We start from the raw sequence: 72,089 nt of genomic DNA, 5'->3' as shown, positions 1-72,089 counted from the left end.
GTTGGCTTGCCACCGGAGCACGCCACTTTCCCGTTGGCTTGCCACCGGAGCACGCCACTTTTCCGTTGGCTTGCCACCGGAGCACGCCACTTTCCCGTTGGCTTGCCACCGGAGTATGCCACTTTTCCGTTGGCTTGCCACCGGAGCACGCCACTTTCCCGTTGGCTTGCCACCGGAGCACGCCTTTACCATTAGCATGTGACCGCAGCACACCTTTACCGTTAGAATGCCACTGGAGCACACCTTTACCATTAGCATGCCACCGGAGCACACCTTTTCCCGTTGGCTTGCCACCGGAGCACGCCACTTTCCCGCTGGCTTGCCACCGAAGCACGCCACGGTCCCGTTGGCTTGCCACCGGAGCACGCCACAGTCCCGTTGGCTTGCCACCGGAGCACGCCACTTTCCCGTTGGCTTGCCACCGGAGCACGCCACTTTCCCGATGGCTTCCCACCGGAGCACGCCACTTTCCCGTTGGCTTGCCACCGGAGCACGCCACTTTCCCGTTGGCTTGCCACCGGAGCACGCCACTTTCCCGTTGGCTTGCCACCGGAGCACGCCACTTTCCCGTTGGCTTGCCACCGGAGCACGCCACTTTCCCGTTGGCTTGCCACCGGAGCACGCCACTTTTCCGTTGGCTTGCCACCGGAGCACGCCACTTTCCCGTTGGCTTGCCACCGGAGCACGCCACTTTTCCGTTGGCTTGCCACCGGAGCACGCCACTTTCCCGTTGGCTTGCCACCGGAGCACGCCACTTTCCCGTTGGCTTGCCACCGGAGCACACCACTTTCCCGTTGGCTTGCCACCGGAGCACGCCACTTTCCCGTTGGCTTGCCACCGGAGCACGCCACTTTCCCGTTGGCTTGCCACCGGAGCACGCCACTTTCCCGTTGGCTTGCCACCGGAGCACGCCACTTTCCCGTTGGCTTGCCACCGGAGCACGCCACTGTCCCGTTGGCTTGCCACCGGAGCACGCCACTGTCCCGTTGGCTTGCCACCGGAGCACGCCACAGTCCCGTTGGCTTGCCACCGGAGCACGCCACAGTCCCGTTGGCTTGCCACCGGAGCACGCCACAGTCCCGTTGGCTTGCCACCGGAGCACGCCACAGTCCCGTTGGCTTGCCACCGGAGCACGCCACTTTCCCGTTGGCTTGCCACCGGAGCACGCCACTTTCCCGTTGGCTTGCCACCGGAGCACGCCACTTTCCCGTTGGCTTGCCACCGGAGCACGCCACTTTCCCGTTGGCTTGCCACCGGAGCACGCCACAGTCCCGTTGGCTTGCCACCGGAGCACGCCACAGTCCCGTTGGCTTGCCACCGGAGCACGCCACTTTCCCGTTGGCTTTCCACCGGAGCACGCCACTTTCCCGTTGGCTTGCCACCGGAGCACGCCACTTTCCCGTTGGCTTGCCACCGGAGCACGCCACTTTCCTGTTGGCTTGCCACCGGAGCACGCCACTGTCCCGTTGGCTTGCCACCGGAGCACGCCACTGTCCCGTTGGCTTGCCACCGGAGCACGCCACTGTCCCGTTGGCTTGCCACCGGAGCACGCCACTGTCCCGTTGGCTTGCCACCGGAGCACGCCACTGTCCCGTTGGCTTGCCACCGGAGCACGCCACTTTCCCGTTGGCTTGCCACCGGAGCACGCCACTTTCCCGTTGGCTTGCCACCGGAGCACGCCACTTTCCCGTTGGCTTGCCACCGGAGCACGCCACTTTCCCGTTGGCTTGCCACCGGAGCACGACACAGTCCCGTTGGCTTGCCACCGGAGCACGCCACTTTCCCGTTGGCTTGCCACCGGAGCACGCCACTTTCCCGTTGGCTTGCCACCGGAGCACGCCACTTTCCCGTTGGCTTGCCACCGGAGCACGCCACTTTCCCGTTGGCTTGCCACCGGAGCACGCCACTTTCCCGTTGGCTTGCCACCGGAGCACGCCACTTTCCCGTTGGCTTGCCACCGGAGCACGCCACAGTCCCGTTGGCTTGCCACCGGAGCACGCCACTTTCCCGTTGGCTTGCCACCGGAGCACGCCACTTTCCCGTTGGCTTGCCACCGGAGCACGCCACTTTCCCGTTGGCTTGCCACCGGAGCACGCCACTTTCCCGTTGGCTTGCCACCGGAGCACGCCACTTTCCCGTTGGCTTGCCACCGGAGCACGCCACTTTCCCGTTGGCTTGCCACCGGAGCACGCCACTTTTCCGTTGGCTTGCCACCGGAGCACGCCACTTTCCCGTTGGCTTGCCACCGGAGCACGCTACTTTCCCGTTGGCTTGCCACCGGAGCACGCCACTTTCCCGTTGGCTTGCCACCGGAGCACGCCACTTTCCCGTTGGCTTGCCACCGGAGCACGCCACTTTCCCGTTGGCTTGCCACCGGAGCACGCCACTTTCCCGTTGGCTTGCCACCGGAGCACGCCACTTTCCCGTTGGCTTGCCACCGGAGCACGCCACTTTCCCGTTGGCTTGCCACCGGAGCACGCCACTTTCCTGTTGGCTTGCCACCGGAGCACGCCACTATCCCGTTGGTTTGCCACCGGAGCACGCCACAGTCCCGTTGGTTTGCCACCGGAGCACGCCACAGTCCCGTTGGTTTGCCACCGGAGCACGCCACAGTCCCGTTGGCTTGCCACCGGAGCACGCCACTTTCCCGTTGGCTTGCCACCGGAGCACGCCACTTTCCCGTTGGCTTGCCACCGGAGCACGCCACTGTCCCGTTGGCTTGCCACCGGAGCACGCCACTGTCCCGTTGGCTTGCCACCGGAGCACGCCACTGTCCCGTTGGCTTGCCACCGGAGCACGCCACTGTCCCGTTGGCTTGCCACCGGAGCACGCCACTGTCCCGTTGGCTTGCCACCGGAGCAAGCCACTGTCCCGTTGGCTTGCCACCGGAGCACACCACTGTCCCGCTGATTTGCCACCGGAGCACGCCACTTTCCCGTTGGCTTGCCACCGGAGCACGCCACTTTCCCGTTGGCTTGCCACCGGAGCACGCCACTTTCCCGTTGGCTTGCCACCGGAGCACGCCACAGTCCCGTTGGCTTGCCACCGGAGCACGCCACTTTCCCGTTGGCTTGCCACCGGAGCACGCCACTTTCCCGATGGCTTGCCACCGGAGCACGCCACTTTCCCATTGGCTTGCCACCGGAGCACGCCACTTTCCCGTTGGCTTGCCACCGGAGCACGCCACAGTCCCGTTGGCTTGCCACCGGAGCACGCCACTTTCCCGTTGGCTTGCCACCGGAGCACGCCACTTTCCCGTTGGCTTGCCACCGGAGCACGCCACTTTTCCGTTGGCTTGCCACCGGAGCACGCCACTTTCCCGTTGGCTTGCCACCGGAGCACGCCACTTTCCCGTTGGCTTGCCACCGGAGCACGCCACTTTCCCGTTGGCTTGCCACCGGAGCACGCCACTTTCCCGTTGGCTTGCCACCGGAGCACGCCACTTTCCCGTTGGCTTGCCACCGGAGCACGCCACTTTCCCGTTGGCTTGCCACTGGAGCACGCCACTTTCCCGTTGGCTTGCCACCGGAGCACGCCACTTTCCCGTTGGCTTGCCACCGGAGCACGCCACTTTCCCGTTAGCTTGCCACCGGAGCACGCCACTTTCCCGTTGGCTTGCCACCGGAGCACGCCACAGTCCCGTTGGTTTGCCACCGGAGCACGCCACAGTCCCGTTGGCTTGCCACCGGAGCACGCCACAGTCCCGTTGGCTTGCCACCGGAGCACGCCACTTTCCCGTTGGCTTGCCACCGGAGCACGCCACTTTCCCGTTGGCTTGCCACCGGAGCACGCCACTGTCCCGTTGGCTTGCCACCGGAGCACGCCACTGTCCCGTTGGCTTGCCACCGGAGCACGCCACTGTCCCGTTGGCTTGCCACCGGAGCACGCCACTGTCCCGTTGGCTTGCCACCGGAGCACGCCACTGTCCCGTTGGCTTGCCACCGGAGCACGCCACTGTCCCGTTGGCTTGCCACCGGAGCACGCCACTGTCCCGCTGGCTTGCCACCGGAGCACGCCACTTTCCCGTTGGCTTGCCACCGGAGCACGCCACTTTCCCGTTGGCTTGCCACCGGAGCACGCCACTTTCCCGTTGGCTTGCCACCGGAGCACGCCACAGTCCCGTTGGCTTGCCACCGGAGCACGCCACTTTCCCGTTGGCTTGCCACCGGAGCACGCCACTTTCCCGTTGGCTTGCCACCGGAGCACGCCTCTTTCCCGTTGGCTTGCCACCGGAGCACGCCACTTTCCCGTTGGCTTGCCACCGGAGCACGCCACAGTCCCGTTGGCTTGCCACCGGAGCACGCCACTTTCCCGTTGGCTTGCCACCGGAGCACGCCACTTTCCCGTTGGCTTGCCACCGGAGCACGCCACTTTCCCGTTGGCTTGCCACCGGAGCACTCCACTTTCCCGTTGGCTTGCCACCGGAGCACGCCACTTTCCCGTTGGCTTGCCACCGGAGCACGCCACTTTCCCGTTGGCTTGCCACCGGAGCACGCCACTTTCCCGTTGGCTTGCCACCGGAGCACGCCACTTTCCCGCTGGCTTGCCACCGGAGCACGCCACTTTCCCGTTGGCTTGCCACCGGAGCACGCCACTTTCCCGTTGGCTTGCCACCGGAGCACGCCACTTTCCCGTTGGCTTGCCACCGGAGCACGCCACTTTACCGTTGGCTTGCCACCGGAGCACGCCACTTTCCCGTTGGCTTGCCTCCGGAGCACGCCACTTTCCCGTTGGCTTGCCACCGGAGCACGCCACAGTCCCGTTGGCTTGCCACCGGAGCACGCCACTTTCCCGTTGGCTTGCCACCGGAGCACGCCACTTTCCCGTTGGCTTGCCACCGGAGCACGCCACTTTCCCGTTGGTTTGCCACCGGAGCACGCCACTTTCCCGTTGGCTTGCCACCGGAGCACGCCACTTTCCCTTTGGCTTGCCACCGAAGCACGCCACAGTCCCGTTGGCTTGCCACCGGAGCACGCCACTTTCCCGTTGGCTTGCCACCGGAGCACGCCACTGTCCCGTTGGCTTGCCACCGGAGCACGCCACTGTCCCGTTGGCTTGCCACCGGAGCACGCCACTGTCCCGTTGGCTTGCCACCGGAGCACGCCACTGTCCCGTTGGCTTGCCACCGGAGCACGCCACTGTCCCGTTGGCTTGCCACCGGAGCACGCCACTGTCCCGTTGGCTTGCCACCGGAGCACGCCACTTTCCCGTTGGCTTGCCACCGGAGCACGCCACTTTCCCGTTGGCTTGCCACCGGAGCACGCCACAGTCCCGTTGGTTTGCCACCGGAGCACGCCACAGTCCCGTTGGCTTGCCACCGGAGCACGCCACAGTCCCGTTGGCTTGCCACCGGAGCACGCCACTTTCCCGTTGGCTTGCCACCGGAGCACGCCACTTTCCCGTTGGCTTGCCACCGGAGCACGCCACTGTCCCGTTGGCTTGCCACCGGAGCACGCCACTGTCCCGTTGGCTTGCCACCGGAGCACGCCACTGTCCCGTTGGCTTGCCACCGGAGCACGCCACTGTCCCGTTGGCTTGCCACCGGAGCACGCCACTGTCCCGTTGGCTTGCCACCGGAGCACGCCACTGTCCCGCTGGCTTGCCACCGGAGCACGCCACTTTCCCGTTGGCTTGCCACCGGAGCACGCCACTTTCCCGTTGGCTTGCCACCGGAGCACGCCACTTTCCCGTTGGCTTGCCACCGGAGCACGCCACAGTCCCGTTGGCTTGCCAGCGGAGCACGCCACTTTCCCGTTGGCTTGCCACCGGAGCACGCCACTTTCCCGTTGGCTTGCCACCGGAGCACGCCACTTTCCCGTTGGCTTGCCACCGGAGCACGCCACTTTCCCGTTGGCTTGCCACCGGAGCACGCCACTGTCCCGTTGGCTTGCCACCGGAGCACGCCACTGTCCCGTTGGCTTGCCACCGGAGCACGCCACTGTCCCGTTGGCTTGCCACCGGAGCACGCCACTGTCCCGTTGGCTTGCCACCGGAGCACGCCACTGTCCCGCTGGCTTGCCACCGGAGCACGCCACTTTCCCGTTGGCTTGCCACCGGAGCACGCCACTTTCCCGTTGGCTTGCCACCGGAGCACGCCACTTTCCCGTTGGCTTGCCACCGGAGCACGCCACAGTCCCGTTGGCTTGCCAGCGGAGCACGCCACTTTCCCGTTGGCTTGCCACCGGAGCACGCCACTTTCCCGTTGGCTTGCCACCGGAGCACGCCACTTTCCCGTTGGCTTGCCACCGGAGCACGCCACTTTCCCATTGGCTTGCCACCGGAGCACGCCACAGTCCCGTTGGCTTGCCACCGGAGCACGCCACTTTCCCGTTGGCTTGCCACCGGAGCACGCCACTTTCCCGTTGGCTTGCCACCGGAGCACGCCACTTTCCCGTTGGCTTGCCACCGGAGCACGCCACTTTCCCGTTGGCTTGCCACCGGAGCACGCCACTTTCCCGTTGGCTTGCCACCGGAGCACGCCACTTTCCCGTTGGCTTGCCACCGGAGCACGCCACTTTCCCGTTGGCTTGCCACCGGAGCACGCCACTTTCCCGTTGGCTTGCCACCGGAGCACGCCACTTTCCCGTTGGCTTGCCACCGGAGCACGCCACAGTCCCGTTGGTTTGCCACCGGAGCACGCCACAGTCCCGTTGGCTTGCCACCGGAGCACGCCACAGTCCCGTTGGCTTGCCACCGGAGCACGCCACTTTCCCGTTGGCTTGCCACCGGAGCACGCCACTTTCCCGTTGGCTTGCCACCGGAGCACGCCACTGTCCCGTTGGCTTGCCACCGGAGCACGCCACTGTCCCGTTGGCTTGCTACCGGAGCACGCCACTGTCCCGTTGGCTTGCCACCGGAGCACGCCACTGTCCCGTTGGCTTGCCACCGGGGCACGCCACTGTCCCGTTGGCTTGCCACCGGAGCACGCCACTGTCCCGTTGGCTTGCCACCGGAGCACGCCACTGTCCCGTTGGCTTGCCACCGGAGCACGCCACTGTCCCGCTGGCTTGCCACCGGAGCACGCCACTTTCCCGTTGGCTTGCCACCGGAGCACGCCACTTTCCCGTTGGCTTGCCACCGGAGCACGCCACTTTCCCGTTGGCTTGCCACCGGAGCACGCCACAGTCCCGTTGGCTTGCCACCGGAGCACGCCACTTTCCCGTTGGCTTGCCACCGGAGCACGCCACTTTCCCGTTGGCTTGCCACCGGAGCACGCCACTTTCCCGTTGGCTTGCCACCGGAGCACGCCACTTTCCCGTTGGCTTGCCACCGGAGCACGCCACTTTCCCGTTGGCTTGCCACCGGAGCACGCCACAGTCCAGTTGGCTTGCCACCGGAGCACGCCACTTTCCCATTGGCTTGCCACCGGAGCACGCCACTTTCCCGTTGGCTTGCCACCGGAGCACGCCACTTTCCCGTTGGCTTGCCACCGGAGCACGCCACTTTCCCGTTGGCTTGCCACCGGAGCACGCCACTTTCCCGTTGGCTTGCCACCGTAGCACGCCACTTTCCCATTGGCTTGCCACCGGAGCACGCCACTTTCCCGTTGGCTTGCCACCGGAGCACGCCACTTTCCCGTTGGCTTGCCACCGGAGCACGCCACTTTCCCGTTGGCTTGCCACCGGAGCACGCCACTTTCCCGTTGGCTTGCCACCGAAGCACGCCACTTTCCCGTTGGCTTGCCACCGGAGCACGCCACTTTCCCGTTGGCTTGCCACCGGAGCACGCCACTTTCCCGCTGGCTTGCCACCGGAGCACGCCACTTTCCCGTTGGCTTGCCACCGGAGCACGCCACTTTCCCGTTGGCTTGCCACCGGAGCACGCCACTTTCCCGTTGGCTTGCCACCGGAGCACGCCACTTTACCGTTGGCTTGCCACCGGAGCACGCCACTTTCCCGTTGGCTTGCCACCGGAGCACGCCACTTTCCCGTTGGCTTGCCACCGGAGCACGCCACAGTCCCGTTGGCTTGCCACCGGAGCACGCCACTTTCCCGTTGGCTTGCCACCGGAGCACGCCACTTTCCCGTTGGCTTGCCACCGGAGCACGCCACTTTCCCGTTGGCTTGCCACCGGAGCACGCCACTTTCCCGTTGGCTTGCCACCGGAGCACGCCACTTTCCCTTTGGCTTGCCACCGGAGCACGCCACAGTCCCGTTGGCTTGCCACCGGAGCACGCCACTTTCCCATTGGCTTGCCACTGGAGCACGCCACTTTCCCGTTGGCTTGCCACCGGAGCACGCCACTTTCCCGTTGGCTTGCCACCGGAGCACGCCACTTTCCCGTTGGCTTGCCACCGGAGCACGCCACTTTCCCGCTGGCTTGCCACCGGAGCACGCCAATTTCCCGTTGGCTTGCCACCGGAGCACGCCACTTTCCCGCTGGCTTGCCACCGGAGCACGCCACTTTCCCGCTGGCTTGCCACCGGAGCACGCCACTTTCCCGTTGGCTTGCCACCGGAGCTCGGCACTTTCCCGTTGGCTTGCCACCGGAGCACGCCACTTTCCCGCTGGCTTGCCACCGGAGCACGCCACTTTCCCGTTGGCTTGCCACCGGAGCTCGGCACTGTCCCGTTGGCTTGCCACCGGAGCACGCCACTGTCCCGTTGGCTTGCCACCGGAGCACGCCACTGTCCCGTTGGCTTGCCACCGGAGCACGCCACTGTCCCGTTGGCTTGCCACCGGAGCACGCCACTGTCCCGTTGGCTTGCCACCGGAGCACGCCACTGTCCCGTTGGCTTGCCACCGGAGCACGCCACTGTCCCGTTGGCTTGCCACCGGAGCACGCCACTGTCCCGCTGACTTGCCACCGGAGCACGCCACTTTCCCGTTGGCTTGCCACCGGAGCACGCCACTTTCCCGTTGGCTTGCCACCGGAGCACGCCACTTTCCCGTTGGCTTGCCACCGGAGCACGCCACAGTCCCGTTGGCTTGCCACCGGAGCACGCCACTTTCCCGTTGGCTTGCCACCGGAGCACGCCACTTTCCCGTTGGCTTGCCACCGGAGCACGCCACTTTCCCGTTGGCTTGCCACCGGAGCACGCCACTTTCCCGTTGGCTTGCCACCGGAGCACGCCACTTTCCCGTTGGCTTGCCACCGGAGCACGCCACAGTCCAGTTGGCTTGCCACCGGAGCACGCCACTTTCCCATTGGCTTGCCACCGGAGCACGCCACTTTCCCGTTGGCTTGCCACCGGAGCACGCCACTTTCCCGTTGGCTTGCCACCGGAGCACGCCACTTTCCCGTTGGCTTGCCACCGGAGCACGCCACTTTCCCGTTGGCTTGCCACCGGAGCACGCCACTTTCCCATTGGCTTGCCACCGGAGCACGCCACTTTCCCGTTGGCTTGCCACCGGAGCACGCCACTTTCCCGTTGGCTTGCCACCGGAGCACGCCACTTTCCCGTTGGCTTGCCACCGGAGCACGCCACTTTCCCGTTGGCTTGCCACCGAAGCACGCCACTTTCCCGTTGGCTTGCCACCGGAGCACGCCACTTTCCCGTTGGCTTGCCACCGGAGCACGCCACTTTCCCGCTGGCTTGCCACCGGAGCACGCCACTTTCCCGTTGGCTTGCCACCGGAGCACGCCACTTTCCCGTTGGCTTGCCACCGGAGCACGCCACTTTCCCGTTGGCTTGCCACCGGAGCACGCCACTTTACCGTTGGCTTGCCACCGGAGCACGCCACTTTCCCGTTGGCTTGCCACCGGAGCACGCCACTTTCCCGTTGGCTTGCCACCGGAGCACGCCACAGTCCCGTTGGCTTGCCACCGGAGCACGCCACTTTCCCGTTGGCTTGCCACCGGAGCACGCCACTTTCCCGTTGGCTTGCCACCGGAGCACGCCACTTTCCCGTTGGCTTGCCACCGGAGCACGCCACTTTCCCGTTGGCTTGCCACCGGAGCACGCCACTTTCCCTTTGGCTTGCCACCGGAGCACGCCACAGTCCCGTTGGCTTGCCACCGGAGCACGCCACTTTCCCATTGGCTTGCCACTGGAGCACGCCACTTTCCCGTTGGCTTGCCACCGGAGCACGCCACTTTCCCGTTGGCTTGCCACCGGAGCACGCCACTTTCCCGTTGGCTTGCCACCGGAGCACGCCACTTTCCCGCTGGCTTGCCACCGGAGCACGCCAATTTCCCGTTGGCTTGCCACCGGAGCACGCCACTTTCCCGCTGGCTTGCCACCGGAGCACGCCACTTTCCCGCTGGCTTGCCACCGGAGCACGCCACTTTCCCGTTGGCTTGCCACCGGAGCTCGGCACTTTCCCGTTGGCTTGCCACCGGAGCACGCCACTTTCCCGTTGGCTTGCCACCGGAGCATGCCACTTTCCCGTTGGCTTGCCACCGGAGCACGCCACTTTCCCGTTGGCTTGCCACCGGAGCACGCCACTTTCCCGCTGGCTTGCCACCGGAGCACGCCACTGTCCCGCTGGCTTGCCACCGGAGCACGCCACTTTCCCGCTGGCTTGCCACCGGAGCACGCCACTTTCCCGCTGGCTTGCCACCGGAGCACGCCACTTTCCCGCTGGCTTGCCACCGGAGCACGCCACTGTCCCGCTGGCTTGCCACTGGAAGCACGCCACTTTCCCGCTGGCTTGCCAAGGGAGCACACCATCATCCATTTAATAAAATGGGCCACACTTAGCTTTTTCTTTTATATAATGGGTCCATATAGTTTTTCATTGAATATATTGGGCCCTACATAACCTTACATTTAATATATATAATCGTCTTATCATGTCTGTCTGTCCTTCTGTCCAGGAAGTCCTGCGTCGCTGATTGGTCCGACCGTGGTCAATCAGCGACGTGGGATTTCAGAAAAAAATGGCGGCCATTAGCAGCTCATCTGCCGCACGGAGGTCAGCGGCGATGTAGCCGGGAGATGACCGGCGCTAGCAGCAGAAGTACCCCGACCAGCGGCGCCGCTGACCTCCATGCGGCTACCATCGGGAGATCAGCGGTTAGGGCCGCTGATCTTCCGACGGAAAGTGTGAAGGGAGGACCGGGGAGCGGCGCCACCGGTCGGGATACTTCTGCTGCGAGCAGCCGGTCATTTCCCGGCTGCTCGCAGTGGAAGTACCCGCACAGGCAGCGCCGCTCCCCTGTCCTCACTAATACGATTCGGCGGCCACGACCAATCAGCGATATTGGCTCCAAATTTAAACACCGCTCTGCACAGAGGTCAGTGGCGATGCAGCCGGTCATCTCCCCGCTGCTCGCAGCAGAAGTACCCCGACCTGCGGCGCCGCTGACCTTCATGCGGCTACCTTCGCTAGATCAGCGGCTAGGGCCGCTGATCTCCCGACGGCAAGTGTGAAGGGAGGACCGGGGAGCGGCGCCGCCGGTTGGGATACTTCTGCTGCGAGCAGCCGGTCATCTCCCGGCTGCTCACAGTGGAAGTACCCGCTCCCCGGTTCTCACTAATACGATTCGCTGATTGGTCGCGGCCGCCAGCCGTGACCAATCACCGGTTTTGGCGCCAAATTTAAACATGCTCTCCGGTCCTCACTAACACGGTTCGCTGATTGGTCGCGGCCGGCCGCATACATATTCTAGAATATCCGATGAGTTAGAATCGGGCCACCATCTAGTTTAATATAATGGGCCACAAATTGCCTTCTAGTTATTACAAGAGGTCCTGCATAGTCTTCCATTTATTTTAATAGGCCCCATATAACCTTTCAGCATCTGAAACAACGGATACTGAAAGCCTGTGCTAGCATTTCTTCTGCGGTGTTGCTATCAGTGTGTCAAGAGTGGGAGAAGAGGGTTGCATTGACAATCCAACACAATGGGCAGCACTTTAAACACATTTTATAAGTGGTCATAAACTTGTAAAAAATTCATGAAAGAATAAAGTTATGTTAAAACCAAGCACACCATTGTATTTTCTTATGAAATTCTCAATGAGTTTGATGTGTCACATCACCCTCTTCCCATTGAAAAAAATAAAGTTAGATCCAAAATGGCCGACTTCAAAATGGCCGCCATAGTCACCGCCCATCTGGAAAAGTTTCCCCCTCCCATATACTAATGTGCCATAAACAGGAAGTTGACATCACCAACCATTCCATTTAATTTAGGTGTATCCATATAAATAGCCCACCCTGTATTATTACCATTTTTATTATTGCTGTACATACTGTAGCTTTTCATTTAATTTATTGGGCCCCATATAGGCTTCCATTTAATATAATGGGCCCCACATAGCCTTCCATTTAATTTAATGGGGTCCACATAGCCTTCCATTTAATTTAATGGGGTCCACATAGCCTTCCATTTTATTTAATGGGGCCCACATATGTTTTTATTTAATATAAAGAGCCCCACATAAGCCCCTAATTAATATAATGGGCCCCACCTTGCTTTCCATATAAAATAATGGGTCCCACATAGCCCTCCCTTTTGTTATGATGAGCCTTACATATCACACCATTTCCCGATGGTCTGCCACCGAAGTACACCATTGGCTGCTGGGGTGCCACTGGAACACACTCTTTACAGTTGGGGTGCCAAAAGAGCACACCTTTCACCATTAGCATGCCACCAGAGTACACTTTTTGCCACTGGCATGCCACTGAAGCACACCCTTTACCATTGGAGTACCATCGGGCACACCCTTTACCGTTGGTGTGCCATCGGAGAACTCTATTTCCCGTAGGCCTACCAGAGGGGCCCAATATGTGACCTTTTTTGCTTACCACCGGGGCACCCATCTTGGGCTTTTTAGCTTCCACCGGGGTGCACTCTTTGGCCTTTTAGCTTACCACCGGGGCACCCAACTTGGGCTTTTTAACTGCGACCGGGGTACACTCTGACCATTTTGCTTACCACCGGGGCACTCATTTTAGGCTTTTTTAGCCTGCCACCGGGGTGCACTTTTTGGCCTTATTGCTTACCACTGGGGCGCACTCTAGGGCTTTTTAGCCTACCACCAGGGTACATTCTTTGGCCTTATTGCTTATCACTGGGGCGCACTCTAGGGCTGCTCAGTCTGCCACCAGAGTCTACTCTTTGGCCTTTTTGACATTGGTGTGCCACCAGAGCACACCCTATGACGTTGGAGTGCCACCGGAGCACACCCTTTACCTTTGGAGTGCCACCGGAACACACAATTTGCCATTGGCAAAAGTATAATGGACCCCCACATAGAATTCTATAAAGTATAATGGCCCCCACATAGCCCTCTATATAGTATAATGAGCCGCACATTGCCTTCCATGTACTATAATTTAATTTATTGGGCTCCACATAGCTTTTCATTTAATTTATTGAACCCCACATAACCGTCAATTTAATATAATAGGCCGCACTGGACTCCATTTAATATATTGGACCTGACATAGCCTTCCATTTAATAAAATGGGGCCAAAATATCCCTCTATTTAATATAATGGGCACCAAAAAGCCTTCCATGTTTTATATTGGGCACCACATAGCCCTCTATTTAATACAATTGGCCCCACTTAACCTTCCATTTAAAATATTGGGCCCCACATAGCTTTACATTTAATTTACTGGGCTCCATATAGGCTTCCATTTAATATAATGGGCCCCACATAACCCTCCATTTAATATAATGGTCCCCACATTGCCTTCCATTTATTATAATGGAGCCAAGATACATCTCTATTTAATACAATGGACAAAACACAGGCTTCCATTTAATATAATTGGCGCTACATAGCCCTTTATTTGATAAATGCGCCTCACATAGCCCTCCATATAATATTATGGGCCCCGCAACGCTTTCCATTTAATTTAATAGGCCTCACATAGCCCTCAATTTAATACAGAGGGCCCCACAAAACCTTCCAGATAACATAGTGGGCCCCAATATAGCTTTCTTTTTAATGTATTGGTCCCCACATAGTCCTCTATTTAATATAATGGGCCTCACATAGCCTTCCATTAAATATCATGGGCCCCATATAGAATTTATCATATACGTAGATGTCCCTTTAAGATAACGGGCCCCACATAGCTTTCCCTTTAATATAATGGGCCCCACATAGATTTTATTATTATATAATGGGCCCCACATAGCTTTCCCTTTAATATAATGGGCCCCACATAGCTTTCTCTTTAATATAATGGGCCCCACATAGCTTTCCCTTTAATATAATGGGCCCCACATAGCTTTCTCTTTAATATAATGGGCCCCACATAGCTTTCTCTTTAATATAATGGGCCCCACATAGCTCTCTCTTTAATATAATGGGCCCCACATAGACATCCATTTAATATAATGGGCCCTACGTAGATGTCCCTTTAAGATAACGGGCCCCACATAGCTTTCCCTTTAATATAATGGGCCCCACATAGCTTTCCCTTTAATATAATGGGCCCCACATAGCTTTCTCTTTAATATAATGGGCCCCACATAGCTTTCCCTTTAATATAATGGGCACCACATAGATTTTATTATTATATAATGGGCCCCACATAGCTTTCCCTTTAATATAATGGGCCCCACATAGCTTTCTCTTTAATATAATGGGCCCCACATAGCTTTCTCTTTAATATAATGGGCCCCACATAGCTTTCTCTTTAATAAAATGGGCCCCACATAGCTTTCTCTTTAATATAATGGGCCGCACATAGCTTTCCCTTTAATATAATGGGCCCCACATAGCTTTCCCTTTAATATAATGGGCCCCACATAGCTTTCCCTTTAATATAATGGGTCCCACATAACTTTTTCTTTAATATAATGGGCCCCACATAGCTTTTTCTTTAATATAATGGGCCCCACATAGCTTTCTCTTTAATATAATGGGCCCCACATAGCTTTCTCTTTAATATAATGGGCCGCACATAGCTTTCTCTTTAATATAATGGGCCCCACATAGCTTTCTCTTTAATATAATGGGCCCCACATAGCTTTCTCTTTAATATAATGGGCCCCATATAGCTTTCTCTTTAATATAATGGGCCCCATATAGCTTTCTCTTTAATATAATGGGCCCCACACAGCTTTCTCTTTAATATAATGGGACCCACATAGCTTTCTCTTTAATATAATGGGCCCCACATAGCTTTCTCTTTAACATAATGGGCCCCACATAGCTTTCCCTTTAATATAATGGGCCCCACATAGCTTTCTCTTTAACATAATGGGCCCCACATAGCTTTCTCTTTAATATAATGGGCCCCATATAGCTTTCTCTTTAATATAATGGGCCCCACACAGCTTTCTCTTTAATATAATGGGACCCACATAGCTTTCTCTTTAATATAATGGGCCCCACATAGCTTTCTCTTTAACATAATGGGCCCCACATAGCTTTCTCTTTAATATAATGGGCCCCACATAGCTTTCTCTTTAATATAATGGGCCCCACATAGCTTTCTCTTTAATATAATGGGCCCCACATAGCTTTCTCTTTAATATAATGGGCCCCACATAGCTTTCTCTTTAATATAATGGGCCCCACATAGCTTTCCCTTTAATATAACGGGCCCCACATAGCTTTCCCCTTAATATAATTGGCCCCACATAGCTTTCCCTTTAATATAATTGGCCCCACATAGCTTTCCCTTTAATATAATGGGCCCCACATAGATTTATTATAATATAATGGGCCCCACATATCCGTCCCTTTAATATTATGGACCCCACATAGATTTATTATAATATTATGGACCCCACATAGATTTATTATAATATAATGGGCCCCACATAGATTTATTATAATATAATGGGCCCCACATAGATTTATTATAATATAATGGGCCCCACATAGATTTATTATAATATAATGGGCCCCACCTAACCCTCCAGTTTATACACTGCAGTCGCTCTCTTTCTTCTCTTCATTACCTAGTCCAGTCTTTCGTGACGACTTCCCGCCATGATTCGTCTTTGCAGTTTGCTGTCCAGGTTTCGGCTGCTCCGCACTTTTCAGCAGATCACCGCACTCCTGAAAAACAAAAATGTTACAAATATAAGCGACTTAAATAAATAATGCCGCCCACTGTGCCACCAAATGCAAATATGTGCCACACTGTGCCCATGAGTATATCATTCACCACAATGAATCCTGCTCCACTGAGAATATAAATCAGTCACTAGCTTGTGCCCCCGTTATAAATAGTGTTGAGCGAGCACTAAAATGCTCGGGTGCTCGAAGCTCGGGCCGAGCTCGCCGTGATACTCGAGTGCTCGACCCGAGCAACGAGCCCATGTTAGTCTATGGGAGACCCGAGCATTTTTGCGGAGGCACCCCCGGCAGTCTGTAGAAAGCCTAAAAAGTTCCCAAAATGATAGTGACAGTGCTCAGATGACATGGGGACAGCATGGGGATCGCCCCAGGAAGCATTTCTGACCCCCAGGTCACTGTTGTCAACAACGTGGTCAGAGGTATTAAGCCACTTTTACAGGCTCATAAGAAAATGTTCAAAAACGAAAGTGAAACTTTTTTCCTGTGAAATATGTTAAGGAATTTCTTTTCCAGGGTAAAGACTTGTGTATAAGGTAAAATAAATAACCAAAAACAAAAATACTCCTCCACACCTTGGGCTATGTTCACAAGTAGCATTTTTTATGCGTTTTTGCACTTTTGTATTGCTTTCAACTGTGACAAATGCATTCACCGGGAAATGTCATTTTAACATTTTACAACCTTATCTGGCCATGTGCTGTGTGACACATGCATATAGTGCTGAAAAGACATGGGAACAGCATGGGGAAGACCCCTGGAAGGATCTCTGACTCCCAGGTCACTGACTAAAAGTGTGCCCATCAGAAGTGATCCTTGCCGCATCAGAAGATGCAGACTTGCAACTATCCCCGTGCAAGTCCTTGTCCCAGGGCAGTGTTCAATTATACCTCCCCCATTCCTTGCAATGCAAGCGCAAATATGCAGCCAACCACCCACCCACCCCCAGGCTGCAATACCATACTGCTAGCTTGCACTTGAAATTGGGCCTTTTAGTTTTGAGGAGGCCGAAGCTGGCCACTACCTCATGGCTGCTTCGGCAGCGAGGTATCCATACTCAGTCCCCAGCCGCCCGGCGGCCGGGTGTCCACACCTGGTCCCCAGCCGCCTGGGGGCGGCGGGGTGTCCATAGACGGTCCCCAGCCACCCCGATTTCTCCGCGGAACATCCCCACACACTTTTCTTAGACTGGCCTGCTTTAGGGCAGCATTGGACAAGCCCACTAGAGAAACCGACTCCATCAGGGGAGGTGAGAATGCCAAGGTGAGGAGCATGATGATGATAGAAGTTAGCATCTGCTTTGTTTTGTTGGAATGCAAGCATAAGTGTGCAACCTGCCACCAACCCACCCCAAGGCTGCAATACCATACTGCTAGCATGCGTGCACTTGAAATTGGGCCTTTTAGGCATGTGGAGGCCAGAGCTGGCCACTACCTCATGGGTGCTTCGGCAGCGAGGTATCGATACTCAGTCCCCAGCCGCCCGGCGGCCGGGTGTCCATGCTCGGTCCCCAGCCGCCAGGGGGCGGCCGGGTGTCCACACTCGGTCCCCAGCCGCCCCGCGGCCAGGTGTCCATAAACGGTTCCAAGCCGCCCCGATTTCTCCGCGGAACATCCCCACACACTTTTCTTAGACTGGCCTGCTTTAGGGCAGCATTGGACGAGCCCACCAAAGAACCCGACTTCTCCGGTGGGCCCTGGCTTCTTTATCAGGGGAGTTGAGAGTGCCAAGGTGAGGAGCATGATGAGGATGATAGAAGTTAGCATCTGCTTTGTTTTCAAGGAATGCAAGCGCATTTATGTAGTAGCGGCTAGGCCTGAGGTGGTCAGCGTTTTGGCGCATATCCTACCTCCTCCGAGGATTGCTGGATGTTTTCCTGCTGCTATCCAAGTTCTATTACTCTCGTTAAAACAAAGCTTCAAGTGATAAATGATGGATGAGGTAGTGGCAAAGGAGAAAGAGCAGGAGGAACAGGGACCATTCACATCAATATCAGGCCAGTCAACCACATATGTCTTGTAGGATATGTTTCTGTAACAAAAGGAGCGGTTTGGCTACACAGTTATAGGGCATACAGTGAGTGCAATGCCTACCAAAACTTTTGAGGCACTCCAATGCCCCTTGGAAATGACATGGAGGTCAGAGGGCCTTAACTAAACCTTTTTTTCCATTTATGGCAACTGGGTCTCCTGTGCACTGTTGGCCTAAGCAGTGAATGGAAGGCTTTCCAAAAATTATAAGGAACTGCAATGCCCCTGGAAACAGATGTGGATTACAGCGTACTAAAAACCTTCTACCCATTATTGGGGAGTGTGTCTCCCTTAGTTTTCACCTTTGCATTGAAAAGCAAAAGCTGACTAAAATTAGGAGGAAATGCAATGCCCGTTGGAAGAGTCATGGAGATTAGAGGTAAGGTAATTAAAAACAACATTTCAATGCCCCTTGGAAGAGCTGTGGAGTTCAGAGTGGCTTAAGAAGACGCTTTTAATGCCCCTTTGAAGAGACGTGGAGGTCACAGTAGCTTAACAAGACGGTTTTAATGCCCCTTACAAGAGCCATACAGTACAGCATCTTAAAAACATTATTCCCATTATTGGGGAGTGGGTCTCCCATAGTATTTGCTTATGCCTTCCAAGCAAAAGCTTCCAAAAATTATGAGGAAATGCAATGCCCGTTCAAAGAGTTGTGGAGGTCCCAGTAGCTTAACAAGACGCTTTTAATGCCCCTCAGAAGAGACGTGGAGGTCAGAGTGGCATAACAAGACGGTTTTAATGCCCCTTACAAGACACGTGGAGGTCAGAGTGGTATAACAAGACGCTTTTAATGCCCCTCAGAAGAGACGTGGAGGTCAGAGTGGTATAACAAGACGGTTTTAATGCCCCTTACAAGAGACGTGGAGGTCAGAGTGGTATAACAAGATGGTTTTAATGCCCCTCAGAAGAGACGTGGAGGTCAGAGTGGTATAACAAGACGGTTTTAATGCCCCTCTGAAGAGACGTGGGGGTCAGAGTGGTATAACAAGACGGTTTTAATGCCCCTTACAAGACACGTGGAGGTCAGAGTGGTATAACAAGACGCTTTTAATGCCCCTCAGAAGAGACGTGGAGGTCAGAGTGGTATAACAAGACGGTTTTAATGCCCCTTACAAGAGACGTGGAGGTCAGAGTGGTATAACAAGATGGTTTTAATGCCCCTCTGAAGAGACGTGGGGGTCAGAGTGGTATAACAAGACAGTTTTAATGCCCCTTACAAGACACGTGGAGGTCAGAGTGGTATAACAAGACGGTTTTAATGCCCCTTACAAGACACGTGGAGGTCAGAGTGGTATAACAAGACTCTTTTAATGCCCCTTACAAGAGACGCTCATTATTCTGGCATTTGGCAAATATTAAAAATGATGGTAATCCTAATTGACCTAAAATGGGAAAGGTTTATTCTGATTTCATGTCAGATATTGAGAAAAACCTGCAGATGTGTCTATTTATACAGTGTATGGAAACTTCTGATTTCAACTCTGTATATATATATATATATATATATATATATATATATATATATATATATATATGTGTATAATATATACACGGCGAAGCTCACACAACACAACACCCACAGCAGAGGAACTGGCTGCACACACACCTGCTCCTGTCAGTGCTGTGAGCGCTCCTCATATCGCTGCTGGCTCCGCCCCTCATATCGCTGCTGGCTCCGCCCCTCTTGTCGCTGCTGGCTCCGCATCTCATATCACTGCTGGCTCCGCCCCTCATGTCGCTGCTGGCTCCGCCCCTCATATCGCTGCTGGCTCTGCCCCTCACATCGCTGCTGGCTCCGCCCATCAGCCGCTCACAGTCCTCAGCAATATGGAGACATCCGCACTGATCAGAATCCTCGGGGGCGTGGCCTGTCACTGTAGTCACACAAGGGTTGTCATGGAGATCTCAAGGGAAGGCAGGTGGGCGGGGCTTAGAGCAGGAAGTAGAAGCCGTGCAGTGTGATTGGCTCCTTACCTTCTGCCAGTAATGGAGCAGATATATGGCTCCTATATAATGGAGGGGGCTCAGGAGGGGTTCCCCACCCTAAAGGTCAGGGGATAAATAATAGTGGACATGAACGAGGGCAGGAGGACATTATTCTATATTGTAAGAAATCTGATTTCTTCTTTCCTCACAGTTTTTCCTGTGCAAGGCCACATGTATTGTGCGATAATCTGTGAATATGGGGGGATCTGCTCCTCACATCCACATCAATCCCCCCACGTCTGAGCTCTCCCTTACAGGGGTCTTCTGCTCTGCACATTGATGCCGTATCCATGGAGATGACATCATGGCCGGTACATGCGGATCTCCCCGATGGGACCCTCATGTATCTGGAGGACGAGGCACTGCTGCTCCTCGGGGAGAGGGGGCACAATTCCTGTACACATGATACAGGGGCTTCTGCCATCTCTGGCTGAGAATAATGCTGGCAGCGCGCAGTCTACATGATGTGAGGATTACAAGTCTGCAGTCACAGAGAGTCACACAGATGACTGCAGGCCTTCAGCTTCACACCGGACAATCCCTTTAAATACATGTATATTGGTCTAAAAAGACTTTTTACTATTTTGCTTCTTGTAACATTTGCTCTGTTCGGCCTTTACCAGCTTTTTGTTTCCCAGCAGCACATTGATGGCTGCAGAATGAGTTAACTTGAGATTCAGTCAGTGAGCTCCTTATGATGTGGAGTTTCCAGCGCTTTTATTTCTGCGATGATTTATGACTGCATCAGAGATCAGCCCAACTTTCATGCTGGTCTGTGAACATAATCAGCACAGAGAAGGTCAGAATGAGCTCACTGATAAATTCTCAGTGAGCTCATTCTGCAACTAGCAATGCAAAGGAAATAAAAAAGCCAAATTGTTTATGAAACGTTATTGAAAAAATATTTGTATGTATATATTTAGCCCAAAATGTCTGAGTGTCCATATCCTTAGTACCAGCACAGCTGAGGATTTGGTATAATCAGGGGCGTACATAGGACGCAGAAATTCTAATTGGGCCCCCCCCCAGCAATAAAAATGTAAATAATTGTCGGGGTCGCAGAAGATCAGATCTCACAACCTTCCAGCCTTTACATAGTAATTTTCCTCCTGCTGAAGTCCTAGATCCCTTTTTCATTGCCCATAAAGTGTGGTGCCAACAAAAGTGCCCCCCAAACACGGTATGATACCCCCATGGTGAATTCCTCCATATGTGCAGTACAATGACCCTACTGTACCCGACCTCAACTCCCAGGGTAAAGTATGATCCCCCAACTGCCCCACACCTCTCCACACTCCATAGAGTATAATGCACTCAGTATAAGACTCTCGCCATGGTTCTCCACACAGTATAAGGCACTCGCCATGGTCCTCCACGCAGTATAATGCACTCCCTCGTGGTCCTCCACGCAGTATAATGCACTCCCACGTGGTCCTCCACACAGTACAATGCACTCCCCGTGGTCCTCCACACAGTATAATGCACTCCCCCATGGTCCTCCACACAGTACAATGCACTCCCCCATGGTCCTCCACACAGTACAATGCACTCCCCCATGGTCCTCCACACTGTACAATGTACTCCCCCATGGTCCTCCACACAGTATAAAGCCCCCGTCTCACATAGCGATATCGCTAGCGAGATCGCTGCTGTGTCACGGTTTTGGTGACTCACCAGCGACCTCACCAGCGATGTCGCTATGTGTGACACTTTGCAACGATCAGGCCCCTGCTGTGAGGTTGCTGATCGCTGCAAAGTGTCCTGGACCATTTTTTGGTCGTTTGCCTCCCGCTGGCCAGCACACATCGCTGTGTGTGACCAGCGGGACCAACGATCTGGCTGGTAACCATGGTAAACATCGGGTTACTAGGGGCACGCGCGCACTTAGTAACCCGCTGTTTACCATGGATACCACTCTGCTACGGTGCGCGGAGGCTACCGTTCACCTTAGCAGAGTGGTATCCATGATAAACAGCGGGTTACTAGGGGCACACGCGCACTTAGTAACCCGATGTTTACCATAGTTACCAGTCTGCTCCTGCTTAAGCAGTAGGCTGGTAACAGGAGCAGGACATCGTGGAACGATTCTTTCCACGATATCGCTGCTCCCCTGATCGCTGGTGAGCCTGCCTGTTTGACAGCTCACCAGCGATGCATTAGCGATGCAGCAACGATCCCTGACAGGTCGTATCGTTGTCGGGATCGCTGCTGCATCGCTTAGTGTGACGGGGCCTTAAGACACTCGCCATGGTCCTCCACTCAGTATAATGCATTCCCCCATGGTCCTGTACGCAGTATAATGCAGCCCCCCATAGGGTAAAATGCAGCCCCCCCCACCCGTAGGGTAAAATGCAGCCCCAGTCCTCCAGTATTATCAGTACACACTGATTTATAAATAAATACATACTTACCGCTCCTCGTTCCCCGCTGCTTCAGTCTCTGCAGCTGATCACCTCAGCAGCTGCCAGCTCCACTGTCTGACACAGCGTGGCGCGTCATCATGCTGCTGCGTCAGACGCAGAGGAGGAATGATGGGAGAGGGAGTGTCACATGATGCTCCCTCCTCCAGGTTTTCGTGGGCCCCGGGCGAAAGAGTCTCAGTGGCCCCTTTAACACATTCAACCATTCATGATACACAGATACAGCAGAGAAATTATAGATATAGATATAGTACAATGCCAAACATTTCACTGACTTCTTACATTTCATGAGTGATATCTTTTGTAAATTCTACAATAGCTCAGAAACCGGTGAATCCTCACAGCGCACAGTGCAGACCGGACAGTATAGTCCTCCATACAGTGTTATGGCACCACATAGTCCTCCATACAGTATTATGAGCCCTATATAATGCTCCATACAAAATACTGGATCCCATATAATTCACCATAGAGAATACTGCCTGGTCCCTATGTAATGCCATATGCAGGCTGGACCCCATACAGAGGCCCCACAAGCCCGCTGCATCCTCCCCGGGGCCCCCACAAGCCGGCTGCATCCCCCCAGGGCCCCCCTCAAGCCTGCATCACTCCCCCCAGAGCCCCCACATGCCTGCAGCATCCCCCCCATAGACCCCACAAGCCTGCAGCATCCCCCCCAGAGCACCCACAAGCCCACAGCATCCCCTCCAGGGCCCCACAAGCCCGCAGAATCCCCCCCAGGGCCCCACAAGCCCGCAGCATCCCCTTAGGGCCCCCACAAGCCCGCAGCATCCCCCCGGGGCCCCCACAAGCCCTGGACCGTACCTGCATCACCACCAGTAAAGGTATTGAAGTTTACCCTTGTCTGTGCCTGTACTTCCTCTGGGACCGTCCTGCCGTCTCCCTCCTGCTTCCACCATCTTTCTACACCTCTACACTGCCCTGAGGCCTGCTCTACCTGTGGGGAGCCGTCCCATCATAGCTGCCCCTAACATCAGCCTCAGTGGACTGTCGCAGCGCTGGTAACCTCTTACCAGAATCCACAGGTGGCGTCACGACAATTTCCCCTATAAGCATCCCCCCCCCCTTTGAGTGACCGCCCTGGGCCACGGACTGGGCCAGCCACCGTGATATCCCCCGGCAACCAGAGGCCCGGCTGCCGAGTGCCCCACGGCCCTGGGGGCGAGTCACTATGCACAGTGGTTCATGAATTAATATTCACAGTGACCCTCCATCCTGTGATTAAAAGGGTCCGTACATTTGACACCTCCGTCTGACTCCCACAGTCTCCTCCGCACAGATCGATATTAAGATGGCCACCGCAATGGCATGGGGAGTGCAGCGGTGAGTCCAGAGCGCAGCTCCTCGCTCTAAAATGCCCATCAGAAAGAAGAGGTCAGACATTTATTTTCTATGAGCGCTCTATTATCCTATTTATCAAACATCAGCACTACAACAATCCGTCCTGAGCCGTGCTGGGATCTTTGAACGTGGGCCCCCGGGAGGATCGGGCCCCTCATGGTGGAGCAGATCACACTCATTATAATCCATCACTGATAGAAGATACATAAACAACAACACAGGATGATTGTAAAACAGTGAGGTAATATTTTATTGAGCCACCAAACACACAATAAACATATCGAACAGTCCCAGCAAATACCTAATATGGTGCAAATTACAGAGTCTCACCCTTCCGCTGACTCGCTGGGATTAAAGCAGCTGCCAATCCGAGGGGCTTCTGGGGCTGACTACCCCCACCAATGTCACCCCCACCAAAGAACACCCACAAAGAGGAGGTAACAACAAGCTTAGAAAGCTGACAGTCCATTGAGGTACGTGGCCAGGAGACCAGAAAGTTCCAACCTGGCTTCTCCGAACATATCCATGGAACTAGGTGACCGGAAGGTCCCGACTTGGCTTTTTCCGAGCATATTCACGAGTTCCAGGTGGCAAGAGTGTCCCAACCTGGCTACTCCAAACATCTCCATGGGACCAAGTGACTGGTGGGTCCCAACCTAGTTTTCCCAGATGTATCTGTGGCACCCCAGGGGTCTGGTTTCCACAGTAACAGCTATGTTATGTCTGAGAGCAGGTGGGAGGTCTCTTGGTCAGGGATCCTATGCATGCCACACCTCCTGCCCAGTCCTGGGAGGGGAAGGACTTCCCCTATATAAACCTAGGGCTGAGGCAGGGTTAGTGAGTAGAGAAGAAGTAGAGACAGAGAAGAGAAGCAGATATAGGAAAAGAACATCAGGAGCTCTGTGGGAGCAGTGCTATAAGGAGTCAGGGGCTGGCAGCTGCAGAGCTCGCCCTGACTGAGAAGCTATCACCGGACCCGGAGTCCGAGGCTGTGGGGACTAATCTTTACCCAGCAGCAGAAACCGCCCGGCAGGGGATTTCAGGTCCTCTAGCCAAGAAACCCGAAGGCACGGTCACACGCGTGGGACCAGCACCGCCGTCGTGGAGCGGACGCCACTAGAAGGCCCCGAGTCACCGGCCATACGGGTGAGCACCACACGGTACACTCAGGGACGTGGGCTACTTATACCCGCCTCTAGCAAGGTAGCCAGAAGAGTACAGTCAGTTTGGGAGGCCTACAACTCCGTCTGGCCAGGGGAGATCCCATCTGCTCAAGGACTGACCAGGCCCCGATCGCTAGCCAGTACTCCGGGAGGGTCTATCTTTATCACCAGTAAAGACCCTGAACTACACCGCATCGTCTCTGAGTGATTCCTGCTCCCCCATCATCCACGTCGGCTGCCCTGAGGCCATACCCCTCCCGTTGGGGGTGATACTATCACGCTGCACAATCCTACCACCGGCCTCAGCGGTCTGCCCTGCAGCGGCAGCTCCTTCGCTGCATTCAACGGGTGGCGTAGTCGTCCAACATCTACCGCTAATACAACGCCACTTAGTCTGACTCCCTGGGCACGGACCGGGTCACCGCCACGAGACTACAACCCTCAACAGATCCGGCTCCGGGTAAGCTCCTACATGCGCAACGCTGTGCGACACAGGCCCAGGGGTGCGTCAACTTTTGGCGTAGTCGGCAGGATATCGTGCCCGCAACCACCGGGTACTGCGTGCCTGAAAAAGACTGTTCAAACTTACCAGTGGTGAAGATTCCCGCCATCCGTGGAGGTTTCCCGCCGTTGGACGCCATCTTGAAGACGCCGCGCGGGAAGAAGAGGGGCGTGGACTCCGAAAGCGCGCGAGAACGGAAGCCCCGCCTCACGTCCGGACGTTGCGTAAGGTCCTGGAAGGAGCCCAGCAGACGCCGACGTCACAGGAGCGCGACAGAAGGTCCTCAACCCTGACGATCCACTGCGGAGCCGCGGCCTACGGAAGAGGATCATCGCAAGGTAGGCCACGGTCCACTAGGGGGGAGGAAGATGTCGGATACGGAGGAGAGCTTCACTGCCTCAACCCCCGCCAGCGCCACCGCTGCTGCAGTCATGCCTTTCACCATGCCCTATATCCCGGGAGCGGCCTGGCTACCCCAGTACTCAGGGGAGTCACATACCCTGCATGACTTTAGAGAAAAGCTGGATAGCCTCTTCCAGGTGTACCCCCTCACAGAAGAGCAAAAAGTGAGCATCCTGGTGGCCCAATTAACCGGGGCAGCCCAAAGGGAGGTAAAGTCCTGGCCACCTGGGGGGAGGACTGTTGCAGGGATACTAACCCGGCTGAGGGACACCTTTGATACCCGCACCTCAGCCGAGATCAAGCTTAGATTCTACGGGTGCAAGCAGCGAGCATACGAGAGTATAAGGGACTATGCCCTGAACCTACAAGAGGCCCTGAGAGCCATTAAGCAGACCGACCCTGACGGCGTGGGAGACGAGGACAGGCTGTTGACTGAACAATTTATAGAGGGTTTATATTGCAATGCCCACCGAACCCAGTTGCGGGCAATGGCCTTACAGGACCCTCATCTGGGATTTGCACAGTTCAAGGACAGAGCCATCCGGGTGCTCCGAGAACCGGCACCAGGTGGCGTTGTGACCCACAGACGCCCCACTACCACTTACCACCAGGAGGCGGCGCCCTTGTCGGCAGGGCCTGTGGGAGCTGATGCGCAGGCTTTGAACAATGACCCGGCTCCAGACCTGCACCATCAGGTCCAAGAGCTAGCTAAAAGCGTTGCCGCGCTAACCCGAACTGTGCAGTCTTTACAGGTTTCCACTCCAGGGAAGATCCAGCTGGCATCCGGACCGGAGGACATCCCGTGGCGTCGACCAAGGAGGACCCCACCGGCCAGAGGAAGACCCAGCGACCGATACAACGAGGACGGACAACCCATCTGCCGCCGCTGCAATCAACCCGGACATATGCCAAGGTACTGTCCTTTAAACTGGCACAACCTGGGGTAGAGGGCCAAACCCCAGGAAAAAGATCATCAGGCCCATCGAACTGGCGCGACAAATATGTGGGAGGACGTCCAGTCTTGCCTGTGGTACTGGATGGCATCCCTATGAGTGCCCTACTGGACACCGGGTCACAGGTTACCACTATCCCGTACGTGCTCTTCAAGCAGTACTGGAATGACTCGGATATCACCCGCTACCCTGACGACGATTTGAGTATCATCGCCAGCAATGGTCAGCCCGTGCCACAGATTGGATTTAAAGAGGTGACCATTAAAATCGGTAGAGTTGAACTGGCGGCACAGGGACTGATCATTGTAGACATTGACAAGCACGAGAGTCACCCAAAGATAACTCTAGGAACTAATGTAATTGAAAATTGTCTTGCAGAGGTGATTTTCCTTTTACAGCAGGTTGCCAAGAACGCCAGCTCCGGCCAGCAGCGAGTGCTCCAGAAAGAGATCCGGGCACTGATGCGACGGCAACAGATAGAACTCTCCGGTGGTGAGATTGGTAGCGTAAGAATGTGTGACCCTTTCCCTATTGCCATGCCCCCAAAAAGTGAAATGATGATTTGGTGCCGGGCAGCTATTGGTGTGAGAGGTAGAGATTACCAGGCAATGGTAGAACCAGTTTACTCAGACAGTAGGCCCACCATTTTGACAGCACGGGGGGTGGTCAATGTACGCCATGGGAGGGTGCCCGTTCGCATAATAAATATCGGGAAGAGGGAAGTGTACCTGCCCCGGTATGCCACGCTAGCCAAATTGTATACCATCAATCAAAATTCCATACAGTCCGTAGAACCCTTGCCTCCATCTTCCCCGGAGGAAGGTAACGGCTCTAAGGAAACAATGGAGGACTGGTGTCAGCAACTACATTTGGGTACTGACTCCACTCCCTCACACCAGAGACAGGGAGTCTATCGGGTGGTTCAAGAGTACGAGAGAGTGTTTAGTAAACACCCGTTAGACTTCGGGCGAGTCAAGGGGGTAGAACACCGCATCCCCACGGGAGACCATCTTCCCATAAAAGAGAGGTATCGACCCGTACCCCCTGCACACTACCAACACGCCAAGGGGATGCTTAGGGACATGAAGGAGGCTGGGGTGATCAGGGATAGCTGTAGCCCCTGGGCAGCTCCACTAGTCTTAGTCAAAAAGAAAGACAACACCATGAGGATGTGTGTAGATTACCGGAAAATCAACCGTATCACACACAAGGATGCGTACCCCTTACCAAGGATAGAGGAGTCTTTGGCTGCTTTAAGATCTGCTAACTTCTTCTCTACCTTGGATCTCACTAGTGGGTACTGGCAGGTTCCTGTAGCAGAGGCGGACCGGGAGAAGACCGCATTCACCACCCCGATGGGACTTAGCGAGTTTACCTGCATGCCGTTCGGACTCTGTAACGCACCAGGAACCTTTCAACGATTAATGGAGTGCTGTCTGGGCCACAAAAACTTCGAGACGGTCCTGTTCTACCTGGACGATGTCATCGTATATTCCAAGACTTATGAGGACCACCTGAAACACTTGGCGGAAGTGTTCGAAGCTCTGGCAAACTACGGCCTAAAGGTAAAACCCTCCAAGTGTCACCTCCTAAAACCAAAGGTGCAGTACCTGGGACACGTGGTGAGCGCTGACGGAGTGGCTCCCGACCCTGATAAGATCACCGCAATTAAGGAATGGCCAAGTCCCTCCAGTGTAAAGGAAGTGCGGCAGTTCCTCGGGTTGGTAGGCTATTACCGCAGATTCATCCCCAGTTTCACCAAAAAGGCAGCTCCTATGCAGGACCTCCTGATAGGCCAGTCCCGGAAGGCCAAGAACCAGAAGCCGCCCTTCAAATGGGAGAAGTTAGAAGAAGAGTCCTTCCGCCAGCTGAAGATGGCCCTCACGGGGGATGAAATCCTGGCGTACCCTGATTACAGCCAGCCCTTTATCCTCTACACCGACGCAAGTAACATCGGGCTAGGAGCCGTACTGTCCCAGATCCAGCAGGGGAAAGAACGAGTAATCGCTTACGCCAGTCGAAAACTGCGACCCACCGAAAGAAACCCTGAGAATTACAGCTCATTTAAGCTAGAGTTCCTGGCAGTGGTGTGGGCAGTCACCGAACGCTTTAAGCACTACCTTGCTTCTTCCCGGTTCACCGTGTACACGGATAACAACCCGTTGACACACCTGGACACGGCAAGACTCGGTGCCTTAGAGCAGAGATGGATGGCCCGTCTGTCCAACTACGAGTTCACAATCAAATACCGGGCAGGACGCTCCAATACCAACGCGGACGCCCTGTCCAGGATGCCAAACCTACCGGACGTAGGAGAAGATTCAGAGGGGCTGGAAGAAGTCGAACTCCCCGCGTTCCACCGTCATGGGACTATCCAGTATTCCCATCGGGTAAGGAGTAAGCAAGCCGCTACGTTTAACCCCTTGCCTCACTACAACTGGGAGGAAACGCAAGACAGTGACCCTGCCGTCCGACTGGTGAAGGAGATGCTGACTCGGCCAGAGGCTCGCCTTGACCCAGACGCTCCGGAGGAAGCCAAACAACTGTGGGCTGAGAAGAGTCGACTGTTCCTTTACAAGGGGAAGTTGTGCCGCAGAATGGTTAACTCCCGGACGCATGAACTAATCTGGCAAGTAGTGGTGCCACGAAGAGACGCAGCCATGGTGATGGAGGCATACCACGACGGGGCTGGACACTTCGGATGGAAGAAGTTGGAGTTCCTGCTGCGCGGGCGGTTCCACTGGGTAGGCATGAGGGGAACCATCGAGAGGTGGTGCAGAGACTGTGGCCCGTGCAACCTAAGAAGGAAGGACCGTGCCAGCCAGAAGACCCCCCTTCAGTCCATCGTCACCAAGCAGCCGTTGGAACTGGTAGCCTTGGATCATGTAAAACTGACCCCAAGCAGAAGTGGCTACGTCTACGCGTTAACCATTGTGGATCATTACTCCCGGTTCTTGGTTGTCGTCCCCGTTAAGGACTTAACAGCTCAAACGGCAGCTAGAGCCTTCCAGCAGCATTTCTGCCGTCCACACGGGTACCCGGACCAAGTGCTGACGGATCAGGGACCTGCCTTTGAAGCGGAGGTCTTCCAGGAATTCTGCAATCTGTATGGCTGCCGGAAGATAAGGACGACACCCTATCATCCGCAAACTAATGGACTTTGTGAGAAAATGAACCAGGTGGTAATGGATCTTCTGAAAACGTTGCCCCTGGAAGAACGCAGTCTGTGGCCTGAGAAGCTGCCCGACCTGGTGGACCTATACAACTACATCCCTGTAGGTTCCACCAACTGTACCCCGGCTTACCTAATGAGGGCAAGGCCTGGTAAGCTACCTGTTGACCTGGAGATGGGAGTCCTGACACCCGAGGACACTTCACCGGAAGCAGACTGGGACACAGAGAGGCAGCAGCAGTACCCGAAAGTACAGGAGAGCGTGGAGCGAAGTCTCTGTCTCGCTAGGGAAAGACAAGAGAAAACTTACAACCAGTATGCTCCCGCTGTTCCCCTGGTACCCGGAGAGCAGGTCTTGAAGAGGAAGAGATGGCTCCACAAGTTGGACGACCAGTGGGAGAAGGACCCGTACACCGTACTGCCCTCAAGCCACGACAACCCGAAGGTTTGTACCATCAGTAAAGACGGAGGGGAAACCACAGCCATTGTATCCCGGGATCACCTGAAGAAGTGTCCCGAACAGCTATGGAACCCAGAAGGAGAGCAAGAAGACCCTCGACCCGTAGAGGAAAGGGAAGATATGGTTAGTACTGTGCTCGGAGACTTCCCTCGGTCCTGGACTCAAGTCAATGGTGCAGTTGTGGTACCCGTCCTCACGTTCCTCCAACCAGCATCCCAAGTGCCTACGGAGCAACAGGTAGAGCTGGAAGAGCAGCCGGTCCAGGAGGCAGCAGACTCCACACAAGCAGAACAGGAGGATCAACCCTCTGCTCATAGTGAGCCTGCCGTACCCCTAGTGAGCCAAAGAGCCCGTAAACAGCTGTCCAGTTTACCCTTGACAGCTCCTACACCCTGTAGTTCAGGGCCAGACAGTCAGCTCCGTAGGTCCACTAGGGCCACTAGAGGCCAGTTACCCGCACGTTGGAGGATTTGAAGTGTTTAAATTGTTTTATTGAGGTCACCTGTCTGTTACTTGTAAATAATTATGTGTTTCTAGTTATTTTTAGGAGTCCTTGGTGGGTTTACCGGGAATCCTTGTATAATTGGTTGGAGCGTAACCTAGGAATGGACTAAAGACTGTTAAGGACTCGGGGCAGGACAGACCCCTACCTGGTTACGTCTCCCTGTTTTGGTGAAATGGACACCTTGCTTTTCTTCAAAACTGCACCCGGTTGCGGACACGCCGTAACCATCTTTATGTGTTTTTCTTATTGTATTATTATTGTTTATACCTTGTTATGTTTTTCTAAAAATATGTTTAGTCCCGGAGTACTAAATTTCACTAGGGGGGAATGTGGCACCCCAGGGGTCTGGTTTCCACAGTAACAGCTATGTTATGTCTGAGAGCAGGTGGGAGGTCTCTTGGTCAGGGATCCTATGCATGCCACACCTCCTGCCCAGTCCTGGGAGGGGAAGGACTTCCCCTATATAAACCTAGGGCTGAGGCAGGGTTAGTGAGTAGAGAAGAAGTAGAGACAGAGAAGAGAAGCAGATATAGGAAAAGAACATCAGGAGCTCTGTGGGAGCAGTGCTATAAGGAGTCAGGGGCTGGCAGCTGCAGAGCTCGCCCTGACTGAGAAGCTATCACCGGACCCGGAGTCCGAGGCTGTGGGGACTAATCTTTACCCAGCAGCAGAAACCGCCCGGCAGGGGATTTCAGGTCCTCTGGCCAAGAAACCCGAAGGCACGGTCACACGCGTGGGACCAGCACCGCCGTCGTGGAGCGGACGCCACTAGAAGGCCCCGAGTCACCGGCCATACGGGTGAGCACCACACGGTACACTCAGGGACGTGGGCTACTTATACCCGCCTCTAGCAAGGTAGCCAGAAGAGTACAGTCAGTTTGGGAGGCCTACAACTTCGTCTGGCCAGGGGAGATCCCATCTGCTCAAGGACTGACCAGGCCCCGATCGCTAGCCAGTACTCCGGGAGGGTCTTACTTTATCACCAGTAAAGACCCTGAACTACACCGCATCGTCTCTGAGTGATTCCTGCTCCCCCATCATCCACGTCGGCTGCCCTGAGGCCATACCCCTCCCGTTGGGGGTGATACTATCACGCTGCACAATCCTACCACCGGCCTCAGCGGTCTGCCCTGCAGCGGCAGCTCCTTCGCTGCATTCAACGGGTGGCGTAGTCGTCCAACATCTACCGCTAATACAACGCCACTTAGTCTGACTCCCTGGGCACGGACCGGGTCACCGCCACGAGACTACAACCCTCAACAGATCCGGCTCCGGGTAAGCTCCTACATGCGCAACGCTGTGCGACACAGGCCCAGGGGTGCGTCATATCCATGGGTTCTATAGTAGTCAATGGAGCAGATCTGTATTCCTCCAGCCAGGGCTGTGGTCCCTTAAGCTGGCATCCTGTAGAAACCAAATCTGTGTCCCTCTTAATGGATTCATGGTGTTCTGTAGAGCTGTCCCATAGAGTGTTCCTGGCAGTGGTTTTGTAAAAAGACTCCTTTATGTAGTTCACAACAGTCCTTCTTCAAGACTTCATTCACAGGTCAAGAGAAAGGGGTGGTGTTACTAATTCCCATTACTGGAGCATCCACAGTTCATCCCCCAAATGTTGACTTGCAAACATTGCAAACATTGAAGGATAAACTATAAATTCCGAAACAATGCAAGTCAACAAATTGCATGGACTTATAAAATGGTAATCAACATATTTAGCAAACATCCATTGTTCAAAGAGCCTGCGTCCCTGTATTGTAAAGATAACAGTACAATAAACCAGAAGAGTTGATATAAGAGGTAAATAACCATTTATCAATTAACAAATATCACCTCAACCTACAAGATGAGTCAACATTCGGACTAATGACAAAAGATCATGTGCGTTGACCAACCGAAGAAAGAAACACATAAATTCAATAGTTAATAATTCAGGCAATAGTCTATCATTCTGGGCCTATGGAATTTACATCTGGATAATTACGATTAAATGCTGTGTCGTCACAGGCCCCTTTAGTTTTAGGGACTGGCAGGGGTCCTTTACAGTTGCTCTCCCACTAGTTCATCCTTCTTTCCTTTACTCCGTTTCAATACAATATTTGGAAATATACAAAGTAAAAACTCAAATATAATTTTTTTTCTTACATTAAAACTAGATTTTATTAAAATAAACCCCCAAAAAACAAGAACAAAAAAACTAAACCTGATTAACATCGCAAAGAACAACAAACCAAACTGTACAACGATCACATGATTTATCCGGCACGAAAAACAGCATCAAGAATAAAATAGTAAGAATTAATGGCAAAATTGTAGCTTTTGTTCATTTTGTCTCTATACTGCACGATAAACGCTGGAAAGAAAAAATATAAGAACCATTCCTGGGGTTTTGCCATTGAATGCTGGAAAAAATAAAAAAACATCAGCAGAATAGTTTTTTTATTAATCTCACGCAAAAGAAAAATGGAATAAAAATTATAAAAACTTTGTCTGTTCCCCAAAATGTTACCAGTGAATCCTATAGCTGCTCCGCATGGACCCAAACTGGTAAACTAAAAACTCATGCATGCCCCGTGTGTGTGTATGTATATATATATATATATATACATACACATATATATATACTCCTCTGTACTATATACACGGCAGAGCTCACACACCACAACACGCTCCGCTGCGGCTCCACAAAAAGAGCGGACCTGGCTGCACACACACCTGCTCCTGTCACCTGTATACACAGTTGAAACCAGAAATTTACATACACTATATAAATGTTAGAACCCTCCTGTTTGTTTTTTCCATCTTGTGCTTTGCGGTCATGTGACCATCTGCCTTTATATTCCAGCTCCGCCCTTTTGGCTGTGTTGGACTTCAGTGTTGTTTGACTGCTTTGCTAGCCAGGTGCTTCTGTGCCTTTCTCTGTCAGTTCGCTTGGTCCTTCTGGGACCTCTAGTACCTTTTTGTCAGTTTATCTTTTTGTGTTCTGTAACAACTTCTCTGTTTAGGAGATGTCCCATTTTTGTTCCAGTCCTTAGTTCTTTTAGGGACCCCTCTCCTTTATGCTATAGGTCTTCGTTCAGACTAGCCGAGGACTAAGGCGGGTCTGTTCACTAGGAACAGGCAGCCCGCTACATCGAAGGGATTCAGCTTAGTCTTACTGTAGGGATAGCTTTCTCCCTTCTTTCCTTAGTACTTGTTGCAGATCATAACAATAAAAAGACACATCTGCATGTTTTTCTCAATATCTGACATGAAATCAGAATAAACCTTCACGTTTTAGGTCAATTAGGATTACCATAATTTTTAAGATTTGCCAAATGCCAGAATAATAAGAGAGAGAGAGAATGTTTTAAAGCATTTTTATTACTTACTGCAAAGTCATAAGTTTACATACACTAATATTGCTATACCTTTAAAAAATTCTGGACTGCCCATATGATGATGTCATGTGTTTGGAAACTTCTGATAGCTTTTTTGGCAACATCTCAGTTAATTAGAGACACACCTGTGGATGTATTTTAATGCACACCTGAAACACACTGCTTCTTTGTGTAGCATCATGGGAAAGTCTAAAGAAATCAACCAAGATATCAGGAAGAGAATTGTGGACTTGCACAAGTCTGGCTCATCCTTGGGTACAATTTCAAGATACCTGAAGGTGTCTCGTTAATCTGTACAAACAATTATATGCAAGTACAAACAAGATGGGAATGTCCAGCCATCATACCGCTCAGGAAGGAGACGGGTTCTGTTTCCCAGAGATGAACGTGCTTTGGTCCGATATGTGCATATCAAGGACAAAAGCAAAAGATCTTGTGAAGATGATAGGGGAAGCTGATAAGATTGTGTCTATATCCACAGTGAAATGAGTACTGTATCAATATAGGCAGAAAGGCCACTGTGCCAGGAAGAAGCCATTACTCCAAAAGAAAGATAAAAAAGCCAGATTAATGTTTGCAAATGCACACAGGAACAAAGACCTTAATTTTTGGAGACATGTCCCGTGGTCTGATGAAACTAAAATTGAACTTTTTGGGCATAGTGACCATCGTTACTTTTGGAAGAAAAAAGGAGAAGCTTGGAAGCCTAAGAACACCATCCCAACTGTGAAACACGGGGGAGGCAGCATCATGTGGGGTTGATTTCCTGTAGGAGGGACTGGCGATAGCGCCACTCACAGGCATCACGTGACCTCCCGGCTGCAGCCGGCTCTTTCTTCCGCTGATATCACGTCAAATGAGGGGTGACATTAGAGTCGCGGACCCCGCGGTGGATGCTGGGCTGTGGGCGGGGGTTACCCCGCGCGTCCCACCCAGCATCCTCCGCGCCCCACTCCCAATGAATGAGGAGAGGGAAAGAGGTAAACTTTTGACTTAGCAGTAAGTAATAAAAATGTCCTAAAACATTCTCTCTCTCTCATTATTCTGGCATTTGGCAAATATTACAAATGATGGTAATCCTAATTGACCTAAAATGGGAAAGGTTTATTCTGATTTCATGTCAGATATTGAGAAAAACCTGCAGATGTGTCTATTTATACAGTGTATGGAAACTTCTGATTTCACCTGTGTATATATATATATATATATGTGTGTATATTATATACACGGCGAAGCTCACACACCACAACACCCACAGCAGAGGAACTGGCTGCACACACACCTGCTCCTGTCAGTGCTGTGAGTGGCCCTCATATCGCTGCTGGCTCCGCCCCTCATATCGCTGCTGGCTCCGCCCCTCATGTCGCTGCTGGCTCTGCCCCTCACATCGCTGCTGGCTCCGCCCCTCATATCGCTGCTGGCTCCGCCCCTCATGTCGCTGTTGGCTCAGCCCCTCATATCGCTGCTGGCTCCGCCCATCAGCCGCTCACAGTCCTCAGCAATATGGAGACATCTGCACTGGTCAGAATCCTCGGGGGCGTGGCCTGTCACTGTAGTCACACAAGGGTTGTCATGGAGATCTCAAGGGAAGGCAGGTGGGCGGGGCTTAGAGCAGGAAGTAGAAGCCGTGCAGTGTGATTGGCTCCTTACCTTCTGCCAGTAATGGAGCAGATATATGGCTCCTATATAATGTAGGGGGCTCAGGAGGGGTTCCCCACCCTAAAGGTCAGGGGATAAATAATACTGGACATGAGCGAGGGCAGGAGGACATTATTCTATATTGTAAGAAATCTGATTTCTTCTTTCCTCACAATTTTTCCTGTGCAAGGCCACATGTATTGTGCGATAATCTGTGAATATGGGGGGGATCTGCTCCTCACATCCACATCAATCCCCCCACGTCTGAGCTCTCCCTTACAGGGGTCTTCTGCTCTGCACATTGATGCCGTATCCATGGAGATGACATCATGGCCGGTACATGCGGATCTCCCCGATGGGACCCTCATGTATCTGGAGGACGAGGCACTGCTGCTCCTCGGGGAGAGGGGGCACAATTCCTGTACACATGATACAGGGGCTTCTGCCATCTCTGGGCTGAGAATAATGCTGGCAGCGCGCAGTCTACATGATGTGAGGATTACAAGTCTGCAGTCACAGAGAGTCACACAGATGACTGCAGCCTTCAGCTTCACACCGGACAATCCCTTTAAATACATGTATATTGGTCTAAAAAGACTTTTTACTATTTCTCTTCATGTAATATTTGCTCTGTTCGGCCTTTACCAGCTTTTTGTTTCCCAGCAGCACATTGATGACTGCAGAATGAGTTAACTTGAGATTCAGTCAGTGAGCTCCTTATGATGTGGAGTTTCCAGCTCTTTTATTTCTGCGATGATTTATGACTGCATCAGAGATCAGCCCAACTTTCATGCTGATCTGTGAACATAATCAGCACAGAGAAGGTCAGAATGAGCTCACTGATAAATTCTCAGTGAGCTCATTCTGCAACTAGCAATGCAAAGGAAATAAAAAAGCCAAATTGTTTATGAAACGTTATTGAAAAAATATTTGTATGTATATATTTAGCCCAAAATGTCTGAGTGTCCATATCCTTAGTACCAGCACAGCTGAGGATTTGGTACAATCAGGGGCGTACATAGGAATCATGGGGCCCCATAGCAGAAGTTCTAATTGCCCCCCCCCCCCCCCCAACAAAAAATTGTAAAAATGTAAATAATTGTCGGGGTCACAGAAGAGCAGATCTCACAACCTTCCAGCCTTTACATAGTAATTTTCCTCCTGCTGAAGTCCTAGATCCCTTTTTCATTGCCCATAAAGTGTGGTGCCAACAAAAGTGCCCCCCAAACACGGTATGATACCCCCATGGTGAATTCCTCCATATGCACAGTATAATGACCCTACTGTACCCCACCTCAACTCCCAGGGTAAAGTATGATGACACCAACACAGTATGATCCCCCAACTGCCCCACACCTCTCCATACTCCATAGAGTACAATGCACTCGCCATGGTCCTCCACACAGTATAAGACTCTCGCCATGGTCGTCCACACAGTATAAGGCACTCGCCGTGGTCCTCCACGCAGTATAATACAGTCCCCATGGTCCTCCACGCAGTATAATGCACTCCCTCGTGGTCCTCCACACAGTATAATGCACTCCCTCGTGGTCCTCCACGCAGTATAATGCACTCCCTCGTGGTCCTCCACACAGTACAATGCACTTCCCGTGGTCCTCCACGCAGTATAATGCACTCCCACGTGGTCCTCCACACAGTACAATGCACTCCCCCATGGTCCTCCACTCAGTATAATGCACTCCTCCATGGTTCTGTACGCAGTATAATGCAGCCCCCCATAGGGTAAAATGCAGCCCCCCACCCGTAGGGTAAAATGCAGCCCCAGTCCTCCAGTATTATCAGTACACACTGATTTATAAATAAATACATACTTACCGCTCCTCGTTCCCCGCTGCTTCAGTCTCTGCAGCTGATCACCTCAGCAGCTGCCAGCTCCACTGTCTGACACAGCGTGGCGCGTCATCATGCTGCTGCGTCAGACGCAGAGGAGGAATGATGGGAGAGGGAGTGTCACATGATGCTCCCTCCTCCAGGTTTTCGTGGGCCCCGGGCGAAAGAGTCTCAGTGGCCCCTTTAACACATCCAACCATTCATGATGCACAGATACAGCAGAGAAATTATAGATATAGATATAGTACAATGCCAAACATTTCACTGACTTCTTACATTTCATGAGTGATATCTACTGTAAATTCTACAATAGCTCAGAAACCGGTGAATCCTCACAGCGCACAGTGCAGACCGGACAGTATAGTCCTCCATACAGTGTTATGGCACCACTAAGTCCTCCATACAATATTATGGGCACCACATAGTCCTCCATACAGTATTATGAGCCCCATATAATGCTCCATACAAAATACTGAATCCCATATAATTCACCGTAGAGAATACTGCCTGGTCCCCATGTAATGCCATATGCAGGCTGGACCCCATACAGAGGCCCCACAAGCCCGCTGCATCCCACCCGGGGCCCCCACAAGCCTTCTGCTTCCCCCCGGGGCCCCCACAAGCCTGCAGCACCCCCCCCGCAGAGGACCCAGAAGCCTGCAGCATCCCCCCCAGAGCCCCCACAAGCCCACAGCATCCCCCCCAGAGCACCCACAAGCCTGCAGCATCCCCCCGAGAGCACCCACAAGCCCACAGCATCCCCCCCAGGGCCCCACAAGCAAGCAGCATCCCCCCAGAGCACCCACAAGCCCACAGTATCCCCCCAAGGGCCCCCACAAACCCACAGCATCCCCCCCAGGGCCCCAGAAGCCCACAGCATCCCCCCCAGGGCCCCCACAAGCCCACAGCACCCCTTCAGGGCCCCACAAGCCCGCAGCATCCCCCCCAGAGCACCCACAAGCCCACAGCATCCCCCCCAGGGCCCCACAAGCCCTCAGCATCTCCCCCAGGGCCTCACAAGCTCGCAGCATCCCCCCCAGAGCCCCCACAAGACCGCAAAATCCCCCTTAGGGCCCCCACAAGCCCGCAGCATCCACCCCAGAGCCCTCACAAGCCCACAGCATCCCCTTAGGGCCCCCACAAGCACACATTATCCCTGCATTATTCCCCAGAGCCCCCTAAGATCTCCACAAGCATTAATTAACCCCACCAGACTGCCCTCCAGCATTAACCCCCCCAAATCCCTCACTCGCAAGTATCAAGCCCCCTCACCCCAAAAACAACAAGAAGAAAAGACATCAGACCAGCAATTAATAGAACAATCTTCTGTTTCTCAGCTTAGGATACTGACCTCCTCCTGCAGCTTCACCGGCAGCTCTGTCTCTGCATGAGACTCTGGCGTCTGGTGCTGAACTAGAACACGCCCCCGGAAATGACATCACACCTGGAAGGATCCCATACATTCTAGCGTCTAGGGCACGGAAGAGGTAAGTATTGTGCCGGCCGGGGCCCTGAGCAGGCGGGGGTGGCCCATAGGGCGCCGGGATGCCCGACGGCGAGTAAGCCCCCCGCCTGCTCAGGGCCCCGCCGCTTGCCTGGGTGCAGGAGGGGGACCCGATGCGGGGGTACACAGTGCAGGCGACTGCTATGGGGCCCCCCCAGCTCACGGGCCCCATAGCAGTCGCGTGGCCTGCCGCCATTGGCGGGACGCCACTCGGTACAATGGTGTCTGGCCTGGACAATCCTCTGTAAGGGAAACCAAATCCAAACTGATAGATTTTCCCTGCACTGATACATTGTAGCAAACGGTCAGGACAGGAGGGGGATCGTCTAGACTGAATACCATTGTAATAAATGCTCCGCTGCTGTCAGGATTAGATTTTTTTCAGGTTCTGGATATTAACAAGAATGATTTTATTCTCAGACAACAAGCAGAGATCTTACAAATGGCAGAAAAGTGGAATAATCCTTCATTGCAGAGAGGAGAACTTTCCTCCTGTATCCGGCGGATCGTCCTGTGGCTGAGAACAGTCTTTGCGGAGCGATTCCTCCCTATGAGGGGAACGTCGGCGCGGTGGAGCTGCTGTATCAGCCACGGAGGGGAATGAAGAGCAAGAAAGATTTATCCCTCATCCTGGAGGATCCGGAACTGAAGACTGGAAGATCAAAGCTGAAGGTGAAGCCACATGTGATCTGTATACATCGGCAGAGGGGCCGTCACATGAGGAAATCCCCCCATATATACGGAGATGGCGATCTGTGGGGGCCGGACACAGAATGGGTGTGTGGTGTAACCAAAGAGAACACTAAGTCAGCACAGGAGCTGTGTACACAAAACGGAAGCATTCTGCAAAGTTACTTTATTCTCTTTATCCCCTTCCCGACATCCACAGAATTTAAGTGTCGCAATTCCAATGAGTTGTGGATTTTTGATTCAAGTTGCCCAACGGGACCAAAAAATAATGTGATAGAAAAGGATTAAAATTGAAATTTATATATATAAAAAAAATCCTTTTAAATTTCCTACCTCCATTTGTCAAAACAAAGCAACACTATATATATAGTATTGACACACTGACAAAAAGTCCGATCTATCAAATCATAAATATATTAACCCCTACAGCAAATGCCCATCAGCAAAGATAATCTAAACACCCCAGTTTTTTTTTTCTTTTTGGGTAATTTTACCTCCCAAAAAATGCATCAAAAAGAGATGAAAAGTTTGTAGACAGCAGAGAATGGCATCAATAACCCCCGCAGGTCGGCGAGCAGAAAGCGAACCTCGCCCAGATTCATCAGCAGAAACATGGAACAAATGCCGGGTCTCACAAAATGGTGACACAATACCGGGTTATTTATTACTGTTTGGTGACACCATAATACGGCAATTCTGGCTTCTTAATTTATTTTTCCGCTATTTAACGTGCGGTTTAAATAATTTGGGCTTTGATAGGTTGGACTTTTACAGACATGACAATATAAAATGTTTCTTTTTTAATTTCTTTTTTTTTACCTTGGAAAATAGGGGTGATTTAACATTTTTGTTTATTTTTTTTCCTTTGTAAAACTTTTTTCTTTTTTTTACATTTTTACTTTATTTTTTTATGTCCCCTTAGGGCACTTGAACCTGCGATCTCTTGACTGCTTATTCTATATACAGTAATCCTCTAGTAATGCAGTATACAGTTTATAAGATTAAGTCCAGACTGTGGATGAACTTCACAGGAGTACCAAGATGGCAGCCATGCAGGCCTTCACCATTCCCCTGACTGCCATTGTCATCCATTTCCTGGCGATAGCGCAATTTAAATGCCGCTGTTGGCTCAGGTGGCCACAGTCTACTCAAGTCGCTGCTGTCGGCTCAGGTCACCGCTGTTCTGGGCTGGCTGGCAAATTGCACACAGTAGCAACCCATCCTTACTGAGTTTTATCTATGGCTGATTCATAAAGTGAGTAAAGGTTACAAAGCTTTAAAAAGATAAAGCCGGTGTTATGATGTAATAGTTGAGGTCAAATGCCGACTAGATTCTCATCCACTTCTATCAGTGGGCTACTCAGAGAGGTGTCTGAGACTCTAGCCAGCATGTGACCAGGCTCGGACTGGCCTGCTGTGGAATTCCCCGGTGGGCCCCACTGCAGGGCCAGAACTGACAAGAGAAGGAAGGCTCCTCCCACTCCTACCATAGCACAGCTATGCACTTGTCTATATACCGTATGCTGTGTGTGTGTGGGGGGGACTTGTCTGTATACCGTGTGTGGGAGGTGGGGGACTTGTCTATATACTGTATGCTGTGTGGGGGACTTGTCTATATACCGTATGCTGTGTGTGGGGGACTTGTCTATATACTGTATGCTGTGTGCGGGGGACTTGTCTGTATACCGTGTGTGGGAGGTGGGGGACTTGTCTATATACCGTATGCTGTGTGTGGGGTACTTGTCTATATACTGTATGCTGTGTGTGGGGGACTTGTCTATATACCGTATGCTGTGTGTGGGGGACTTGTCTATATACCGTATGCTGTGTGTGGGGGACTTGTCTATATACTGTATGCTGTGTGTGGGGGACTTGTCTATATACTGTATGCTGTGTGGGGGACTTGTCTATATACCGTATGCTGTGTGTGGGGTACTTGTCTATATACTGTATGCTGTGTGTGGGGGACTTGTCTATATACCGTATGCTGTGTATGGGGGACTTGTCTATATACTGTATGCTGTGTGGGGGACTTGTCTATATACTGTATGCTGTGTGTGGGGGACTTGTCTATATACTGTATGCTGTGTGGGGGACTTGTCTATATACTGTTTGCTGTGTGTGGGGGACTTGTCTATATACCGTATGCTGTGTGTGGGGGACTTGTCTATATACCGTATGCTGTGTGTGGGGGACTTGTCTATATACTGTATGCTGTGTGTGGGGGACTTGTCTATATACCGTATGCTGTGTGTGGGGGGGGAGGGGGTGGGGGACTTGTCTATATACCGTATGCTGTGTGCGGGGGACTTGTCTATATACCGTATGCTGTGTGTGGGGGACTTGTCAATATACCGTATGCTGTGTGGTGGGGGACTTGTCTATATACTGTATGCTGTGTATGGGGGACTTGTCTATATACCGTATGCTGTGTGTGGGGGACTTGTCTATATACTGTATGCTATGTGGGGGTCTTGTCTATATACCATATGCTGTGTGGGGGACTTGTCTATATACCGTATGCTGTGTGTGGGGGACTTGTCTATATACCGTATGCTGTGTGTGGGGGACTTGTCTATATACTGTATGCTGTGTGGGGGGGGAGGGGGTGGCGGACTTGTCTATATACTGTATGCTGTGTGGGGGGGAGGGGGTGGCGGACTTGTCTATATACTGTATGCTGTGTGGGGGGGGAGGGGGTGGCGGACTTGTCTATATACCGTATGCTGTGTGTGGGGGACTTGTCTATATACTGTATGCTGTGTATGGGGGACTTGTCTATATACCGTATGCTGTGTGTGGGGGACTTGTCTATATACTGTATGCTATGTGGGGGTCTTGTCTATATACTGTATGCTGTGTGTGGGGGACTTGTCTATATACCGTATGCTGTGTGTGGGGGACTTGTCTATATACCGTATGCTGTGTATGGGGGACTTGTCTATATACTGTATGCTGTGTATGGGGGACTTGTCTATATACTGTATGCTGTGTGTGGGGGACTTGTCTATATACCGTATGGTGTGTGTGGGGGACTTGTCTATATACTGTATGCTCTGTGTGGGGAACTTGTCTATATACTGTATGCTGTGTGTGGGGGACTTGTCTTTATACCGTATGCTGTGTGTGGGGGACTTGTCTATATACCGTATGCTGTGTGTGGGGGACTTGTCTATATACCATATGCTGTGTGTGGGGGACTTGTCTATATACCGTATGCTGTGTGTGGGGGACTTGTCTTTATACCGTATGCTGTGTGTGGGGGACTTGTCTTTATACCGTATGCTGTGTGTGGGGGACTTGTCTATATACCGTATGCTGTGTGTGGGGGACTTGTCTATATACCGTATGCTGTGTGTGGGGGACTTGTCTATATACCGTATGCTGTGTGTGGGGTACTTGTCTATATACTGTATGCTGTGTGTGGGGGACTTGTCTATATACCGTATGCTGTGTGTGGGGGACTTGTCTATATACCGTATGCTGTGTGTGGGGGACTTGTCTATATACTGTATGCTGTGTGTGGGGGACTTGTCTATATACTGTATGCTGTGTGGGGGACTTGTCTATATACCGTATGCTGTGTGTGGGGTACTTGTCTATATACTGTATGCTGTGTGTGGGGGACTTGTCTATATACCGTATGCTGTGTATGGGGGACTTGTCTATATACTGTATGCTGTGTGGGGGACTTGTCTATATACTGTATGCTGTGTTTGGGGGACTTGTCTATATACTGTATGCTGTGTGGGGGACTTGTCTATATACTGTATGCTGTGTGTGGGGGACTTGTCTATATACCGTATGCTGTGTGTGGGGGACTTGTCTATATACCGTATGCTGTGTGTGGGGGACTTGTCTATATACTGTATGCTGTGTGTGGGGGACTTGTCTATATACCGTATGCTGTGTGTGGGGGGGGAGGGGGTGGGGGACTTGTCTATATACCGTATGCTGTGTGCGGGGGACTTGTCTATATACCGTATGCTGTGTGTGGGGGACTTGTCAATATACCGTATGCTGTGTGGTGGGGGACTTGTCTATATACTGTATGCTGTGTATGGGGGACTTGTCTATATACCGTATGCTGTGTGTGGGGGACTTGTCTATATACTGTATGCTATGTGGGGGTCTTGTCTATATACCGTATGCTGTGTGGGGGACTTGTCTATATACCGTATGCTGTGTGTGGGGGACTTGTCTATATACCGTATGCTGTGTGTGGGGGACTTGTCTATATACTGTATGCTGTGTGGGGGGGGAGGGGGTGGCGGACTTGTCTATATACTGTATGCTGTGTGGGGGGGGAGGGGGTGGCGGACTTGTCTATATACTGTATGCTGTGTGGGGGGGGAGGGGGTGGCGGACTTGTCTATATACCGTATGCTGTGTGTGGGGGACTTGTCTATATACTGTATGCTGTGTATGGGGGACTTGTCTATATACCGTATGCTGTGTGTGGGGGACTTGTCTATATACTGTATGCTATGTGGGGGTCTTGTCTATATACTGTATGCTGTGTGTGGGGGACTTGTCTATATACCGTATGCTGTGTGTGGGGGACTTGTCTATATACCGTATGCTGTGTATGGGGGACTTGTCTATATACTGTATGCTGTGTATGGGGGACTTGTCTATATACTGTATGCTGTGTGTGGGGGACTTGTCTATATACCGTATGGTGTGTGTGGGGGACTTGTCTATATACTGTATGCTCTGTGTGGAGAACTTGTCTATATACTGTATGCTGTGTGTGGGGGACTTGTCTTTATACCGTATGCTGTGTGTGGGGGACTTGTCTATATACCGTATGCTGTGTGTGGGGGACTTGTCTATATACCGTATGCTGTGTGTGGGGGACTTGTCTATATACCGTATGCTGTGTGTGGCGGACTTGTCTTTATACCGTATGCTGTGTGTGGGGGACTTGTCTTTATACCGTATGCTGTGTGTGGGGGACTTGTCTATATACCGTATGCTGTGTGTGGGGGACTTGTCTATATACCGTATGCTGTGTGTGGGGGACTTGTCTATATACCGTATGCTGTGTGTGGGGGACTTGTCTATATACCGTATGCTGTGTGTGGGTGACTTGTCTTTATACCGTATGCTGTGTGTGGGGGACTTGTCTATATACCGTATGCTGTGTGTGGGGGACTTGTCTATATATCGTATGCTGTGTGTGGGGGACTTGTCTTTATACCGTATGCTGTGTGTGGGGGACTTGTCTATATACCGTATGCTGTGTGTGGGGGACTTGTCTATATACCGTATGCTGTGTGTGGGGGACTTGTCTATATACCGTATGCTGTGTGTGGGGGACTTGTCTTTATACCGTATGCTGTGTGTGGGGGACTTGTCTTTATACCGTATGCTGTGTGTGGGGGACTTGTCTATATACCGTATGCTGTGTGTGGGGGACTTGTCTATATACCGTATGCTGTGTGTGGGGGACTTGTCTATATACCGTATGCTGTGTGTGGGGGACTTGTCTATATACCGTATGCTGTGTGTGGGGGACTTGTCTTTATACCGTATGCTGTGTGTGGGGGACTTGTCTATATACCGTATGCTGTGTGTGGGGGACTTGTCTATATACCGTATGCTGTGTGTGGGGGACTTGTCTATATACCATATGCTGTGTGTGGGGGACTTGTCTATCTACCGTATGCTGTGTGTGGGGGACTTGTCTATATACTGTATGCTGTGTGTGGGGGACTTGTCTATATACCGTATGCTGTGCGTGGGGGACTTGTCTATATACCGTATGCTGTGTGTGGGGGACTTGTGTATATACCGTATGCTGCGTGGGGGGAACTTGTCTATATACAGTATACTGTGTGTGGGGGACTTGTCTATATACCGTATGCTGTGTGTGGGGGACTTGTCTATATACCGTATGCTGTGTGTGGGGGACTTGTCTATATACTGTATGCTGTGTGTGGGGGACTTGTCTATATACTGTATGCTCTGTGTGGGGAACTTGTCTATATACTGTATGCTGTGTGTGGGGAACTTGTCTATATACTGTATGCTGTGTGTGGGGGACTTGTCTATATATCGTATGCTGTGTGAGGGGGGACTGGGACTTGTCTATATACCGTATGCTGTGTGTGTGGGACTTGTCTATATACCGTATGCTGTGTGTGGGGGACATGTCTATATACTGTATGCTGTGTGTGGGGGACTTGTCTATATACCGTATGCTGTGTGTGTGGGGGACTTGTCTATATACTGTATGCTGTGTGTGGGGGACTTGTCTATATACTGTATGCTCTGTGTGGGGAACTTGTCTATATACTGTATGCTGTGTGTGGGGAACTTGTCTATATATCGTATGCTGTGTGAGGGGGGACTGGGACTTGTCTATATACCGTATGCTGTGTGTGGGGGACTTGTCTATATACCGTATGCTGTGTGTGGGGGACATGTCTATATACTGTATGCTGTGTGTGGGGGACTTGTCTATATACTGTATGCTGTGTGTGGGGGACTTGTCTATATACTGTATACTGTGTGGGGGACTTGTCTATATACCGTATGCTGTGTGTGGGGGGGTGGGGGACTTGTCTATATACTGTATGCTGTGTGGGGGACTTGTCTATATACCGTATGCTGTGTATGGGGGACTTGTCTATATACCGTATGCTGTGTATGGGGGACTTGTCTATATACCGTATGCTGTGTGGGGGACTTGTCTATATAGTGTATGCTGTGTGGTGGGGACTTGTCTATATACCGTATGCTGTGTATGGGGGACTTGTCTATATACTGTATGCTGTGTATGGGGGACTTGTCTATATACCGTATGCTGTGTGGGGGACTTGTCTATATACTGTATGCTGTGTGTGGGGGACTTGTCTATATACTGTATGCTGTGTATGGGGGACTTGTCTATATACCGTATGCTGTGTGTGGGGGACTTGTCTATATACTGTATGCTGTGTGTGGGGAACTTGTCTATATACTGTATGCTGTGTGTGGGGGACTTGTCTATATACCGTATGCTGTGTGTGGGGGGGGTGGGGGGGACTTGTCTATATACTGTATGCTGTGTGTGGGGAACTTGTCTATATACCGTATGCTGTGTGGGGGGGACTTGTCTATATACCGTATGCTGTGTGGTGGGGGACTTGTCTATATACCGTATGCTGTGTGGGGGGGACTTGTCTATATACCGTATGCTGTGTGGGGGACTTGTCTATATACTGTATGCTCTGTGTGGGGAACTTGTCTATATACTGTATGCTGTGTGTGGGGGACTTGTCTATATACTGTATGCTGTGTGGGGGACTTGTCTATATACCGTATGCTGTGTGTGGGGGGGGGTGTGGGGGACTTGTCTATATACCGTATGCTGTGTGTGGGGGACTTGTCTATATACCGTATGCTGTGTGGGGGACTTGTCTATATACCGTATGCTGTGTGGGGGACTTGTCTATATACCGTATGCTGTGTGTGGGGAACTTGTCTATATACTGTATGCTGTGTGTGGGGAACTTGTCTATATACCGTATGCTGTGTGGGGGACTTGTCTATATACCGTATGCTGTGTGTGGGGAACTTGTCTATATACTGTATGCTGTGTGGGGGACTTGTCTATATACCGTATGCTGTGTGTGGGGGACTTGTCTATATACTGTATGCTGTGTGTGGGGTACTTGTCTATATACCGTATGCTGTGTGGGGGGGACTTGTCTATATACTGTATGCTGTGTATGGGGGACTTGTCTATATACTGTATGCTGTGTGGGGGACTTGTCTATATACTGTATGCTGTGTATGGGGGACTTGTCTATATACTGTATGCTGTGTATGGGGGACTTGTCTATATACTGTATGCTGTGTGGGGGACTTGTCTATATACTGTATGCTGTGTGGGGGACTTGTCTATATACTGTATGCTGTGTGGGGGACTTGTCTATATACCGTATGCTGTGTGTGGGGGACTTGTCTATATACCGTATGCTGTGTGTGGGGGACTTGTCTATATACTGTATGCTGTGTGGGGGTCTTGTCTATATACTGTATGCTGTGTGTGGGGGACTTGTCTATATACCGTATGCTGTGTGTGGGGGACTTGTCTATATACCGTATGCTGTGTATGGGGGACTTGTCTATATACCGTATGCTGTGTGTGGGGGACTTGTCTATATACTGTATGCTGTGTGTGGGGGACTTGTCTATATACTGTATGCTGTGTGTGGGGGGGACTTGTCTATATACCGTATGCTGTGTGGGGGGGACTTGGCTATATACCGTATGCTGTGTGTGGGGGGGACTTGTCTATATACCGTATGCTGTGTGTGGGGGACTTGTCTATATACTGTATGCTGTGTGTGGGGGACTTGTCTATATACTGTATGCTGTGTGTGGGGGGGACTTGTCTATATACCGTATGCTGTGTGTGGGTGACTTGTCTATATACTGTATGCTGTGTGTGGGTGACTTGTCTATATACTGTATGCTGTGTGTGGGGGGGACTTGTCTATATACCGTATGCTGTGTGGGGGGGACTTGTCTATATACCATATGCTGTGTGTGGGGGGGACTTGTCTATATACCGTATGCTGTGTGGGGGGGACTTGTCTATATACTGTATGCTGTGTGTGGGTGACTTGTCTATATACTGTATGCTGTGTGTGGGGGGGACTTGTCTATATACCGTATGCTGTGTGGGGGGGACTTGTCTATATACCGTATGCTGTGTGTGGGGGGGACTTGTCTATATACCGTATACTGTGTGTGGGGGACTTGTCTATATACTGTATGCTGTGTGTGGGAGACTTGTCTATATACTGTATGCTGTGTGGGGGGGACTTGTCTATATACCGTATGCTGTGTGGGGGGGACTTGTCTATATACCGTATGCTGTGTGGGGGGGACTTGTCTATATACCGTATGCTGTGTGGGGGGGACTTATCTATATACTGTATGCTGTGTGTGGGGGGGACTTGTCTATATACCGTATGCTGTGTGGGGGGGACTTGTCTATATACCGTATGCTGTGTGGGGGGACTTGTCTATATACCGTATGCTGTGTGTGGGGGACTTGTCTATATACCGTGTGCTGTGTGGGGGGGACTTGTCTATATACCGTATGCTGTGTGTGGGGAAGACTTGTCTATATACCGTATGCTGTGTGTGGGGGACTTGTCTATATACCGTATGCTGTGTGGGGGGGACTTGTCTATATACTGTATGCTGTGTGGGGGACATGTCTATATACCGTATGCTGTGTGTGGGGTACTTGTCTGTATACTGTATGCTGTGTGTGGGGGACTTGTCTATATACCGTATGCTGTGTATGGGGGACTTGTCTATATACTGTATGCTGTGTGGGGGACTTGTCTATATACTGTATGCTGTGTGTGGGGGACTTGTCTATATACCGTATGCTGTGTGTGGGGGACTTGTCTATATACCGTATGCTGTGTGTGGGGGACTTGTATATATACTGTATGCTGTGTGTGGGGGACTTGTCTATATACCGTATGCTGTGTGTGGGGGGGGAGGGGGTGGGGGACTTGTCTATATACCGTATGCTGTGTGCGGGGGACTTGTCTATATACCGTATGCTGTGTGTGTGTGGGGGGGACTTGTCTGTATACCGTGTGTGGGAGGTGGGGGACTTGTCTATATACTGTATGCTGTGTGGGGGACTTGTCTATATACCGTATGCTGTGTGTGGGGGACTTGTCTATATACTGTATGCTGTGTGTGGGGGACTTGTCTATATACCGTATGCTGTGTATGGGGGACTTGTCTATATACTGTATGCTGTGTGTGTGTGGGGGGACTTGTCTGTATACCGTGTGTGGGAGGTGGGGGACTTGTCTATATACCGTATGCTGTGTGTGGGGGACTTGTCTATATACTGTATGCTGTGTGGGGGACTTGTCTATATACCGTATGCTGTGTGTGGGGTACTTGTCTATATACTGTATGCTGTGTGTGGGGGACTTGTCTATATACTGTATGCTGTGTGTGGGGGACTTGTCTATATACCGTATGCTGTGTGTGGGGGACTTGTCTATATACTGTATGCTGTGTGTGGGGGACTTGTCTATATACTGTATGCTGTGTGGGGGACTTGTCTATATACCGTATGCTGTGTGTGGGGTACTTGCATATATACTGTATGCTGTGTGTGGGGGACTTGTCTATGTACCGTATGCTGTGTGTGGGGGACTTGTCTATATACTGTATGCTGTGTGGGGGACTTGTCTATATACTGTATGCTGTGTGTGGGGGACTTGTCTATATACTGTATGCTGTGTGTGGGGGACTTGTCTAAATACTGTATGCTGTGTGTGGGGGGGACTTGTCTATATACCGTATGCTGTGTGGGGGGGACTTGGCTATATACCGTATGCTGTGTGTGGGGGGGACTTGTCTATATACCGTATGCTGTGTGTGGGGGACTTGTCTATATACTGTATGCTGTGTGTGGGTGACTTGTCTATATACTGTATGCTGTGTGTGGGGGGGACTTGTCTATATACCGTATGCTGTGTGTGGGTGACTTGTCTATATACTGTATGCTGTGTGTGGGTGACTTGTCTATATACTGTATGCTGTGTGTGGGGGGGACTTGTCTATATACCGTATGCTGTGTGGGGGGGACTTGACTATATACCATATGCTGTGTGTGGGGGGGACTTGTCTATATACCGTATGCTGTGTGGGGGGGACTTGTCTATATACCGTATGCTGTGTGGGGGGGACTTGTCTATATACTGTATGCTGTGTGTGGGTGACTTGTCTATATACTGTATGCTGTGTGTGGGGGGGACTTGTCTATATACCGTATGCTGTGTGTGGGGGACTTGTCTATATACCGTATGCTGTGTGTGGGGGGGACTTGTCTATATACCGTATACTGTGTGTGGGGGACTTGTCTATATACTGTATGCTGTGTGTGGGTGACTTGTCTATATACTGTATGCTGTGTGTGGGGGACTTGTCTATATACCGTATGCTGTGTGGGGGACTTGTCTATATACCGTATGCTGTGTGTGGGGTACTTGTCTATATACTGTATGCTGTGTGTGGGGGACTTGTCTATATACCGTATGCTGTGTATGGGGGACTTGTCTATATACTGTATGCTGTGTGTGGGGGACTTGTCTATATACCGTATGCTGTGTGTGGGGGACTTGTCTATATACCGTATGCTGTGTGTGGGGGACTTGTATATATACTGTATGCTGTGTGTAGGGGACTTGTCTATATACCGTATGCTGTGTGTGGGGGGGGAGGGGGTGGGGGACTTGTCTATATACCGTATGCTGTGTGCGGGGGACTTGTCTATATACCGTATGCTGTGTGTGTGTGGGGGGGACTTGTCTGTATACCGTGTGTGGGAGGTGGGGGACTTGTCTATATACTGTATGCTGTGTGGGGGACTTGTCTATATACCGTATGCTGTGTGTGGGGGACTTGTCTATATACTGTATGCTGTGTGTGGGGGACTTGTCTATATACCGTATGCTGTGTATGGGGGACTTGTCTATATACTGTATGCTGTGTATGGGGGACTTGTCTATATACTGTATGCTGTGTGTGTGTGGGGGGACTTGTCTGTATACCGTGTGTGGGAGGTGGGGGACTTGTCTATATACCGTATGCTGTGTGTGGGGGACTTGTCTATATACTGTATGCTGTGTGGGGGACTTGTCTATATACCGTATGCTGTGTGTGGGGTACTTGTCTATATACTGTATGCTGTGTGTGGGGGACTTGTCTATATACTGTATGCTGTGTGTGGGGGACTTGTCTATATACCGTATGCTGTGTGTGGGGGACTTGTCTATATACTGTATGCTGTGTGTGGGGGACTTGTCTATATACTGTATGCTGTGTGGGGGACTTGTCTATATACCGTATGCTGTGTGTGGGGTACTTGTCTATATACTGTATGCTGTGTGTGGGGGACTTGTCTATATACCGTATGCTGTGTATGGGGGACTTGTCTATATACTGTATGCTGTGTGGGGGACTTGTCTATATACTGTATGCTGTGTGTGGGGAACTTGTCTATATACTGTATGCTGTGTGTGGGGGACTTGTCTATATACCGTATGCTGTGTGTGGGGGACTTGTCTATATACCGTATGCTGTGTGTGGGGGACTTGTCTATATACTGTATGCTGTGTGTGGGGGACTTGTCTATATACCGTATGCTGTGTGTGGGGGGGGAGGGGGTGGGGGACTTGTCTATATACCGTATGCTGTGTGCGGGGGACTTGTCTATATACCGTATGCTGTGTGTGGGGGACTTGTCAATATACCGTATGCTGTGTGGTGGGGGACTTGTCTATATACTGTATGCTGTGTATGGGGGACTTGTCTATATACCGTATGCTGTGTGTGGGGGACTTGTCTATATACTGTATGCTATGTGGGGGTCTTGTCTATATACCGTATGCTGTGTGTGGGGGACTTGTCTATATACTGTATGCTCTGTGTGGGGAACTTGTCTATATACTGTATGCTGTGTGTGGGGGACTTGTCTATATACCGTATGCTGTGTGTGGGGGACTTGTCTATATACCGTATGCTGTGTGTGGGGGACTTGTCTATATACCGTATGCTGTGTGTGGGGGACTTGTCTATCTACCGTATGCTGTGTGTGGGGGACTTGTCTATATACTGTATGCTGTGTGTGGGGGACTTGTCTATATACCGTATGCTGTGCGTGGGGGACTTGTCTATATACCGTATGCTGTGTGTGGGGGACTTGTCTATATACCGTATGCTGCGTGGGGGGAACTTGTCTATATACAGTATACTGTGTGTGGGGAACTTGTCTATATACCGTATGCTGTGTGTGGGGGACTTGTCTATATACTGTATGCTGTGTGGGGGACTTGTCTATATACCGTATGCTGTGTGTGCGGGACTTGTCTATATACCGTATGCTGTGTGTGGGGGACTTGTCTATATACTGTATGCTCTGTGTGGGGAACTTGTCTATATACTGTATGCTGTGTGTGGGAAACTTGTCTATATACTGTATGCTCTGTGTGGGGAACTTGTCTATATACTGTATGCTGTGTGTGGGGGACTTGTCTATATATCGTATGCTGTGTGAGGGGGGACTGGGACTTGTCTATATACCGTATGCTGTGTGTGGGGGACATGTCTATATACTGTATGCTGTGTGTGGGGGACTTGTCTATATACTGTATGCTGTGTGTGGGGGACTTGTCTATATATCGTATGCTGTGTGAGGGGAGACTGGGACTTGTCTATATACTGTATGCTGTGTGTGGGGGACATGTCTATATACTGTATGCTGTGTGTGGTGGACTTGTCTATATACCGTATGCTGTGTGTGTGGGGGACTTGTCTATATAACGTATGCTGTGTGTGGGGGACATGTCTATATACTGTATGCTGTGTGTGGTGGACTTGTCTATATACCGTATGCTGTGTGTGTGGGGGGACTTGTCTATATACTGTATGCTGTGTGTGGGGGACTTGTCTATATACTGTATGCTGTGTGTGGGGGACTTGTCTATATACTGTATGCTCTGTGTGGGGAACTTGTCTATATACTGTATGCTGTGTGTGGGGAACTTGTCTATATACTGTATGCTGTGTGTGGTGGACTTGTCTATATACCGTATGCTGTGTGTGTGGGGGGACTTGTCTATATACTGTATGCTGTGTGTGGGGGACTTGTCTATATACTGTATGCTGTGTGTGGGGGACTTGTCTATATACTGTATGCTCTGTGTGGGGAACTTGTCTATATACTGTATGCTGTGTGTGGGGAACTTGTCTATATACTGTATGCTGTGTGTGGGGGGGACTTGTCTATATACTGTATGCTGTGTGTGGGGGGGACTTGTCTATATACTGTATGCTGTGTGTGGGGGGGACTTGTCTATATACCGTATGCTGTGTGTGGGGGGGACTTGTCTATATACTGTATGCTGTGTGTGGGGGACTTGTCTATATACTGTATGCTGTGTGTGGGGGACTTGTCTATATACCGTATGCTGTGTGTGGGGGACTTGTCTATATACCGTATGCTGTGTGTGGGGGACATGTCTATATACTGTATGCTGTGTGTGGGGGACTTGTCTATATACCGTATGCTGTGTGTGTGGGGGACTTGTCTATATACTGTATGCTGTGTGTGGGGGACTTGTCTATATACTGTATGCTGTGTGTGGGGGACTTGTCTATATACTGTATGCTCTGTGTGGGGAACTTGTCTATATACTGTATGCTGTGTGTGGGGAACTTGTCTATATACTGTATGCTGTGTGTGGGGGACTTGTCTATATATCGTATGCTGTGTGAGGGGGGACTGGGACTTGTCTATATACCGTATGCTGTGTGTGGGGGACTTGTCTATATACCGTATGCTGTGTGTGGGGGACATGTCTATATACTGTATGCTGTGTGTGGGGGACTTGTCTATATACTGTATGCTGTGTGTGGGGGACTTGTCTATATACTGTATGCTGTGTGGGGGACTTGTCTATATACCGTATGCTGTGTGTGGGGGGGGAGGGGGTGGGGGACTTGTCTATATACTGTATGCTGTGTGGGGGACTTGTCTATATACCGTATGCTGTGTATGGGGGACTTGTCTATATACCGTATGCTGTGTATGGGGGACTTGTCTATATACCGTATGCTGTGTGGGGGACTTGTCTATATACTGTATGCTGTGTGGTGGGGACTTGTCTATATACCGTATGCTGTGTATGGGGGACTTGTCTATATACTGTATGCTGTGTATGGGGGACTTGTCTATATACCGTATGCTGTGTGGGGGACTTGTCTATATACTGTATGCTCTGTGTGGGGAACTTGTCTATATACTGTATGCTGTGTGTGGGGGACTTGTCTATATACTGTATGCTGTGTGGGGGACTTGTCTATATACCGTATGCTGTGTGTGGGGGGGGTGGGGGGGACTTGTCTATATACTGTATGCTGTGTGTGGGGAACTTGTCTATATACCGTATGCTGTGTGTGTGGGGGGGAGGGGGTGGGGGACTTGTCTATATACTATATGCTGTGTGGTGGGGGACTTGTCTATATACCGTATGCTGTGTGGGGGACTTGTCTATATACTGTATGCTCTGTGTGGGGAACTTGTCTATATACTGTATGCTCTGTGTGGGGAACTTGTCTATATACTGTATGCTGTGTGTGGGGGACTTGTCTATATACCGTATGCTGTGTGTGGGGGGGGGTGTGGGGGACTTGTCTATATACCGTATGCTGTGTGTGGGGGACTTGTCTATATACTGTATGCTGTGTGTGGGGGACTTGTCTATATACCGTATGCTGTGTGTGGGGGGGGGTGTGGGGGACTTGTCTATATACCGTATGCTGTGTGTGGGGGACTTGTCTATATACTGTATGCTGTGCGTGCGGAACTTGTCTATATACTGTATGCTGTGTGTGGGGGACTTGTCTATATACCGTATGCTGTGTGTGGGGGGGGGTGTGGGGGACTTGTCTATATACCGTATGCTGTGTGTGCGGGACTTGTCTATATACTGTATGCTGTGTGTGGGGAACTTGTCTATATACTGTATGCTGTGTGGGGGGGACTTGTCTATATACCGTATGCTGTGTGTGGGGGACTTGTCTATATACCGTATGCTGTGTGTGGGGAACTTGTCTATATACTGTATGCTGTGTGGGGGACTTGTCTATATACCGTATGCTGTGTGTGGGGGACTTGTCTATATACTGTATGCTGTGTGTGGGGTACTTGTCTATATACCGTATGCTGTGTGGGGGGGACTTGTCTATATACTGTATGCTGTGTATGGGGGACTTGTCTATATACTGTATGCTGTGTATGGGGGACTTGTCTATATACCGTATGCTGTGTTGGGGACTTGTCTATATACTGTATGCTGTGTGTGGGGGGGACTTGTCTATATACTGTATGCTGTGTGTGGGGGACTTGTCTATATACCGTATGCTGTGTGTAGGGGACTTGTCTATATACTGTATGCTGTGTGTGGGGTACTTGTCTATATACCGTATGCTGTGTGGGGGGGACTTGTCTATATACTGTATGCTGTGTATGGGGGGCTTGTCTATATACTGTATGCTGTGTATGGGGGACTTGTCTATATACTGTATGCTGTGTGGGGGACTTGTCTATATACTGTATGCTGTGTGTGGGGGGGACTTGTCTATATACTGTATGCTGTGTGTGGGGGGGACTTGTCTATATACCGTATGCTGTGTGTGGGGGGGACTTGTCTATATACTTTATGCTGTGTGTGGGGGACTTGTCTATATACTGTATGCTGTGTATGGGGGGCTTGTCTATATACTGTATGCTGTGTATGGGGGACTTGTCTATATACTGTATGCTGTGTGGGGGACTTGTCTATATACTGTATGCTGTGTGTGGGGGGGACTTGTCTATATACTGTATGCTGTGTGTGGGGGGGGACTTGTCTATATACCGTATGCTGTGTGTGGGGGGGACTTGTCTATATACTGCATGCTGTGTGGGGGGACTTGTCTATATACCGTATGCTGTGTGTGGGGGGGACTTGTCTATATACCGTATGCTGTGTGTGGGGGGGACTTGTCTATATACTGTATGCTGTGTGTGGGGAACTTGTCTATATACTGGATGCTGTGTGTGGGGGACTTGTCTATATACTGTATGCTGTTTGGGGGACATGTCTATATACCGTATGCTGTGTGTGGGGGAGGGGGTGGGGGACTTGTCTATATACTGTATGCTGTGTGTGGGGGGGACTTGTCTATATTCCGTATGCTGTGTGGTGGGGGACTTGTCTATATACCGTATGCTGTGTGTGGGGGACTTGTCTATATACCGTATGCTGTGTGTGGGGGACTTGTATATATACTGTATGCTGTGTGTGGGGGACTTGTCTATATACCGTATGCTGTGTGTGGGGGGGGAGGGGGTGGGGGACTTGTCTATATACCGTATGCTGTGTGCGGGGGACTTGTCTATATACCGTATGCTGTGTGTGTGTGGGGGGGACTTGTCTGTATACCGTGTGTGGGAGGTGGGGGACTTGTCTATATACTGTATGCTGTGTGGGGGACTTGTCTATATACCGTATGCTGTGTGTGGGGGACTTGTCTATATACTGTATGCTGTGTGTGGGGGACTTGTCTATATACCGTATGCTGTGTATGGGGGACTTGTCTATATACTGTATGCTGTGTGTGTGTGGGGGGACTTGTCTGTATACCGTGTGTGGGAGGTGGGGGACTTGTCTATATACCGTATGCTGTGTGTGGGGGACTTGTCTATATACTGTATGCTGTGTGGGGGACTTGTCTATATACCGTATGCTGTGTGTGGGGTACTTGTCTATATACTGTATGCTGTGTGTGGGGGACTTGTCTATATACTGTATGCTGTGTGTGGGGGACTTGTCTATATACCGTATGCTGTGTGTGGGGGACTTGTCTATATACTGTATGCTGTGTGTGGGGGACTTGTCTATATACTGTATGCTGTGTGGGGGACTTGTCTATATACCGTATGCTGTGTGTGGGGTACTTGCATATATACTGTATGCTGTGTGTGGGGGACTTGTCTATGTACCGTATGCTGTGTGTGGGGGACTTGTCTATATACTGTATGCTGTGTGGGGGACTTGTCTATATACTGTATGCTGTGTGTGGGGGACTTGTCTATATACTGTATGCTGTGTGTGGGGGACTTGTCTATATACTGTATGCTGTGTGTGGGGGGGACTTGTCTATATACCGTATGCTGTGTGGGGGGGACTTGGCTATATACCGTATGCTGTGTGTGGGGGGGACTTGTCTATATACCGTATGCTGTGTGTGGGGGACTTGTCTATATACTGTATGCTGTGTGTGGGTGACTTGTCTATATACTGTATGCTGTGTGTGGGGGGGACTTGTCTATATACCGTATGCTGTGTGTGGGTAACTTGTCTATATACTGTATGCTGTGTGTGGGTGACTTGTCTATATACTGTATGCTGTGTGTGGGGGGGACTTGTCTATATACCGTATGCTGTGTGGGGGGGACTTGTCTATATACCATATGCTGTGTGTGGGGGGGACTTGTCTATATACCGTATGCTGTGTGGGGGGGACTTGTCTATATACCGTATGCTGTGTGGGGGGGACTTGTCTATATACTGTATGCTGTGTGTGGGTGACTTGTCTATATACTGTATGCTGTGTGTGGGGGGGACTTGTCTATATACCGTATGCTGTGTGTGGGGGACTTGTCTATATACCGTATGCTGTGTGTGGGGGGGACTTGTCTATATACCGTATACTGTGTGTGGGGGACTTGTCTATATACTGTATGCTGTGTGTGGGTGACTTGTCTATATACTGTATGCTGTGTGGGGGGACTTGTCTATATACCGTATGCTGTGTGGGGGGGACTTGTCTATATACCGTATGCTGTGTGGGGGGGACTTGTCTATATACCGTATGCTGTGTGGGGGGGACTTATCTATATACTGTATGCTGTGTGTGGGGGGGACTTGTCTATATACCGTATGCTGTGTGGGGGGGACTTGTCTATATACCGTATGCTGTGTGGGGGGACTTGTCTATATACCGTATGCTGTGTGTGGGGGACTTGTCTATATACCGTATGCTGTGTGGGGGGGACTTGTCTATATACCGTATGCTGTGTGTGGGGAAGACTTGTCTATATACCGTATGCTGTGTGTGGGGGACTTGTCTATATACCGTATGCTGTGTGGGGGACTTGTCTATATACCGTATGCTGTGTGTGGGGTACTTGTCTATATACTGTATGCTGTGTGTGGGGGACTTGTCTATATACCGTATGCTGTGTATGGGGGACTTGTCTATATACTGTATGCTGTGTGTGGGGGACTTGTCTATATACCGTATGCTGTGTGTGGGGGACTTGTCTATATACCGTATGCTGTGTGTGGGGGACTTGTATATATACTGTATGCTGTGTGTGGGGGACTTGTCTATATACCGTATGCTGTGTGTGGGGGGGGAGGGGGTGGGGGACTTGTCTATATACCGTATGCTGTGTGCGGGGGACTTGTCTATATACCGTATGCTGTGTGTGTGTGGGGGGGACTTGTCTGTATACCGTGTGTGGGAGGTGGGGGACTTGTCTATATACTGTATGCTGTGTGGGGGACTTGTCTATATACCGTATGCTGTGTGTGGGGGACTTGTCTATATACTGTATGCTGTGTGTGGGGGACTTGTCTATATACCGTATGCTGTGTATGGGGGACTTGTCTATATACTGTATGCTGTGTATGGGGGACTTGTCTATATACTGTATGCTGTGTTTGTGTGGGGGGACTTGTCTGTATACCGTGTGTGGGAGGTGGGGGACTTGTCTATATACCGTATGCTGTGTGTGGGGGACTTGTCTATATACTGTATGCTGTGTGGGGGACTTGTCTATATACCGTATGCTGTGTGTGGGGTACTTGTCTATATACTGTATGCTGTGTGTGGGGGACTTGTCTATATACTGTATGCTGTGTGTGGGGGACTTGTCTATATACCGTATTCTGTGTGTGGGGGACTTGTCTATATACTGTATGCTGTGTGTGGGGGACTTGTCTATATACTGTATGCTGTGTGGGGGACTTGTCTATATACCGTATGCTGTGTGTGGGGTACTTGTCTATATACTGTATGCTGTGTGTGGGGGACTTGTCTATATACCGTATGCTGTGTATGGGGGACTTGTCTATATACTGTATGCTGTGTGGGGGACTTGTCTATATACTGTATGCTGTGTGTGGGGAACTTGTCTATATACTGTATGCTGTGTGTGGGGGACTTGTCTATATACCGTATGCTGTGTGTGGGGGACTTGTCTATATACCGTATGCTGTGTGTGGGGGACTTGTCTATATACTGTATGCTGTGTGTGGGGGACTTGTCTATATACCGTATGCTGTGTGTGGGGGGGGAGGGGGTGGGGGACTTGTCTATATACCGTATGCTGTGTGCGGGGGACTTGTCTATATACCGTATGCTGTGTGTGGGGGACTTGTCAATATACCGTATGCTGTGTGGTGGGGGACTTGTCTATATACTGTATGCTGTGTATGGGGGACTTGTCTATATACCGTATGCTGTGTGTGGGGGACTTGTCTATATACTGTATGCTATGTGGGGGTCTTGTCTATATACCGTATGCTGTGTGTGGGGGACTTGTCTATATACTGTATGCTCTGTGTGGGGAACTTGTCTATATACTGTATGCTGTGTGTGGGGGACTTGTCTATATACCGTATGCTGTGCGTGGGGGACTTGTCTATGTACCGTATGCTGTGTGTGGGGGACTTGTCTATATACCGTATGCTGCGTGGGGGGAACTTGTCTATATACAGTATACTGTGTGTGGGGAACTTGTCTATATACCGTATGCTGTGTGTGGGGGACTTGTCTATATACTGTATGCTGTGTGGGGGACTTGTCTATATACCGTATGCTGTGTGTGCGGGACTTGTCTATATACCGTATGCTGTGTGTGGGGGACTTGTCTATATACTGTATGCTCTGTGTGGGGAACTTGTCTATATACTGTATGCTGTGTGTGGGGAACTTGTCTATATACTGTATGCTCTGTGTGGGGAACTTGTCTATATACTGTATGCTGTGTGTGGGGGACTTGTCTATATATCGTATGCTGTGTGAGGGGGGACTGGGACTTGTCTATATACCGTATGCTGTGTGTGGGGGACATGTCTATATACTGTATGCTGTGTGTGGGGGACTTGTCTATATACTGTATGCTGTGTGTGGGGGACTTGTCTATATATCGTATGCTGTGTGAGGGGGGACTGGGACTTGTCTATATACTGTATGCTGTGTGTGGGGGACTTGTCTATATAACGTATGCTGTGTGTGGGGGACATGTCTATATACTGTATGCTGTGTGTGGTGGACTTGTCTATATACCGTATGCTGTGTGTGTGGGGGGACTTGTCTATATACTGTATGCTGTGTGTGGGGGACTTGTCTATATACTGTATGCTGTGTGTGGGGGACTTGTCTATATACTGTATGCTCTGTGTGGGGAACTTGTCTATATACTGTATGCTGTGTGTGGGGAACTTGTCTATATACTGTATGCTGTGTGTGGGGGGGACTTGTCTATATACTGTATGCTGTGTGTGGGGGGGACTTGTCTATATACTGTATGCTGTGTGTGGGGGACTTGTCTATATACTGTATGCTGTGTGTGGGGGACTTGTCTATATACCGTATGCTGTGTGTGGGGGACTTGTCTATATACCGTATGCTGTGTGTGGGGGACATGTCTATATACTGTATGCTGTGTGTGGGGGACTTGTCTATATACCGTATGCTGTGTGTGTGGGGGACTTGTCTATATACTGTATGCTGTGTGTGGGGGACTTGTCTATATACTGTATGCTGTGTGTGGGGGACTTGTCTATATACTGTATGCTCTGTGTGGGGAACTTGTCTATATACTGTATGCTGTGTGTGGGGAACTTGTCTATATACTGTATGCTGTGTGTGGGGGACTTGTCTATATATCGTATGCTGTGTGAGGGGGGACTGGGACTTGTCTATATACCGTATGCTGTGTGTGGGGGACTTGTCTATATACCGTATGCTGTGTGTGGGGGACATGTCTATATACTGTATGCTGTGTGTGGGGGACTTGTCTATATACTGTATGCTGTGTGTGGGAGACTTGTCTATATACTGTATGCTGTGTGGGGGACTTGTCTATATACCGTATGCTGTGTGTGGGGGGGGAGGGGGTGGGGGACTTGTCTATATACTGTATGCTGTGTGGGGGACTTGTCTATATACCGTATGCTGTGTATGGGGGACTTGTCTATATACCGTATGCTGTGTATGGGGGACTTGTCTATATACCGTATGCTGTGTGGGGGACTTGTCTATATACTGTATGCTGTGTGGTGGGGACTTGTCTATATACCGTATGCTGTGTATGGGGGACTTGTCTATATACTGTATGCTGTGTATGGGGGACTTGTCTATATACCGTATGCTGTGTGGGGGACTTGTCTATATACTGTATGCTCTGTGTGGGGAACTTGTCTATATACTGTATGCTGTGTGTGGGGGACTTGTCTATATACTGTATGCTGTGTGGGGGACTTGTCTATATACCGTATGCTGTGTGTGGGGGGGGTGGGGGGGACTTGTCTATATACTGTATGCTGTGTGTGGGGAACTTGTCTATATACCGTATGCTGTGTGTGGGGGGGGGTGTGGGGGACTTGTCTATATACCGTATGCTGTGTGTGGGGGGGGGTGTGGGGGACTTGTCTATATACCGTATGCTGTGTGTGGGGGACTTGTCTATATACTGTATGCTGTGTGTGGGGAACTTGTCTATATACTGTATGCTGTGTGGGGGGGACTTGTCTATATACCGTATGCTGTGTGTGGGGGACTTGTCTATATACCGTATGCTGTGTGTGGGGAACTTGTCTATATACTGTATGCTGTGTGGGGGACTTGTCTATATACCGTATGCTGTGTGTGGGGGACTTGTCTATATACTGTATGCTGTGTATGGGGGACTTGTCTATATACTGTATGCTGTGTGGTGGGGGACTTGTCTATATACCGTATGCTGTGTGGGGGACTTGTCTATATACTGTATGCTCTGTGTGGGGAACTTGTCTATATACTGTATGCTCTGTGTGGGGAACTTGTCTATATACTGTATGCTGTGTGTGGGGGACTTGTCTATATACCGTATGCTGTGTGTGGGGGGGGGTGTGGGGGACTTGTCTATATACCGTATGCTGTGTGTGTGGGGGGTGTGGGGGACTTGTCTATATACCGTATGCTGTGTGTGGGGGACTTGTCTATATACTGTATGCTGTGCGTGCGGAACTTGTCTATATACTGTATGCTGTGTGTGGGGAACTTGTCTATATACCGTATGCTGTGTGTGGGGGGGGGTGTGGGGGACTTGTCTATATACCGTATGCTGTGTGTGGGGGGGGGTGTGGGGGACTTGTCTATATACCGTATGCTGTGTGTGGGGGACTTGTCTATATACTGTATGCTGTGTGTGGGGAACTTGTCTATATACTGTATGCTGTGTGGGGGGGACTTGTCTATATACCGTATGCTGTGTGTGGGGGACTTGTCTATATACCGTATGCTGTGTGTGGGGAACTTGTCTATATACTGTATGCTGTGTGGGGGACTTGTCTATATACCGTATGCTGTGTGTGGGGGACTTGTCTATATACTGTATGCTGTGTATGGGGGACTTGTCTATATACCGTATGCTGTGTGGGGGGGACTTGTCTATATACTGTATGCTGTGTATGGGGGACTTGTCTATATACTGTATGCTGTGTATGGGGGACTTGTCTATATACCGTATGCTGTGTTGGGGACTTGTCTATATACTGTATGCTGTGTGTGGGGGGGACTTGTCTATATACTGTATGCTGTGTGTGGGGGACTTGTCTATATACCGTATGCTGTGTGTAGGGGACTTGTCTATATACTGTATGCTGTGTGTGGGGTACTTGTCTATATACCGTATGCTGTGTGGGGGGGACTTGTCTATATACTGTATGCTGTGTATGGGGGGCTTGTCTATATACTGTATGCTGTGTATGGGGGACTTGTCTATATACTGTATGCTGTGTGGGGGACTTGTCTATATACTGTATGCTGTGTGTGGGGGGGACTTGTCTATATACTGTATGCTGTGTGTGGGGGGGACTTGTCTATATACCGTATGCTGTGTGTGGGGGGGACTTGTCTATATACTGTATGCTGTGTGTGGGGGACTTGTCTATATACTGTATGCTGTGTATGGGGGGCTTGTCTATATACTGTATGCTGTGTATGGGGGACTTGTCTATATACTGTATGCTGTGTGGGGGACTTGTCTTATACTGTATGCTGTGTGTGGGGGGGACTTGTCTATATACTGTATGCTGTGTGTGGGGGGGACTTGTCTATATACCGTATGCTGTGTGTGGGGGGGACTTGTCTATATACTGCATGCTGTGTGGGGGGACTTGTCTATATACCGTATGCTGTGTGTGGGGGGGACTTGTCTATATACCGTATGCTGTGTGTGGGGGGGACTTGTCTATATACTGTATGCTGTGTGTGGGGAACTTGTCTATATACTGGATGCTGTGTGTGGGGGACTTGTCTATATACTGTATGCTGTTTGGGGGACATGTCTATATACCGTATGCTGTGTGTGGGGGAGGGGGTGGGGGACTTGTCTATATACTGTATGCTGTGTGTGGGGGGGACTTGTCTATATTCCGTATGCTGTGTGGTGGGGGACTTGTCTATATACCGTATGCTGTGTGGGGGGGACTTGTCTATATACTGTATGCTGTGTATGGGGGACTTGTCTATATACTGTATGCTGTGTGTGGGGGACTTGTCTATATACCGTATGCTGTGTGGGGGGGACTTGTCTATATACTGTATGCTGTGTATGGGGGACTTGTCTATATACTGTATGCTGTGTATGGGGGACTTGTCTATATACTGTATGCTGTGTATGGGGGACTTGTCTATATACCGTATGCTGTGTGGGGGAGTTGTCTATATACTGTATGCTGTGTGTGGGGGGGACTTGTCTATATACCGTATGCTGTGTGTGGGGGGGACTTGTCTATATACTGTATGCTGTGTGTGGGTGACTTGTCTATAGACTGTATGCTCTGTGTGGGGAACTTGTCTATATACTGTATGCTGTGTGTGGGGGACTTGTCTATATACTGTATGCTGTGTGTGGGGGGAGGGGGTGGGGGACTTGTCTATATACTATATGCTGTGTGGTGGGGGACTTGTCTATATACCGTATGCTGTGTGGGGGGGACTTGTCTATGTACCGTATGCTGTGTGGGGGACTTGTCTATATACTGTATGCTCTGTGTGGGGAACTTGTCTATATATTGTATGCTGTGTGTGGGGGACTTGTCTATATACTGTATGCTGTGTGGGGGACTTGTCTATATACCGTATGCTGTGTGTGGGGGGGGGTGTGGGGGACTTGTCTATATACCGTATGCTGTGTGTGGGGGGGTGTGGGGGACTTGTCTATATACCGTATGCTGTGTGTGGGGGACTTGTCTATATACTGTATGCTGTGCGTGGGGAACTTGTCTATATACTGTATGCTGTGTGTGGGGAACTTGTCTATATACCGTATGCTGTGTGTGGGGGGGGGTGTGGGGGACTTGTCTATATACCGTATGCTGTGTGTGGGGGGGGTGTGGGGGACTTGTCTATATACCGTATGCTGTGTGTGGGGGACTTGTCTATATACTGTATGCTGTGTGTGGGGAACTTGTCTATATACTGTATGCTGTGTGGGGGGGACTTGTCTATATACCGTATGCTGTGTGTGGGGGACTTGTCTATATACCGTATGCTGTGTGTGGGGAACTTGTCTATATACTGTATGCTGTGTGGGGGACTTGTCTATATACCGTATGCTGTGTGTGGGGGACTTGTCTATATACTGTATGCTGTGTGTGGGGTACTTGTCTATATACCGTATGTTGTGTGGGGGGGACTTGTCTATATACTGTATGCTGTGTATGGGGGACTTGTCTATATACTGTATGCTGTGTATGGGGGACTTGTCTATATACCGTATGCTGTGTTGGGGACTTGTCTATATACTGTATGCTGTGTGTGGGGGGGACTTGTCTATATACTGTATGCTGTGTGTGGGGGACTTGTCTATATACCGTATGCTGTGTGGGGGGGACTTGTCTATATACTGTATGCTGTGTATGGGGGGCTTGTCTATATACTGTATGCTGTGTATGGGGGACTTGTCTATATACTGTATGCTGTGTGGGGGACTTGTCTATATACTGTATGCTGTGTGTGGGGGGGACTTGTCTATATACTGTATGCTGTGTGTGGGGGGGACTTGTCTATATACCGTATGCTGTGTGTGGGGGGGACTTGTCTATATACTGTATGCTGTGTGTGGGGGACTTGTCTATATACTGTATGCTCTGTGTGGGGAACTTGTCTATATACTGGATGCTGTGTGTGGGGGACTTGTCTATATACTGTATGCTGTGTGGGGGACTTGTCTATATACCGTATGCTGTGTGTGGGGGAGGGGGTGGGGGACTTGTCTATATACTGTATGCTGTGTGTGGGGGGGACTTGTCTATATACCGTATGCTGTGTGGTGGGGGACTTGTCTCTATACCGTATGCTGTGTGGGGGGGACTTGTCCTGTATGCTGTGTATGGGGGACTTGTCTATATACTGTATGCTGTGTGTGGGGGACTTGTCTATATACCGTATGCTGTGTGGGGGGGACTTGTCTATATACTGTATGCTGTGTATGGGGGACTTGTCTATATACTGTATGCTGTGTATGGGGGACTTGTCTATATACTGTATGCTGTGTATGGGGGACTTGTCTATATACCGTATGCTGTGTGGGGGAGTTGTCTATATACTGTATGCTGTGTGTGGGGGGGACTTGTCTATATACCGTATGCTGTGTGTAGGGGGGACTTGTCTATATACTGTATGCTGTGTGTGGGTGACTTGTCTATATACTGTATGCTCTGTGTGGGGAACTTGTCTATATACTGTATGCTGTGTGTGGGGGACTTGTCTATATACTGTATGCTGTGTGTGGGGGGAGGGGGTGGGGGACTTGTCTATATACTGTATGCTGTGTGTGGGGAACTTGTCTATATACTGTATGCTGTGTGGGGGACTTGTCTATATACCGTATGCTGTGTGGTGGGGGACTTGTCTATATACTGTATGCTGTGTGGTGGGGGACTTGTCTATATACCGTATGCTGTGTGGTGGGGGACTTGTCTATATACTGTATGCTGTGTGGGGGACTTGTCTATATACTGTATGCTGTGTATGGGGGACTTGTCTATATACCGTATGCTGTGTGTGGGGGACTTGTCTATATACTGTATGCTGTGTATGGGGGACCTGTCTATATACCGTATGCTGTGTGGGGGACTTGTCTATATACTGTATGCTGTGTGTGGGGGACTTCTCTATATACCGTATACTGTGTGTGGGGGACTTGTCTATATACCGTATGCTGTGTGTGGGGGACTTGTCTATATACTATATGCTGTGTGGGGGACTTGTCTATATACCGTATGCTGTGTGTGGGGGGGACTTGTCTATATACTGTATGCTGTGTGTGGCGGACTTGTCTATATACTGTATGCTGTGTGGGGGACTTGTCTATATACCGTATGCTGTGTGTGCGGGGAGGGGGTGGGGGACTTGTCTATATACTGTATGCTGTGTGTGGGGGGGACTTGTCTATATACCGTATGCTGTGTGGTGGGGGACTTGTCTATATACCGTATGCTGTGTGGGGGGGACTTGTCTATATACTGTATGCTGTGTGGTGGGGACTTGTCTATATACTGTATGCTGTGTATGGGGGACTTGTCTATATACTGTATGCTGTGTATGGGGGACTTGTCTATATACCGTATGCTGTGTGGGGGACTTGTCTATATACTGTATGCTGTGTGTGGGGGGGACTTGTCTATATACCGTATGCTGTGTGTGGGGGGGACTTGTCTATATACTGTATGCTGTGTGTGGGGAACTTGTCTATATACTGTATGCTGTGTGTGGGGGACTTGTCTATATACCGTATGCTGTGTGGGGGACTTGTCTATATACTGTATGCTGTGTGTGGGGGGGACTTGTCTATATACCGTATGCTGTGTGTGGGGGGGACTTGTCTATATACTGTATGCTCTGTGTGGGGAACTTGTCTATATACTGTATGCTGTGTGTGGGGGACTTGTCTATATACTGTATGCTGTGTGGAGGACTTGTCTATATACTGTATGCTGTGTGTGGGGGGAGGGGGTGGGGGACTTGTCTATATACTGTATGCTGTGTGTGGGGGGAGGGGGTGGGGGACTTGTCTATATACTGTATGCTCTGTGTGGGGGACTTGTCTATATACTGTATGCTCTGTGTGGGGGACTTGTCTATATACTGTATGCTGTGTGTGGGGAACTTGTCTATATACTGTATGCTGTGTGGGGGACTTGTCTATATACCGTATGCTGTGTGGTGGGGGACTTGTCTATATACTGTATGCTGTGTGGTGGGGGACTTGTCTATATACCGTATGCTGTGTGGGGGACTTGTCTATATACTGTATGCTGTGTGGGGGACTTGTCTATATACCGTATGCTGTGTGGTGGGGGACTTGTCTATATACTGTATGCTGTGTGGTGGGGGACTTGTCTATATACCGTATGCTGTGTGGGGGACTTGTCTATATACCGTATGCTGTGTGGGGGGGACTTGTCTATATACTGTATGCTGTGTGGGGGACTTGTCTATATACTGTATGCTGTGTATGGGGGACTTGTCTATATACCGTATGCTGTGTGTGGGGGACTTGTCTATATACTGTATGCTGTGTATGGGGGACCTGTCTATATACCGTATGCTGTGTGGGGGACTTGTCTATATACTGCATGCTGTGTGTGGGGGACTTCTCTATATACCGTATACTGTGTGTGGGGGACTTGTCTATATACCGTATGCTGTGTGTGGGGGACTTGTCTATATACTATATGCTGTGTGGGGGACTTGTCTATATACCGTATGCTGTGTGTGGGGGGGACTTGTCTATATACTGTATGCTGTGTGTGGCGGACTTGTCTATATACTGTATGCTGTGTGGGGGACTTGTCTATATACCGTATGCTGTGTGTGCGGGGAGGGGGTGGGGGACTTGTCTATATACTGTATGCTGTGTGTGGGGGGGACTTGTCTATATACCGTATGCTGTGTGGTGGGGGACTTGTCTATATACCGTATGCTGTGTGGGGGGGACTTGTCTATATACTGTATGCTGTGTGGTGGGGACTTGTCTATATACTGTATGCTGTGTATGGGGGACTTGTCTATATACTGTATGCTGTGTATGGGGGACTTGTCTATATACCGTATGCTGTGTGGGGGACTTGTCTATATACTGTATGCTGTGTGTGGGGGGGACTTGTCTATATACCGTATGCTGTGTGTGGGGGGGACTTGTCTATATACTGTATGCTGTGTGTGGGGAACTTGTCTATATACTGTATGCTGTGTGTGGGGGACTTGTCTATATACCGTATGCTGTGTGGGGGACTTGTCTATATACTGTATGCTGTGTGTGGGGGGGACTTGTCTATATACCGTATGCTGTGTGTGGGGGGGACTTGTCTATATACTGTATGCTCCGTGTGGGGAACTTGTCTATATACTGTATGCTGTGTGTGGGGGACTTGTCTATATACTGTATGCTGTGTGGAGGACTTGTCTATATACTGTATGCTGTGTGTGGGGGGAGGGGGTGGGGGACTTGTCTATATACTGTATGCTGTGTGTGGGGGGAGGGGGTGGGGGACTTGTCTATATACTGTATGCTCTGTGTGGGGGACTTGTCTATATACTGTATGCTCTGTGTGGGGGACTTGTATATATTCTGTATGCTGTGTGTGGGGAACTTGTCTATATACTGTATGCTGTGTGGGGGACTTGTCTATATACCGTATGCTGTGTGGTGGGGGACTTGTCTATATACTGTATGCTGTGTGGTGGGGGACTTGTCTATATACCGTATGCTGTGTGGGGGACTTGTCTATATACTGTATGCTGTGTATGGGGGACTTGTCTATATACCGTATGCTGTGTGTGGGGGACTTGTCTATATACTGTATGCTGTGTGGGGGACTTGTCTATATAACGTATGCTGTGTGTGGGGGACTTGTCTATATACTGTATGCTGTGTGTGGGGGACTTGTCTATATACTGTATGCTGTGTGTGGGGGACTTGTCTATATACTGTATGCTGTGTGTGGGGGACTTGTCTATATACCGTATGCTGTGTGTGGGGGACTTGTCTATATACCGTATGCTGTGTGTGGGGGACTTGTCTATATACTGTATGCTGTGTGGGGGTCTTGTCTATATACTGTATGCTGTGTGTGGGGGACTTGTCTATATACCGTATGCTGTGTGTGGGGGACTTGTCTATATACCGTATGCTGTGTATGGGGTACTTGTCTATATACCATATGCTGTGTGTGGGGGACTTGTCTATATACTGTATGCTGTGTGTGGGGGACTTGTCTATATACTGTATCCTGTGTGTGGGGGGGACTTGTCTATATACCGTATGCTGTGTGTGGGTGACTTGTCTATATACTGTATGCTGTGTGTGGGTGACTTGTCTATATACTGTATGCTGTGTGTGGGGGGGACTTGTCTATATACCGTATGCTGTGTGGGGGGGACTTGTCTATATACCGTATGTTGTGTGTGGGGGGGACTTGTCTATATACCGTATGCTGTGTGGGGGGGACTTGTCTATATACTGTATGCTGTGTGTGGGTGACTTGTCTATATACTGTATGCTGTGTGTGGGGGGGACTTGTCTATATACCGTATGCTGTGTGGGGGGGACTTGTCTATATACCGTATGCTGTGTGTGGGGGGGACTTGTCTATTTACCGTATACTGTGTGTGGGGGACTTTTCTATATACTGTATGCTGTGTGTGGGGGACTTGTCTATATACTGTATGCTGTGTGGGGGGGACTTGTCTATATACCGTATGCTGTGTGGGGGGGACTTGTCTATATACCGTATGCTGTGTGGGGGGGACTTGTCTATATACCGTATGCTGTGTGGGGGGGACTTATCTATATACTGTATGCTGTGTGTGGGGGGGACTTGTCTATATACCGTATGCTGTGTGGGGGGGACTTGTCTATATACCGTATGCTGTGTGGGGGGCACTTGTCTATATACCGTATGCTGTGTGTGGGGGACTTGTCTATATACCGTATGCTGTGTGAGGGGGACTTGTCTATATACTGTATGCTGTGTGGGGGACTTGTCTATATACCGTATGCTGTGTGTGGGGAAGACTTGTCTATATACCGTATGCTGTGTGTGGGGGACTTGTCTATATACCGTATGCTGTGTGGGGGGGACTTATCTATATACCGTATGCTGTGTGGGGGGGACTTGTCTATATACCGTATGCTGTGTGGGGGGGACTTGTCTATATACCGTATGCTGTGTGGGGGGGACTTGTCTATATACCGTATGCTGTGTGGGGGACTTGTCTATATACCGTATGCTGTGTGTGGGGGACTTGTCTATATACTGTATGCTGTGTGTGGGGGACTTGTCTATATACTGTATACTGTGTGTGGGGGACTTGTCTATATACTGTATGCTGTGTGGGGGACTTGTCTATATACCGTATGCTGTGTGGGGGACTTGTCTATATACCGTATGCTGTGTGTGGGGGACTTGTCTATATACCGTATGCTGTGTGTGGGGGACTTGTCTATATACTGTATGCTGTGTGTGGGGGACTTGTCTATATACCGTATGCTGTGTGGGGGACTTGTCTATATACCGTATGCTGTGTGGAGGAGTTGTCTATAGACCGTATGCTGTGTGTAGGGGACTTGTCTATATACTGTATGCTGTGTGTGGGGTACTTGTCTATATACTGTATGCTGTGTGGGGGACTTGTCAATATACTGTATGCTGTGTGTGGGGGACTTGTCTATATACCGTATGCTGTGTGGGGGGGACTTGTCTATATACTGTATGCTGTGTGTGGGGTACTTGTCTATATACTGTATGCTGTGTGGGGGACTTGTCTATATACTGTATGCTGTGTGTGGGGGACTTGTCTATATACCGTATGCTGTGTGGGGGGGACTTGTCTATATACCGTATGCTGTGTGTGGGGGACTTGTCTATATACTGTATGCTGTGTGGGGGGGACTTGTCTATACATCGTATGCTGTGTGTGGGAGACTTGTCTATATACCGTATGATGTGTGGGGGGGGACTTGTCTATATACCGTATGCTGTGTGTGGGGGACTTGTCTATATACCGTATGCTGTGTGTGGGGGACTTGTCTATATACCGTATGCTGTGTGTGGGGGACTTGTCTATATACCGTATGCTGTGTGTGGGGGACTTGTCTATATACCGTATGCTGTGTGGTGGGGGACTTGTCTATATACCGTATGCTGTGTGGGGGGGACTTGTCTATATACTGTATGCTGTGTGTGGGGACTTGTCTATATA

This window comes from Phyllobates terribilis, unplaced genomic scaffold (assembly GCF_046119375.1).
Source record: "Phyllobates terribilis strain yellow unplaced genomic scaffold, ASM4611937v1 Scaffold_309__1_contigs__length_2245554, whole genome shotgun sequence".
NCBI classification, from domain to species: Eukaryota; Metazoa; Chordata; class Amphibia; order Anura; family Dendrobatidae; genus Phyllobates; species Phyllobates terribilis.
Note: the sequence above shows the minus strand (reverse complement) of the source record.